This window comes from Heloderma suspectum, chromosome 2 (genome assembly GCF_057233095.1).
Source record: "Heloderma suspectum isolate Gila_16-S chromosome 2, 16-S_ref, whole genome shotgun sequence".
In the NCBI taxonomy this organism is placed as follows: Eukaryota; Metazoa; Chordata; class Lepidosauria; order Squamata; family Helodermatidae; genus Heloderma; species Heloderma suspectum.
In genome coordinates, this window is record NC_139459.1 from 349,373,121 (window position 1) to 349,445,209 (window position 72,089).

Genomic DNA, 72,089 nt, shown 5'->3' on the forward strand with positions numbered 1-72,089 from the left:
CAGCAACTAAATAAGGAACACGAATGGCGGCTCCCTATGGGGGCCGCCATTATCCGTACACACTTTTTTTTTTTTAAAGTCACCCGTGATAGGCTACGTGACGATTCACGTAGCCTATCACGGCTGACTTTCCAGATCTAGCCGTGATAGGCTACGTGAATCGTCACGTAGCCTATCAGGGGACTTTTTTTTTTTTTTTTTACTTTCGTGTTCGCGGCCGGGCGAGGCGGGAAGCCTCCTCCCCGGCCTGAATTTCGGCCGGGCGAGGCGGGAAGCCTCCCCCCCCGGCCTGAATTTCGGCCGGGCGAGGCGGGAAGCCTCCCCCCCCCGGCCTGAACTTCGCGGGGGGAGCAGCGAAGCGCTCCCCCCCACCGCGAAAAAGCTGCGAGAAAAGGTAAGTGACTTTCGTTCACCCCTAGTTTTTACTGACTGTATAGAGCTTCTCCATCTTTGGCTGCAAAGGACATAATCAATCTGATTTCGATATTGACCATCTGGTGATGTCCATGTGTAGAGTTGCCTCTTGTGCTGTTGGAAAAGAGTGTTTTCTATGATCAGCGTGTTCTCTTGGCAAAACTCTATTAGCTTTTGTCCTGCTTCATTTTGTACACCAAGGCCATGCCTGCCTGTTATCCCGGTGATTTCTTGACTTCCTACTTTAGCATTCCAATCCCCTATGATGAAGAGGACATCTTTTTTTGGTGTTAGTTCTAGAAGGTGTTGTAGGTCTTCATAGAACCGATCAACCTCAGCTTCTTCGGCCTCAGTGGTTGGGGCATAGACTTAAATTACTGTGATGTTGAATGGTTTGCCTTGGATTCATACTGAGATCATTCTATCATTTTTGAGATTGTACCCCAGTACTGCTTTTCCCACCCTTTTGTTGACTATGAGTGTTACTCCATTTCTTCTAAGGGATTCTTGCCCACAGTAGTATATGATGGTCACCTGAATTAAATTCGCCCATGCCTGTCCATTTGAGTTTGCTGATTCCCAAGATGTCAATGTTCAGTCTTGCCATCTCATGTTTGACCACCTCCAGCTTACCTTGATTCATTGATCTGACATTCCAGGTTCCTAAACCATATTGTTCTTTACAGCATCGGATTTTCTTTTCACCACCAGACACATCCACAGCTGAGTGTCCTTTCGGCTTTGGCCCAGCCGCTTCACTCTTTCTGGTGCTACTTGGAAATACCATCTGCTCTTCCCCAGTAGTATATTGGACACCTTCCGACCTGAGGGGCTCATCTTCAGGCATCATATCTTTTATCCTTGTGATAAGTTCCATGGGGTGTTCTTGGCAAGAATACTGGAGTGGGTTGCCATTTCCTTCTCCAGTGGACCACATTTTGTTAGAACTCTCTGCCATGACCTGTCCGTGTTGGGTGGCCCTGCACGGCGTAGCTTATGGCTTCACTGAGTTACGCAGGCCCCTTTGCCACAACAAGGCAATGATCCATGAAGGGGCAGTGATCCATGAAGGGGTGAATTCCTATAGACCACAGCAACTCCCCTCCCCGACCAACAAGTCAGTGTTGGTGCTGCACTGAGTACCCAGGAGGGCACATCTGGGAGAGAGTGACCCCTCTAAGTTCCCCGACCCAGGTCTCAGGAAGACATACCAGGTCAATCCCCTCATCCACAATCAAATCATGGAGGAGGAAGATTTTATTTGGGGCCGACCTGGCATTCAGCAGCAGCACCACCAGACCCGAGGGCAGACTGGTAAGGCCGCCAGGAACCATCAGGTTGGGGGAAGAACCAGAAGAGGGGATAGCCATAAGGTGTCTAGCCCCTCTTCTCCTCAGCTGGCCTGTTAAAAGGGATGTACGAAACCCCACTTACCTTGCTCCGCTGGGGTCCATGGGGGGGGAGGCGATCTGGTCCTCCCCCTCCAGAATCCTCCCCAGTCTGCTCTGCTCCGCGGCGTGTCCGCGGAGCTGCCGGCTGGGCTGCTCCGCAGCCGGGCTGCTGTGGATGCAAATGGAGTCCTGCGCAGGGGATGCCATTTGCATCACCGCTTTAGCCATGATAGGCTACGTAAATATTTACGTAGCCTATCACGGCTAAAGTGTTGACACAAATGGCGTCCCCTATGCAGGATGCCATTCACAGCCACACACTGGAGCAGCGGCCAGCAGCGGCTGGATCTGGACCGCCGGAGGCATGTAGGATCCAGTCTGCAGGGACTTCGCCGGGTGGTGGTGGGGATTGCTCCAGTCTGCCACGGGCTCTGGGGGGGAGGCGGATTCTAAAGAATCCAGCTTCACTGCAGTCCGTGGCAGAATTCTCTACCATCCCTACCTGTTAATCCTCCCCCTACCTGTGACCACAGTTATGGTGGCGCCTCCCTGACACCTTCAGTTGCTCAATCGACTTCTCAGGCACATGTTAAAATGCTAAGATGTAAAATATAGAACAGTATAAACAAATATAAAGGAGAGCAGCAGCTAAGAAGGAGCAGATAAGATCTGTGTTTGCCCCTTTCTTCCTGATCTTTAAAGCTGCTGCCCTCTGCTGCTGCCATGTGCTGCTAGGATCTCTGGTTGCTGGTATCTCTGGAGAGGTGGTGGGTGGGTCTTCATATGCTCCTCCATGCATCTCCAAGTTCCTCTTGTGGGGAAGAGGACCAGCTGTACCAGGTGGACCCTGAGCCTGTTTCTGCCCCTGCCAAACAGGTACTTAAGGTGGGGCTGCCTTTTTTTGGTGGGGGGTGGAGTCCAGAATTTCAGGAATGTAGAGGGGATCCTAAAGCATGGAGCAGTGGTGGTGGAAGGGGAGAAGAGAAATGTTAGCTGAGTCTCACAAAGCTGAAGGAAGACACCAGGCCATCAAAAGTCTGGGGCCCCATAAGACCCTGGTCTTGGCAATGCCCGCCCCCCTATATTTTTTATTTCTGTGTCAGCATTCAAGGCAGCCCAAAATAGCATTTGCCTTTTTTGTAGCCACATCACATTGTTGGCTCAGATTCAGCTTGTGATCTACAACATTTTCAAGATCCTTCTCACTTGTGGTATTGTTGAGCCAAGTATTGCCCATCTTGTAACTGTGCATTTGGTTTCTTTTTCCTAGGTGCAGAACTTGGCATGTATCCCTGTTAAATGTCCTTCTGTTGTTTTCTGCCCAGCACTCCAGCCTATCAACTTCCCTTTGAATTTTGTTTCTGTCTTCCAGGGTATGTGTATTCCACGTTCAGCCAAAGAGAGCTTGAGGTCATCCACTTTGAAGCTGAATGGGAAAGGGGCAAGGGGTGATTTTGCACTTCAAAGAAACCTACAGCAGAGCTTAGGGATAGTGACCTCCCCTGCTTCAACACCTAACTTCTCTGATGATTATCCCTTCTGAGTTTGGTTTGAGTTTCTGAAAACAGCACATTGTATATGTGCGTAACACAAAAACGACTGGGCCAAACTGTCTGAACTTTGGCAGGTGGGATCCCCTCAATTTAGACTGACAGTTTTTGATATTTCATGCACCTCTGTACAACAAGTGAAAAGTTAGAGCTCTTTGCTTTGAGTGGTTTTGATGAAAAATAAATTTGACCTGTGCCTAGCAACAAAATCTAATGGGGAAAATGGCTGAAATTTGACCAATGGAATCACCTCCATGCGGGCTGAGAGGTCCCCAAATGTCATGAACATTTTTAGAGACAGTGAAAAGTCATTGCTCTTTGCTTTTTTGAAGACAGGGGCAAAATTACAGGAACTTCAACTTCCCTGGCAGGAGAGCGTGGACAGGGGTGGGGAATAAGGTTTTCTCATTCGTGGAGCAGAAGCTAGATGTTGATGATGTTCAGATCTACAGGCTGGACTCAGACAACCCAACCCTGAAGTAAGGCAGTTTCAAGTGTGTGACACATGAAACTGGGTCTTAAGGCAGTGGATACTCCACTTTTCTTGCTTTGTGTGGCCCTGAGCAACCAAAAGTCATTTCATGAAAATCCGGATATAACATGGAAGCACTTCTCATTTCATATAGATTGGCCCCTGGATTTACAAACTCTTCCTTAATGCTGAAGGTGATGTGGGCCACGTCCTCTAACACACACACACACACACACACACACTCTACATTGGCCTTCCCCATCCTGGCACCCCACAGATGTGCTGGACAACTTTCAGCATCACCCAGCTAGCTATTTGCCAAAACAAATAGTGTCTTCTTGCAATGCATTTGGAAAGAAGAGGGATTTATCAAAAGAGCATACAAATGACATTCACTCTTAAAGTAGGTACATGGTTTTTTATTACCACCATGCTGTACAATATACGTGGACATGCATCATATGCAGTCTTTTGGTTTCATCATTAGATGCTCCCTTTTATTCAGATCTGGCCTCAGTACAATAATATAGCATTTGGGGATGAAGATGCAACCCAGTAACCCCAAACTGGAGGCCAAGATGGAGAAGACCTGCACAGCCACCATGTATTTCCCTTTGGTGCTCAAATAGGTAGGCACAAAGGACACCCAAACACTGCAAAACACCAACATGCTGAAGGTGATCAACTTGGCTTCGTTGAATGCCTCAGGCAGCTTCCTGGCTAGGAAAGCCACCGTGAAACAAATGGCAGCCAGGAAGCCCATGTAGCCAAGTGTGATATAAAATATGAAGACAGACCCTTCATTGCATTGCAGGATGATCTGCCCAGCTTGCGAATGTTTGTCAGAGTCCAGAAATGGAGGTGAGATTCCCAGCCAGATAATGCAGATGACAACTTGAATACTAGAGGAAGAAATTACAACGGAGTTTGCCAAACGGTTCACCAGCCATTTCCTCATCCTGCTTCCTGGCTTTGTGGCTAGAAACGCTGCCACCACCATGATAGTTTTTGCCAACAAACAAGAGATGGCAACTGAGAAGATGATGCTAAAGGCAGTTTGTCTGAGAAGGCAAGTCATCTTCTCAGGGCGACCAATGAATAGGAAGGAGGACAAGAAGGAAAGCAGGAGGGAGGTGAGGAGCATGTAGGTGAGGTTGCGGTTGTTGGCTTTGACCACTGGAGTTTCTCGATATTTAATGAAGATTCCTAACAGAAGACCAGTGGTGAGGGATAAGAAAAGGGAAAAGAAGGCGAGGATAATCCCCAATGTTCCTTTGTAGGAGAGGAAGTTGATCAGTTTAGGAATACAGTGATCTCGGTCCCTGTTTGGATGTTGATCATCTGGACACTTGTTGCAATGGACTGCATCTGGGGAAAAATAGACCAGCTGCAGCATCAGGATAATCCAGCCTTATCCAAATGGTTGTCTGTCCTGAAAATGTTTTGGACCAGTTCCCAGCATTGCTGGCCACTGGCATCATGCCTCAGGCTGATGGCATTTGACCTCCAGGACCTCTGAGGGGAACCAGGTTGTGGAAAGCGGCTACAACCAATTTCCATCACTCTTAGTCAGTGGTTAATTACATCCTCCAAAAGAGGGGTAGACAGAAAGTAGATTTCTTGATGTTTTGGAATTCAAATCCCTGCTTTTTCTGCATTGTCTATACTAGCAGGAGCTTCTGGAAGTTGAAGTCCTGAAGATTTTGAGATCTACCTTCTGCCCAGCCATGCTCTAAAGAAATGTTAGGGGCTAAAAACATAGATCCCCCTAGAGGAAGAGGAAGCAAGGACAGGAGAGATGATGCTAACAACAGGAGAGGGCTGTTGTCTTTATGTCCTGCTTATGGGCTTCTCAGAGGCACCTGGCTGGATACTTTGGGGACAGGATGCTGGACTAGATGTTCCATTGATGTGAACCAAAACAAAACCCAAGAATGCTAAACAGCACACCACTGGAACACACAAATATAAATTATATAGTTTCATAATATAAGGGGACAAAATTGTATACAAAAAGGAACACAAAAATAATAGCACGCTACAACGAACAGAATTACAGGATGTAGCTGAACCTGGCTAAATGCTACAAGGATGAACAGTAATTATTTGCAGCTGGTAGAACTATGCCATGGAAGTTGTGGCTTTGAACTTTTACAGGAATCTGAATATACTCCTGTTTCGCAAAAGGCTTCCTCAGAAGTGAAAATCACACCAACTCAAAATGAAAACATGATATATTCATATCAGAATATGAATCCAGAAAGGAACTCATGCCTAAAACAAGCTTTGCCAGAACAGAGTATGTGTGTGTGCCGTGTTCTGAAAGAGCAGCTCTTGGATCTAGAATCACCCACCTTCCTGAGTGGAGATTGTTCCTTCTGAACATGGGACACAAGCATAGCAACAGATGGGCTCTCCTTCCTTAATCAGCTTGGCATATCCAGGCCGACAACTTTCCGTACATCGAGAAAAAGGGATGGTCTATCCATGAAGCGAAGGAGAATAGAGGAAAATATCTTAGTCTGACAGTTTTGTTTATAGGTAGAAATTAGTTCTATATATTTGTATAACAGGGAACTTTTAGTTAGTGACCGTTGGCTTTTTTTTAATGGCTGTTCTTTTGTTGAAGGAACAAAGGGAGAGGTTGTCTGCAATCTTGTGCTTGAAAGGAACAATTCAGGGTACAATCCTATATGTTAAGAAGTCCTTCAACTCTCAGCATCCCACAGCCAACATGGTTGGCCAAAGCATCCTGGGACTTGTAGGACCTTCTTTTCGGTTTAAACCTGCATAGGATTGTGCCCTTAAAGCATCCCTAATCCACCCCTTTGCATGTTGCAACAAAAATAAAAATAATTCTGAAAATATTACTTTGGTTGGGGCCCAGATTCTCATGTACAAACAGCAACTGTCATTGCACAGTAATCAAGTGATTTCAAGATCATGAGTGTAGAACAGTGGGGGCCAGCCACAGAAGATGATGGATGATGTTATACTGAGAGCAACACAGAGCCAGCAACAAATTGTGAGAGTGTCTGAATTTCACCTTTTTTAATCACCTCAAAGTTTCATCTGCCATGTTCAAGATGAACAAATTCACTTTGGCCTAAGTTTTGTAGGCACTGTTCACTTCATCGGATGCAGATGGACCCCTATTCACACCTATTAATAAGTAACACTGAGAAGCTGCACAGCACAAAAATCCATTTTATAGTTGTCTACACACAAGAGAGCTTCAGCTATTGGGTGGTATAGAAATAAATAAATAAATAAATAAGGAGGACTGGTTTACTTAGGACTAAGTATGGGAAAGCATACCTGCAAAGCTGTGCATGTGGGGTTATGGGGTTGTATAATAATAAAGGATTTGGTGGTATATTAAATGAAATTGTAAAAGACACTAAATAAAGGGTTAAAAAAAGAAAAGGAAAAAAGATCCAACATGGACTGTACAAAGACATTTTAACACATTTTTATCAATATCTACAGAAATCTCTCTCCCTCTCTTTCCACACACTCATACAAGAACACAGCCACCCCTTTCGCACAGCACAACCATGCCTCAAAGCAAATTCGGGGCCGGCAAATGCGCAGGTGAGCCAGACATAGCTATACAATGGCACACATTGGGAGGCAGGGGGATCTTTCCCTACATTGCCCTGCTTCCCTGCCAGCTCTGCTGCCTTCTGTGAAAAGGGTAATTTATAATGGCCATGTCCACCAGAACAACCATTACATGAATGGGCACACCCTCTCATGGAAGCCATTTTGTAACAGCCCCCACAAGAATTTGCAACATTTCAAATATGCCTTGTAAACAAGACATGGGAACACTGGGTTAGCAAACTTCACAGCAGTCCTCCAAGGGATCCTTAAAATGTTGCTAAACCTTTTCTACTCATACTCACTATGTTATTTTCATATAAATTAATGGATTGAGAATGATATTCCTAACGTGTTCTGTAAAATAGCTTACAAATTGTTAGACATTAAGGTTGCAATCCTACTCCGATGGACCTGGGAATAAGCCCAAATGAATTTAATGGGCCAGCCTTATTGAACTCAATGGGATATATTTTGCATTAGAAATATATAGGATTGCCTGAGAACTTATAGAAATGCAATAAATAAATAAATGGCATCTAGTGAAAAGAGTTGTTTCTCCTACCTGGTTAAAACTCTTGGGCCACACAATGGCATTCTGATCAATGGTGAACTTGATCTCCAAGGAGGCCTGTCTCTCTATACTCCCAACTTCCACTCTAGCAGTGGACATGTTGGGAAAAACCACCCAGTTCACAATATAAAAGTCAGAGGCCAGTTCCCCATCCTCATCCATATAAGCTCCATCCATGGAAGCATTGTAAAGATGGAATTTTCTCAGCAAAGGGTGTAGCTAGAATGACAGAAAAAAACGCACATTTAGGAATTTCTGGAAAGTCTGTGGTACATCTTGGGTCAGCCCATTCAGAACTCTACTCTACACTGATTCTTCCAGGCCACAGAGCCCTGTTCTGGTATTATGGCAGGAATATGGTATCTTAGCCTGTATGCAGAATTCCCAGTAGCTAGGAGAGTTCTATTCACAGTCAAGCAAATGTGGGTAGATCTTTCCTTGTGGCTATGTGACTCAAGGTCAAGTGGGGCAGTTCTTGCAAGTTCTGAAATCCATCCAGGTAGTGATCTCTCCTTGACAACTAGACAGTGTTCTTACCCAGATCAACGGAGTGATATAATCTGATACAGCCATGAAGACCTAAGAAATTCCCAACAGGGCAAGCTCTGCAGGAGACCCCAACATCACAAACTGAGACCACCCTGCTACCTCTGGGTGGCAGATTATTGAGCAGCTGGGTAGGTGATAAACCCACAGAATCCTCCTTTGGTTCTAGACAAAAGAACCTTTTCAAAAGAAGAAACACTCAAAACATGAAGGAATTCTGACTGGGGCATCTGATTGACCACCGTAATTCTGCTACTACCTCCCTGCCCTCATGTGGTTTCAAATCCCCAAAGTACAAGGTTGCTTTGGCCAGCTACCAACTCTCAGCTTCCCCTAACTTAACAGGACTTTTCAGAGAACAAAAATGGGGAAGGGAATATATGTGCCACCTTGAGCTCCTTGGAGGAAACTTGGGGTATAAATGTAATGAATACGTGAAATGAGTGAAGGAGAAGGAGGAATACCTGCCATGACTGTGCCCTTTGAAGTCGCTGGTTCTCTCCACCCACCATCCTCACTCCATTCAATCTGGATGAGTATGCCGCATGTAAGGTCCATGCCACAGCCTGGATGGAACTGTAAATACTGTAGGTGTCTTGAGACAGGATTCTTTCAGTCACCCCCTCAGACAGGTTCTCCCAGTTCTCTTTTTCTCTGCATCTTTCCCAAACTTTCATAGACAGCACATGACTGGGATATAAACAATGAAATGCTGTCCTCCCAAAATGCCCAAAAGCAATGGCAAATGATTCAAAATTGCCATATTGTGTCCTTCTGCCTTTCTTGATTAAGAAGGACAAAGAAACATGGGATTGTGGGAGATCAACCATTTTGTACATCAAGTTGACGGTGAGTTCTTGCAGAGCTGTTGCAATCCAAACTTTCCCCGCAGTCGATTTTTTGGTCTTCTCAACTTCCTGCATTATTGATACTACAGCATATATGATTAGAGAGTCCACTGGACAAACAATTACATTGACCTGAGTTTTTATAAGACATGAAATTATGTCGAAAAGCCTTCTCCGATTCAGCTCTTGAATGCTTTCTGAGAAGGCAACACAAATTCCATTCGTGATGACCACAGGTGTGAAGCTGCCCATGAACTTTTCTCCGTTGTCATTGCCCGGAGCCAGCAGACCAATCCAAGTCCATCTGAAATGCAGGAGCAGTTTGACAATCCCCAGGTATGGAGGTTCTGGTTTGGGGATCATCCGGTACAAAAAAGGGAACTTGTGTCTGTCCTTGGGAACTTGACTGACAAAACCATAACTGACCTAGTAAAGAGGGGAAGAGATTGGGGGTCTTCAAACATCACTTGCTCTTTCACACTTCAGTCAAAGGGGGGAAAGTCCAAACTTTGAAAATATGCATAGAAATACATATTTCTATGCAATAGTTTGCACTCTCCCCATTGGAATGACCTGAAAAACAGGTTAAAAGAAAACAAGCTTTGAAGTGGATTTGGGAGAATTTCAGCAAGTCTGAGAAGTGCTGGTTCTGCCATCCTTTCCCATTTCACACATGGTAAACTGATCTGGTTCAGAGAGAACTAACTTGGCCATGAAATGTAAAAGGCACACATGAACTTTGAGCCCACATCACATAAAGTGAGCAAATAGAAGTGGTGATGCTTCGAGAAACACACACATGGCTGGAACACCACACACATAGGCTGCTAGAAGCTGAGCTAACACTAGTTGACAAAGAAAGAGACTGTGGGGTTGTGGTGAACAGCCCAATGAAAGTTTTTAAGTTTCATGAAGTGCCCAGAAAGCATTGGTTGTGGGCAGTATAGAAATGTAATAAAGAAATAAATGTTGACCCAGTGTGCAGCTGCTGTGGGGTGCAGGGAGCTTTCTATGTTGGTTATAATTGGAGAAAAATAATCGAAAATAAAATGGCAAATATCAGATTGAGTTTCTTCAAATCTATGTGTTATGATGCCTACAAATATCATCCATGATAACCAATCTGAGCATGAAACCTCAGACTTCCAAACCTTGACTTGTGTTTGGTGGTGACTCAAAGCAAACGGGCTCTAAATCAATCCAAGCAGAAATGGCGAGTTTCCAAAGTGCTGAATCAGGGTCAGGGCACAGAGAAAGCTTGGGGCCGGTGAATAAGAAGAGAAGCAGAGCCCTGCTGGATCAGACCAAAACCCATCTAATCCAGTATTCTGTTCACACAGTGGCCAAGCAGCTGTCGACCAGGAACGCACAAGCAGGACACGAGTGCAACAGCACCCTCCTGCCCATTTTCCCCAGCAACTGGTGTACATAGGTTCACTGCCTCTGGTGCTAGAAGTATCACATAGCCATCAGGACTAGTAGCCATTGATAGCCTTCTCCTCCAGGAATTTGTCTCACCCCTTTTAAGCCATCCAAACTGGTGGCCATCACTACTTCCAGTGGGAGCGAATTCCATGGTTTACGTATGCGCTGCTCAAAACTCTACTGTGCCATGTTTAGGGATGGCGGAGAATTTCTCCCCGAAACTTCGGGGGGCCGAGTGCCAACGTGTTCGGCCCCCCGAACAAGTTTCGGGGAGAAATTCTCCACCCCCCCCCCCCAGGATGGGACTTACCTTTGCCGAATGTCCCTCCCAGCGGCGGGTCCGGCCGGCGGTTCGGCGGGTGTTCGTCCGGGGCGGGAGCAGCAGCCGGTCTTTCAACTGGCTGCCGCCGCTGCCATTCCAATAAAAGAACCCCCCCCCCCCGTGATAGGCTACGTGATGATTAACGTAGCCTATCACGGCTAGATCTGCAAAGTCAGGTAAATCGTCACGTAGTAACAAAGTAAATCGTCACGTAGCCTCTCACGGGTGACTTAAAAAAAAAAAAAAGCGCATACAGATAATGGCGGCCCCCATAGGGAGCCGCCATTCCCGTTCCTTATTTGGTCGCTGTAGTCTACGTAAATCTTTACGTAGACTACGGCGAAAATAAGGGCAACGCTATAAAAAGATTTACGTAGACTACAGCGATCAAATAAGGAACGCGAATGGCGGCTCCCTATGGGGGCCGCCATTTGCGTACGCGCTTTTTTTTTTTAAAGTTAACTTCGGCGAATGTCCCTGGCAGCGGCAGCTCCCGGCGGCATTTTGGTGGCGTTTCGGCGGTGGCAGCCGGTCTTCCGACCGGCTGCCACTGCTGCCGCCGCCATTTCCAAGTGAAACAAGCAAACAAACAAACAACAAATGTGATAGGCTACGTAAAGATTTACGTAGCCTATCACAGCTAGTTTTTCAAAAAACACCATGATAGGTTACGTAAAAGTTTACGTAGCCTATCACGGCTGACTTTGAAAAAAAAAAAAGCATGTATGCAAATGGCAGCGCCCGTGGGCCAACGCATTCAGCCCCCCAAAATTGGTGGAGAAACGATCTACCCCCCTTGCCCCCCCGGGATGGGACTTACCTTCGGCGAATGTCCCTGGAAGCGGCAGCTCCTGGCGGCATTTTGGTGGCATTTCAGTGGCAGCGGCCGGTCTTCCGACTGGCTGCTGCCGCCGCCGCCATTTCCAAGTGAAACAAACAAACAAACAACAAATGTGATAGGCTACGTAAAGATTTACGTAGCCTATCACGGCTAGATTTTCAAAAAACACCGTGATAGGTTATGTAAAAGTTTACGTAGCCTATGACGGCTGACTTTGAAAAAAAAAAAGCATGTATGCAAATGGCGGTGCCCGTGGGCGCCGCCATTTGCGTTCCTTATTTTGGCACGGGTAGTCTACGTAAAAAAAAAAAGCGCGTACGCAAATGGCGGCACCCATGGGCGCCGCCATTTGCGTATGCACTTTTTTCCCCCCCAAAGTCAGGCGTGATAGGCTACGTAAACATTTACGTAGCCTATCATGGCTGACTGAAGGCCAGGGATGCAAACGGTGGCGGCTACGGCCACCACCATTTGCATCCTGGCAGGAGAAGGGGTTTCACAGCCGGGGAGACGGGGCGCTCCTCCCCGGCCTGAATTTCGGTGGGGAGGGATGGGGCGCCTACCCCCGGCCAGAATTTCGGCGTGGAGGGACAGGGCACCTCCCCCCCAGCCAGAATTTTGGGGGGAGGGACGGAGCGCCTCCTCCCCACCGCGAAGCAAGCTTTGGGATCAGGTAAGTGACTTTCGTCCATCCCTACCTCAGCCTGCCCTTTCAATGTGGAGGAGGTCTATGTTTTCCTCAGCTAATGGGAAATGCTCCAAAGTGCCCAGGTCAGGGAGGCCATATTCCATCTTGTCTAACCACCAAGACAAATGTTTCTACTGTCTTCTGGAAAGGAGAAGTTGAAAGCAGCCGAGCGCTGCACCTTTGGGTTGTGGCTGGGCTTAGAGGTAGACCTGCACTGAGCCACCACTGGGACATAAAAACAATCAAATATACAGGGGTTTCTCTATTAGGTGGGATAAAAACATAATGCATTAATCTATAAAATATATGCGGGAAGTTGTACATCTGTGGCAACATACATCTCCCTCATATATTTCTACCAGCATGCCCCAGTGACTGCTCAGTGCAGGTACTGGAGAGTTTGGGCAATGCAGAGGTTTGAGCAATGCAGACTTTGGGCAATGCAGTTTGTCTGCATCCCTTTAAGAGGGATGCAGACAAACTGGAGAGGGTTCATTGGAGGGCAACAAAGATGATCAGGGGACTGGAAATAAAGCCCTATGAGGATAGACTGAAAGAACTAGGTATGTTTAGCCTTGAGAAGAGAAGACTGAGGGGAGATATGATAGCGCTCTTCAAGTACTTGAAAGGTTGTCACAGAGAGGAAGGCCAGGATTTATTTATTTATTTATTAAATTTATTAATCGCCCATCTGGCTGGTCACCCAGCCACTCTGGGTGATGTACAGAATATACAGAATATCTGTTCTCGATCATCCCAGAATGCAGGACATGGAATAATGGGCACAAGTTACAGGAAGCCAGATTCTGGCTGAACTTCAGGAGAAACTTCCTGACTGTTAGAGGAATACGACAATGGAACCAATTACCTAGAGAGGTGGTGGGCTCTCCCACACTGGAGGCCTTCAAGACGAGGCTGGACAGACACCTGTCAGGGATGCTCTGACTTGGATTCCTGCATTGAGCAGGGGGTGGGACTCAATGGCCTTGTAGGCCCCTTCCAACCCTACCATTCTATGATTCTATGATTCTTCTTCTTCTTCTTCTTCTTCTTCTTCTTCTTCTTCTTCTTCTTCTTCTTCTTCTTCTTCTTCTTCCTTCTCTTCCCCCTCTCCTCCCCCTCCCCTCCCCCTCTTCTTCTATCCTAAGCATACCCATATCATAAGTTTATAACTTTTATAAAGAAACAAGTGTTTCCTGCAGGACATTTTTATCAGTTTGATTCTAACCAAAAGTTTTGTTCTGACCTGTTTCATTGAACTTTTCACTGACCTTTTGAGTCAGTTATGGGAAAAACAAAGTGTTCCCAGCTGAACTCAGGAGAGGCCAGCAGGTGCTTCAGGTAAGAAAGTTGGGGGGAAAGATAACTGCTTACTTTACAATTGTTACCATGCTCAGCTTATGAAACAAATATTTTTCGTGAAGTATTTTGAGAAGTACATCGAGCTCAAAAGACAGCTCAGGGTGAAATTAGTCCACTACAATAGAGGTAAACAGAATAAGCAGGTGGCATGCTGTTTTCCCCCTTCATGGATCACTGCCTTGTTGTGGCGAAGAGGCTTGCATAACTCAGTGAAGGCATAAGCTATGCCGTGCAGGGCCACTCAAGACGGACAGATCATGGTGGAGAGTTCTGACAAAATGTAGTCCACTGGAGAAGGAAATGGCAACCCACTCCTGTATTCTTGCCAAGAAAACCCCATGGAATGTATCACAAGGCTAAAAGATATGACACCAGAAGATGAGCCCTTCAGGTCGGAAGGTGTCCAATATACTACTGGGGAAGAGCAGAGGGAATTTCCAAGTAGCACCAGAAAGAGTGAAGCGGCTGGGCCAAAGCCGAAAGGACGCTCAGCTGTGGATGTGTCTGGTGGTGAAAAGAAAGTCCGATGCTGTAAAGAACAATATTGTTTAGGAACCTGGAATGTTAGATCAATGAATCAAGGTAAGCTGGAGGTGGTCAAACATGGCTATGGCAAACCTAGACAGCATAGTAAGAAGCAGAGACATCACCTTGCTGACAAAGATTTGTATAATCAAAGCTATGGTTTTCCCAGTAGCAACATATGGCTGTGAGAGCTGGACCGTAAGGAAGGCTGAGCACCGAAGAAGGTGCCCCGCCTCACCTGGCCGAAATTCAGGCTGGGGGGGAAGGCGTCCCACCTCGCCCGGCCGAAATTCAGGCCGGGGAGAAGCGCCCCGTTTTCCCAGCCGTGAAATAAAAAAGTGGAAAAAAAAACAAAACACCCGTGAGAGGCTACGTAACGATTTATGTGGCCTATCATGGCTAGATTTCCAAAGTCAGCCGTGATAGGCTATGTACATCATTATGTAGCCTATCATGGGTGACTTTGGAAAAAAAAAAAGCACGTACGCAAATGGCGGCGCCCATGGGTGCCGCCATTTGCGTTCCTAATTTGGTCCCGGTAGTCTACGTAAAGATTTACGTAGACTACGGCGACTATGATTTACGTAGACTACGCTATTTGTGTTGCCCTTATTTTCGCTGTAGTCTATGTAATTCTTTACGTAAACTACCAGGACCAAATAAGGAACGCAAATAGTGGTGCCCATGGGTGCTGCCATTTGCGTATGCGCTTTTTTTTTTTCAAAGTCACCCGTGATAGGCTACGTAACGATTTACTTTGGAGTTATAACATTTGGAGTTATACCGATTTACTTTGGAAATCTAGCCGTGATAGGCTACGTAAATCGTTACGTAGCCTATCATGGTTTTTTTTTTTTTTTTACTTTATTTTGTAATGGCAGTGGCGTCAGCCGGTCGGAAGACCGGCCGCTGCCCCCGCCCCCGACAAACCGCCGCCAAACTCCCACTGGGACCCGCTGCCAAGAGGGACATTAGAGGGAGGTAAGTCCCATCCCGGGGGGGTGGCGGAGAATTTCACCAACAATTTCGGGGGGCCGAATGCCCCCAAGATTGCCCCCAAGAATGCCCCAACTCCCGAAGATTCGTGGAGAAATTCTCCGCCATCCCTAAATTCTATTGACTTGCTTTGTGGGAACAAATATATGATTTGAGGCTCAGACGTCACCTGTTCCTTTTATCTTTCTTGGCCAAGTTAGTTTTCTCTGAGCTGGATTAGTTTACTGTCTGTGAAATGGGGAGGGATGGCAGAACCAGCCCTTTTCAAACTTGCCAAAATTCTCCACAATCCACTTCAAAGCTTGTTTTGTTCTTGACCTGCTTTTGAGCCAATTCAAATGGGAAAAGTGTGTATTTCTATGTATATTTTTCAAGGTGTGCACTTTCCCCCCATTGGCTGAAGAATGAAAAAGTGAGTAATTGTTGAAGACCCCCAATCTCTTTCCCTCTGTACTAGGTCAGTTATGGTTTCTTCAGTCCCAAGACACAAGATCCCCTTTTTGTACCAGATGGTCCCCAAGCCAGAACCTCATTAGCAGTGGGGGGGAGGTGCTCCATCCCTCCCCCCGAAATTCTCTCCGGCTGGCTCCACTCCACAGCGACCCTGCGGAGCCACCGGCCGAGGCTGCCTGCACCTGGACATCCGGCTGCTGGGCAGCCTGCACAGGGACGCAAATGGCGGCCGCTGTAGCTGCCGCCATTTGCGTTCCCTTTTTCTTGCCGCGATAGGCTACGTAAATACTTACGTAGCCTATTATGGCAAAAGACAGGGGTGCAAATGGTGTAGTGGCTGCCATTTGTGCCCCTGTCTTTTGCCATAATAGGCTACGTAAATACTTACGTAGAACAGAGCCCCTACCTGCTACAATCCGCGCTGACTTGCAAATTGCAGCCGCATCTGCGTATTATTTACGTAGCCTATCACGGCAAAAAAAAAGGGAACGCAAATGATGGCCGCTGTAGCCACCGCCATTTGCGTTCGCTGTTTTTTTTTTCGTGTTAGGCTACGTAAATAATACGCAGATGCGGCTGCAATTTGCAAGTCAGCGCGGATTGCAGCAGGTAGGGGCTCTGTTCTGGGCCCATTTCGTGGGGTGGGGGGCTTTGTTCCGCCATGGATTTCGGGGGACCGAATGCACTGACATTTGGCATCACTGAGATCCGTGGTGGAATTCTCTGACATCCGTATAGAATAGTAGGGTTGGAAGGGGCCTACAAGACCATTGAGTCCAACCACCTGCTCAATGCGGGGTCCTCCAATCCTATCTATATAAGGAGGCAGGCTTGTGAGGGGGACAGCTGTCTGAGTTTGAGGAGTCCAGTGACAAAGTATTTCAGCCCTAGTGACAAAGGGTCAGCAAATAAGCATGTTAAGCAACTGTGGAGGCTTAGCAACATTGTGAGGAAGCCAGGCAGTTGACTGTTCCCTCTCTACTCACAGTAAGTAACTGTAAATAAATAACTATAAATACTATAAATAAATAATCTACCTCCTCCTAGTAACAACTACGTTTTCCAGGTAAAACACACCCCAATCAAGAAGCCAGCAGGAGTGTGGGGGGTATCCAGTGTATTGCGCTGAGAACCACCTGTACAACTATCTGCCTGCTGGACAGAAGTGATGGGTGTGTGCTTTTTAGGGATGGACAAAAGTCCCTTACCTCGTCCCGCAGCTTTTTTTGGGGTGGGGGGGAGGTGCTTCGGTTCTCCCCCCGAAAATTCTTGGCGGGTGGGGAGGCTCCCTGCCCCTCCCAGCCAAAATTCAGGCTGGGGGGGAGGCGCCCCATCCCTCGCCGCCGAAATTCTGGCCAGGGAGGAGCTCCCCGTCTCCCTGGCCACGAAAGAAAAAAGTTATGGGGGGGGAAAAAAAAGAAACACGTGATAGGCTACGTAACGATTTATGTAGCCTATCACAGCTAGATTTTCAAAGTCAGCCATGATAGGCTACGTAAATCGTTACGTAGCCTATCACGGGTGACTTTGAAAAAAAAAAGCACGTATGCAAATGGCGGCGCCCATGGGTGCCGCCATTTGCGTTCCTTATTAGGGCACGGGTAGTCTACATAAAAATTTACATAGACTATGGCGAAAATAAGGCGTTGCCCTTATTTTCACTGTAGTCTACGTAAATCTTTACATAGACTACCCCTGTCTAAATAAGGAACGCAAATGGCGGCGCCCATGGGCGCCGCCATTTGCGTATGTGCTTTTTTTTTTCAAAGTCACCCGTGAGAGGCTTACGTAACGACTTACGTAGCCTGTCACGGGTGACTTTGAAAATCTAGCTGTGATAGGCTACGTAAATTGTTACGTAGCCTATCATGTGTCTTTTTTTATATATACTTTATGGGGAAATGGCGACTGCGGCTGCTGGTCAGAAGACCGGCCGCTGCTGCCGCCGCAACACCCGCTGCAATGCCGCTGGGACCTGACGCCAAGAGGGACATTCGACAGAGGTAAGTCCCATCCGGGGGGGGGAGGGCAGAGAATTTCACCACCAATTTCGGGGGGCCGAATGCGTTGGCGATCGGCCTCCCGGAGATTCGTGGAGAAATTCTCCGCCATCCTTAGTGCTTTTTGTAATCAGCACCTGGCTCTCAGGGAACCAATTCCTTCCCTTGAGGCCAAAGTTGCTGACCTGGAGAAGCTTTGAGAGGCAGAGGGGTGGTGTGGATGAGACCTTCAGAGACCTACTAGCAGTGTCCCACTCCCAGGTTGACAGCTCTTCTGTTGTCATGGAGAATGTGGGTCTCGGGGAAGTAGGGTTTCATTCTGAGGAAGAGGGAAATGATCCCTCAGGAGGGACACATTCCTCAGAAGATGAAGAAATATCTTTATGTGCTGAGGATGTGCCTCCGGGGGGATGGGGCTTGACATAGTGGGATATTTGATGATTAGACACATAGAGAAGTGGGTTTGTGATGGGCTTGTAGACTGCATGGTGAATTGCCTACCAGGTGTGATGGTTGTGCATATCACACATGGTCTAGATAGCCTAGTACATAATGCTCCAGTGGATTCAGTGGTCTCTGCTTGGGAAACTGGCACACTGACATGGGATGGATAGGCACCCCTCATTCAGGTTTTCCTGGCCTGCCAAGCTCCTGCCCTGCTCACACGCCCCCAAGCCCATGGTCCATTTATGCCTGTAAACTTATGTATATCTGCCATTCATGGCACCATTTTGCATAAGGTCAAAAGTGCACATTTCCGTGATTGCTATTCCCCCCTGCAAAATGATGATCACAGAGTTCTCTTGATGGGCCTGGGTGAGTGCAGGCAGATCAGCAAGTGGCCGGGGGTATGTGTGTGCTCAAGCAGGGCAAGGAGCTCAGCAGGTGCAGCTCAGGGCAGCAGGTGATGGGGAGCCCACTGGACTCGGGGACCCGATTGGGCCCCCGCGCCATCCCTAACACAGACTGACCTGTGCTCAGAAGGGTTGTTTTAGGCATGGGTTCCTTTCTGGCTGTTTGTATAGTTAGTTATTAATATATTCACAAACTAATTTCACAATGGGCATGAAAAGAAATAGGGCTGTGCACTGCTTTGGTCCGAATCCTGTATTCCAAAGCAGATTGGGGTGATTCAGACTGCTTTGGTTTGATTCCAAAGCAGGTCCGAAGTGGTCCGAAGCAGGTCAGAGCAATCCAAAATGGTTCGGATCAGTTCAGATGATTCTGAAGCCAGACAGCCTGCCTGAGCAATTGTAAGCACTTGCTAGAGAAGGGAGGGGGAGAGGAGGAGTTGCAGGGGGCAGGGGGGGCAGGGAAGACGACTGAGCCTTGGAAAGTGACATCTCTAGGTGCTAATAGGGATGAACTTTTAACCTGGCAGTTTGTTTCCTTGCTTCCTACTGCTTGTTCTTTGGCTCCCCCACTTCTCAATTACTATTCCTTCCCCTTCCATTTTTCAACTTTCAGTATTCTTATAAAGAGCCAAGAAATACCAAAACAACTCCTCTACAAAAGCCTTCAGTGTTTGGGCTATTTAATTTAGAAGAAAAGCAAATGGGGGGGGGGGGAGGAGGAGGTTATAAAACTATATGGAGTAGAGAAAGTGCAGCAGTGCAATTAATAAATAAACCCCACTGTGTTCAGTCAGTGTGGCTTTTCCAGATAATGTGTATTGCAATTTGCAGCCCAAGAGATGTTTAGCTTTTCTTTCTTCCCTTAATGAGAACCTCGGATGAGTGGAAGATTCAGGAGAGAAAAAAGGAAAGTACTTTTCACTTCAAAAAACCCCTGCACCAGGGATTAGTGTTAGTGACTTCCTGATTGTCACCTTGAACATCTTCTGATTGGGGTCTCTAATCACCTGGGTGGCTGACAGTTATTTTACCCTTGCTGTAATTTCTGAGAACAGCACATTTTACCTGTGCCTAACACAAAAACTCTGGGCCACAATGTCTGAAGTTTGGCAGGTTCAGTTACCTCCACTGGGGCTGCCAGGTCTCCAAATGTCATGTATTTATCATCAAAAATTTTTTAAAAATGTTATGGCCATTTCTGTTTTCCAGTACAAGAAAATGGGAAAATGTAACATCTGAATAATTCGGATATCATAGAATAGTAGGGTTGGAAGGGGCCTATAAGACCATCTGGTCCAACCCCCTGTTCAATGCAGGAATCCAAGTCAAAGCATTGGTTCCATTGTTGTCTTGCTCTTCCAGTCAGGAGGTTTTTCCTGATGTTCAGCCGGAATCTGGCTTCCTGTAACTGGAGCCCATTATTCTGTGTCCTTGATTTTGGGATGCTCGAGAAGAGATGCTGGCCTTCCTCTCTGTGACAACCTTTCCCATACTTGAACAACACTATCCTATCTCCCCTCAGTCTTCTCTTCTCAAGGCTAAACATGCCCAGTTCTTTCAGTCTCTCCTCACAGAGCTTTGTTTCCAGTCCCCTGATCATCTTTGTTGCCCTCCTCTGAACCCTCTCCAGTTGGTCTGCATCCTTCTTCAAGTGTGGTGCCCAGAACTGGACACAGTACTCCAGATGATGCCTAACCAGTGCTGGGTAGAGAGTACTTGACGTGATTTGGAAGCTATACCTCGATTAATGCAGCCAAAAATAGCATTAGTCTTTTTCAGCCACATCACATTGTTGGCTTATATTCAGCTTGTGCCCACATGGACTTATATACATGTATTTATCATCAAAATAAATAAAAAAAATGTTATGGCCATTTCTGTTTTCCAGTGCAAGTCAACAGGAAAATGTAATATCTGAATAATTCAGATATCATAGAATCATAGAATAGTAGGGTTCGAAGGGGTCTATAAGACCATCAACTCCAATCCCCTGCTCAGTGCAGGAATCCAAGTCAGAGCATCCCTGACAGATGGCTGTCCAGCCTCATCTGGAATGCCTCCAGTGTGGGAGAGCCCACCACCTCCCTAGGTCATTGGTTCCATTGACACAGTACTCCAGATGTGGCCTAACCAGTGCTGAGAAGAGGGGAACTAGTACTTCCGGGATTCTATGCCTCTATTACTGCAGCCCAAAATAACATCTGCCTTTTTTGCAGCCACATGGCATTGTTGGCTCAGATTCAGCTTGTGATCTACCACAACTCCAAGATCTTTCTGGCTTGTAGCATTGTTGAGCCAAGTATTGCCCATCTTATAACTGTGCATTTGGTTTCTTTTTCTTAGGTACAGAACTTGGCATTTATCCCTATTAAATGTCATTCTGTTCTTTTCTGCCCAGTGCTCCAGTCTATCAAGATCACTTTGAATTTTGTTTCTGTCTTTGAAGGTATTCCCATCCTGCCCAATTTTGTGTAGGGATGTACGAAAGTCACTTACCTTTTCACGAAATGTGATTCGAGGTGTGGGGGAGGTGTTCCGTCCCTCCCCCCAAAATTATGGCTGGGGGGGAGGTGCTCCATCCCTCCTCCCCAAAATTCTGGCTGGGGGGGAGGTGCTCACCCCTCACCCTTGAATCCTGGCCGGCCGGGACTGCAAATGGCGGCGGCCGTAGCCGCTGCCATTTGCGTCCCTGCAGTCAGCCATGATAGGCTACGTAAATGTTTACGTAGCCTATCACGGCTGAGTAAGCCCCCCCAAAAAACGCGCGTATGCAAATGGCGGTGCCCATGGGCGCCACCATTTGCATTTCTTATTTTGGCACGTCTAGTCTACGTAAACATTTACGTAGACTATGGCGAAAATAAGGGGAACGCAAATAGCGTAGACGCTACGCTATTTGCATTCCCCTTATTTTTGCCGTAGTCTACGTAAATGTTTATGTAGACTAGACGTGCCAAAATAAGAAATGCAAATGGTGGCGCCCATGGGCGCCGCCATTTGCGTATGCGCGTTTTTTTTTTACTCAGCCGTGATAGGCTACGTAAACATTTACGTAGCCTATCATGGTATTTTTTTTAAAATCTAGCCATGATAGGCTACGTAAATCTTTACGTAGCCTATCACATTTTTTTTTTCCTGGAAATGGCGGCAGTGGCAGCCAGTCAGAAGACCGGCTGCTGCCGCCGCCAAACTGCCGCCGGAGCCGCCGCCGCCAGGAAGATTCGCCCAAGGTAAGTCCCGTCCTGGTGGGAGGGCGGGGGGGTGGCAGACTGTCTCGCCACTGTTTTCGGGGGGCCAAATGCGCTGGCATTCAGCCTTCCCGAGATTCGTGGCAAAATTCTCTGACATCCCTAATTTTGTGTCATCTGCAAAAGTGATCAGCACTCCATGCACTTCCTTCTCAGAGTCATTAGTTAAATTGTTGAAGAGCACTGGGCCCAGGACTGAGTCCTATGGTACCCCGTTTGTTACCTCTCCCCAGTTGGAGAAGATCCCATTGATAAGCACTCTTAGAGTCCAATTCTGTAGCTGACTGTGGATCCACCTGATTGTTGTTCCATCTAGTACACTTTGAGCTAGTTTGCTCTTCAGGATATCATGGGGCACTTTGTCGAAAGCTTTGCTGAAGCCGAGATATATTATGTCCACAGCATTCCCTCAGTCCACAAGGGAGGTTACCTGATCAAAACATGGGAGCAGATTAGTTTGGAAGGATTAGTCTGACAAATCCATGTTGGCTTTGAGTAATCACTGCTTTGTTTTCAAGGTGCTTGCAGATGGATTGCTTTATAATCTGCTTCAGAATATTCCCAGGGACTGACGTTAAACCAACTGTTCTGTAGTTCCCAGGTTCCTCCTTTTTACACTTTTTGAAAGGAGAGACAAGATTAGCCCTCCTCCAGTCATCTGGCACTACACCCGTCCTCCATGCTTTCTCAAAGAGAATAGACAGTGGTTCTGAGAGTTCTTCTGCCAGTTTCTTTATTACTCCTGGATGCAGTTCATCTGGCCCTGGAAATCTGAACTCATTCAAAGTAATTAGGTATTCCTTGACCATATGCCTATTGATCTCAAGCTGCAATCCTGCCCCTTCAGCCTGTTCTTCGCCTTTGCCAGGGGAGTCATAGATCCGCTTTTGGGAGAAGACTGAGCTGAATTAGGAATTGAACACTTCTGCCTTTTCTTTGTCATCTGTTATCATTTTGCCATCCTTATTTAAAATTGAACCACCATTTCTTTCCCCTGTCTTTTCCTATGCACGTAGCTGAAGAAAGCCTTTTTGTTGCTTTTAGCATCCCTCATTAACCTCGGATTGTTTTCAGCTTTAGCTAGGAATGTCAGCCCCTTCATGGATAACTGCCTTGTTGTGGTGAAGGGGCTTGCATAACTCAGTGAAGCCATAAGCTATGCTGTGCAGGGCCACCCAAGACGGACAGGTCATGGTGGAGAGTACTGACAAAATGTGGTCCACTGGAGAAGGAAATGGCAACCCACTCCAGTATTCTTGCCAAGAAAACCCCATGGAACGTAGCACAAGGCTAAAAGATATGACGCGGGATAATGAGCCCATCAGGTCGGAAGGTGCAAGATTGAACGTCGACATCTTGGGAATCAGCGAAATAAAATGGACAGGCATGGGCGAATTTAATTCAGGTGACCATCATATCTACTATTGTGGGCAAGAATCCCTTAGAAGAAATGGAGTAGCACTCATAGTCAACAAAAGGGTGGGAAAAGCAGTACTGGGGTACAATCTCAAAAACGACAGAATGATCTCAGTACAAATCCACGGCAAACCATTCAACATCAGAGTAATTCAAGTCTATGCCTCAACCACTGATGACGAAGAAGCTGAGGTTGATTGGTTCTATGAAGACCTACAACACCTTTTAGAACTAACACCAAAAAAAGATGTCCTCTTCATCATAGGGGACTGGAATGCTAAAGTAGGAAGTCAAGAAATCCCCGGGATAACAGGCAAGCATGGCCCTGGTGTACAAAATGAAGCAGGACAAAGGCTAATAGAGTTTTGCCAAGAGAACACGCTGATCTTAGCAAACACTCTTTTCCAACAGCACAAGAGGCGACTCTACACATGGACATCACCAGATGGTCAATATCGAAATCAGATTGATTATGTCCTTTGCAGCCAAAGATGGAGAAGCTCTATATAGTCAGTCAAAACAAGACCTGGAGCTGACTGTGGCTCAGATCATGAGCTTCTTGTTGCAAAATTTGGGCTTAAATTGAAGAATGTAGGGAAAACCACTAAACCATTCAGGTATGACCTAAATCATATCCCTTATGAATATACAGTGGAGGTGACGAATAGATTTAAGGGATTAGACATGATAGACAGAGGGCCTGAGGAACTATGGACGGAGGTCCGTAACATTGTTCAGGAGGCAGCAACTACATCCATCCCAAAGAAAAAGAAATGCAAGAAAGCAAAATGGCTGTCTGATGAGGCTTTACAAGTAGCTGAGGAAAGAAGGGAAGCGAAAAGCAAGGGAGAAAGGGGAAGATATATCCAACTGAAAGCAGAGTTCCAGAGAATAGCAAGGAGAGACAAGAAGGCCTTCTTAAATGAACAATGCAAAGAAAACGAGGAAAACAATAGAATGGGAAAGACTAGAGATCTCTTCAAGAAAATCGGAGATCTCAAGGGAACGTTTTGTGCAAAGACGAGCATGATAAAGGACAAAGAAGGCAGGGACCTAAGAGAAGCAGATGAGATGAAGAAGAGGTGGCAAGAATACACAGAAGAACCCTGGGCTACAGCATCTTTGAGAACTAGTAAAATGCAAGAATGACTTACGAGGCCATGGTGGACCTGATCTCTTTGGGGCAGCAGAAGATGCCAAACTACAGCTGTGGAAGACAGAGTAACTTGTTAACAATCCTTGAAGGGGCCGACTCTGAAATCTCCCAGAAGATTTCAAGCATGCTGGGCACCTACAAACTCCTACAGGCATGCGAATGGGGGTGAGGGATGTAGGCTGGATCCACTTCCATTTTGCCACCTCTCCAGAGAAGATCAGGAAGCAGCACTGGGCTGGGCATCACTATGAAAGGCTTGAGATGGACAATATTTATCAAAATAATTGAATACAGCGTGAGAGAGGTTCTACCATCCTTAGAATAAACCCTCATCCATTCCCTCCCCCCCCCCATTTCTGCACAGGGGAGTTTGAAACAGTACGAATGGGGCAGTGAGTTTTCCGTTTTTGATATTGGGTTGAATCCAAACTAAGGGTGCTTCCAGATGGAGGCCTCCTAGCAGTAACACTCCAAAGGCATTCAGCAGCTATTCAGACTGATTTTTCCTTAGCATCTATTTTTCTAGTAACAAAAAACCCCAGAAGAAGAGGTTGGGATGCAAGGGAGTGGTTACAAAGTGAAGACCATATTATCTGGACCTCCCATAAAAATCCCCATGAGGAAGCAATATAAGTCGATCTCATGTAATTCCACTGTAATCAATGGTACTTAAATGACAGCTAGCTTGTTACACTGATTTCAGTGGGATCTTAAGTAGACTAGTTAGTGGATCCAACTTCGTATTTTTAGGATTACTAGAAACCATCCAGGAGGTTTTAATACTGAAGTGTGCAGTGTAAATCTTTCAATTATGTAAGGAAAACGTACAGAGAATTAGTGCAAACTCTCTGACTATACGAAGCCCCTATGAACTTCCATCCAACAGTGTCTCCATAATATATATAAAAACTATTTCATAATTAAATGTCCTTTCAGGGACTTCCTTTTTGTAATAAGGACAAAACATTTTTTGGCATCCAAAAAAACCCACAGATTTTTTTAGGGTATATGCTTTTGTGGACAGGAGTCTACTTTTTTTGGAATGTATTTTTCTTTAGTGAATACACCCAATGTCAAATCCCCCCCATCCCTTCCTAGAACAAGGAATTACTGGTAACCACTGATGGGGAAACATGAGGAACCAATGCAGAGCAGAGGTGTGCACTGACCACCAGCTTTGACCATCGGCTGACCCCAATTCAGCACATATGAACTGGCCCCATTCTCCTTGGACTGATTTGGAGACAAGCTGCTTTGAGTCGTTACCAAACCCGAGTTGAGGTATGGAAATCTGAGGCTTTGTGCTCCCAATAACTATCATGAATGACATCTTTAGGCATAATAGCCCCTTAGTAGGAGTATATACCTGCCAATTTTTTTTAAAAAATGGATTCTTTTGTACTTGAACTGCTGCACAGTACAACTTTGCACCAGCCACCATTTTGACTGTCATTGTTGTTCAGTCGTTAAGTCATGTCCGACTCTTCGTGACCCCATGGGCCATAGCACGCCAGGCCTTCCTGTCCTCCGCTCTCTCCCGGAGTGCACCACTTTGGAAAGTAAGCTATTCATTTATATTGAAATAAAATAGTGACTATGAGTAGAATAGAGTAGCCATGATTTTCTGGAACCCCTGGAAGACTGCTGTGAAGTTTGCTAGGCCAGTGTTCCCCTATCTTGTTTAAAAGGTATATTTGGAATGTTGCAAACTTTTGGGGGCCATCCCAAAATGGCTTCCATGAGGGGGTGTGCCCATTCCCAAATTGGCTGTTCTGGTGGGCATGGCAATAATAAATTATCCATTTCACAGAAGGCAGCAGAGGGTTCAGGGAAGCCCGACAGTGTGGGGGAAAGATCCCCCTGTCTCCCATCATGTGTACCATTGTGTGGCAATGTTTGGGCCACCTGTGAAGGTGCTGGTCCCAAATTTGCTTTAAGGCATGGATGTTCTGTGTGAATGGCGTCTCTCTCTCTCTCTCTCTCTCTCTCTCTCTGTGTGTGTGTGTGTATGAGAGAGTTATATTTATGTATACATTAATTTGAAGGTGTTAAAATGTCTTTGTACACTCTTATTTGGATCTTTAAAAAAAACCGTCTCTAGGGTCTGTTGCAATTTTATTTGTTTCATCCACCTGCAATTCCTTTATCATTATACCACCCCGTCACCCCACACACTCAGCTTTGCAGGTATGCTTTCTCATACTTAATCCTGAGTAAACCATTCCTCCTTATTTTTTAGTAAACAATCATAAGCAGGATTTTTGTACTGTGCAGCTTAATACTGTTACTTCTGAATAAGTATGAACAGGGGTACATCTGCATCTGGTGAAGTGAACAGTGCCTACACAACTTGGCCAGAGTGAATGTGTTAGTCTTGAATGGGCCAGATGTATCTTTGTGGTCATTAAAAGAGGTGAAATTTGGACACTTACATAATCTCAAAGACTGCTTTCCTGCTTTTCTTGTGTTGCTGCCTCCACTGTTCTGCACTCATGATCTTGGAGTCATTTGTTTCTCTGTGCAATGGGAGTTGCTCTTGGAACAAAAGAATCTGTGCCCCAACCAAAGTAATGTTTTTGGAGGATTGTTTTTAATTTTGTTACAACATGCAAATGGGTAGATTAGGGATGCTTTAAGGACACAATCCTATGTATTCTTAGACAGAAAGAGATCCTACAACTCCCAGGATGGCTCGGCCAGCCATGTTGGCTGCAGGATGCTGGGAGTTTAGAAAAAAAAAAAAAAAAACAGAGAGGAAAAAGTCTGAGTCCTTGCTAGCCAAATCCTTCCCAAACCACATACCCTTTGTATTCTGTCCCTGCAATGACCACTGAATAGAGAATCTCCCTTAATATGTCTCCCATTCATTATTCTTAATAATTCTCCTTCCTAAATAGGAATCAACATTCCCTAGAGGCCAAGTGACCTGAAGTCCCATCCACTGGAAGCTAGTGCTGATCAGGAGTTCACACACTTTTCAAATGAGGTTCTCTAATCAGATTGGCTGCAGCAGCAGTTGGGACAATCTGTATAAGGAGGCAGGCTTGTGAGGGAGCCAGCTGTCTGAGCGTGACGAGTCCAGTGACAAAGCATTTCAAGCCCAGTGACAAAGGATCAGAAAAGAAGCGAGTTAAGCAACTGTGGAGGTTTATCAACATGGTAAGGAAACCAGGGAGTTGACTTTACCCTCCCTACTCACAGTAAGTAACAGTGAAAAAATAAATCTAAGGTGCCCAACTTCTCCTAGTAACAACTCTGTTTTCCAGATAAAACACACCGAAATAAAGAAGCAGTTACGAAGGTTGGAAGCCAGCAGGAGTGTGTGGGCTATGCATAGGGATGGGCGGATTACTTACCCCGTTCCGAGGGGGGGGGATCTGCTTGGGGGGAGGTGATACGTCCCTCCCCCTGGAATTCTCTTTGGCCGGCTCCGCTCCGCGGCAAGTCCACAGAGCTGCCAACCGTGCCCGTCCACTGCCAGACTTCCGTCCGCTGCCGGGCTGCGGCTGCAAATGGCATCCGGCATAGTGACCACCATTTGTGTCACTGCGTTAGCCATGATAGGATATGTAAGTATTTACATAGCCTATCACAGCAAAGAGCAGGGATGCAAATGGTGGCTGCTACGCCATTTGCGTCCCTGCTCTTTTCGTGATAGGCTACGTAAATATATACGTAGCCTATCACGGCTAGGGATGGACGAAAGTCCCTTACCTGATCCCGCAGCTTGCTTCGCGGTGGGGGAGAGGTGCTACATCCCTCCCCCCAAAATTCTGGGCGGGGGGAGGCGCCCCATCCCTCCCCGCCAAAATTCTGGCCTGGGGGGAGGTGCCCCGTCCCTCCGGCCGAAATTCTGGCCGGGGGGGAGGTGTCCCATCCCTCCAGCCACGAATCCTCCTGTCCGGCCAGGACGCAAATGGCGGCGGCTGTAGCCGCCGCCGTTTGCGTCCCTGCAGTCAGCCATGATAGGCTACATAAATCCTTATGTAGCCTACCACGGCTGACTTTTTTGGGAAAAAAAAAGCACGTACGCAAATGGTGACGCCCATAGGCGCCGCCATTTGCGTTCCTTATTTGGGCACGTGTAGTCTATGTAAACATTTACGTAGACTACGGCAAAAATAAGTGCAACGCTATTTGCATACATGCTTTTTTTTTCCTCCCCAAAGTCAGCCGTGATAGGCTACGTAAGGATTTACGTAGCCTATCACGGTGTTTTTTGAAAATCTAGCCGTGATAGGCTACGTAAATCTTTACGCAGCCTATCACGTTTGTTTGTTTGTTTGTTTTTTTACTGGGAAATGGCAGCGGCAGCAGCCGGTTGGAAGACCTGCCGCCGCCGCCGCCCCGCCGCCGCCCCACCGCCGGGAGCCGCCAGCACCAGGGACATTCGGCAAAGGTAAGTCCCATTCTGGGAGGGTGGCGGGGGGTGGCGGACCGTTTCTCCACTAATTTTGGGGGGCCAAATGCCAATGCATTCTCCCGGAGATTCGTGGAGAAATTCTCCGACATCCCTAAACGGCTGACGTGGGGACGCAATGGCATAGCAGCCGCCATTTGTGTCCCTGCGTTTGCCATGATAGGCTACGTATATATTTACGTAGCCTATCACGGCAAAAGGCAGGGACACAAATGGCGTAGCAGACATTATTTGTGTCCCTGCTTTTTGCTGTGATAGGCTACGTAAATACTTACGTAGCCTATTATGGCTAAAGTAGGGAGGCAAATGGCGGCCGCAGACTGGGGCAGCCATTCGCGGCCGCAGATTAGGGCAGTGGATGGACTGGACCACCCAACGCCAGGTAGGGTCTATCATGGGAAAATTTCATGGGGTGGAGGGGGGGAGTGCTCCGTTCTGCCACAGACTCCAGGGAGTCTGTGGCAGATTTTTCTGCCATCCCTTGCTATGCAGTGTATTGCACTGAGTGCCACATGTACGACTATCTGCCTGCTGGACAGAAGTCATGGCTGTGTGCTTGTTTTAACCAGTGCCTGGCTCTCAGGGAACAAATTCGTTCCCTTGAGGCCAAAGTTGCTGACCTGGAGAAGCTAAGAGAGGCAGAGAGGGTGGTGGATGAGACCTTCAAGGACCTATTAGTGGAGTCCCACTCCCAGGTTGACTGCTCTTCTGCTGTCATGGAGAATGTGGGTCTTGGGGAAGGAAGGCGTCATTCGAGGATGAGGGAAATGATCCCTTAGAAGGGACCCATTCCTCAGAAGATGAACAAATATCTTTATGTGCTGAGGATATGTCTCCAGGGTGAGGGTCTTGTGACAGTGGGAGAATTGATTATTAGACACATAGCCAGCAGGGTTTGTGTTGGGCTTGTAGACTGCATGGAGAATTGCCTGCCTAGTGTGAAGGTTGTGGATATCACATGCCGTCTATATAGCCTAGTACATAGTGCTCAGGTGGAGTCAGTGGTCGTGGTCTATTTCGGTACCAACTATGTGGGGAAATGTAGTTCTGAGGTCCTGGAAGTCAAAGTTAGGTTGTTCGGCAGGAGGTTGAAATCCAGGACCACCAAGGTGGCTTTCTTGGAAATGCTACCTGTTCCACTCACAGGGCCAGCTAGACAGGCGAAGCTGAGGAGTCTCAAAGTGTGGATGAGATGGTGGTGCAGGGAGGAGGGGTTCAGATTTGTTAGGCACTGGGAACATTTGCAACAGGCAAGGCCTGTACAAGAGGGATGGGCTCCACTTGAACCAAAATGGAACAATACTCCTGGCACTAAACATAAACATTGTGGCAGAGCAGCTTTTAAATGACCCCTGAGGGAAAGCTGGGAAACATGCAGTTTGGGTTAAATCATCCCAAGGGGATGAAGATGAAAGTGTTTTTGATTGCCCAAATGTGGAAGAAGGTGGGGAATAGGCCATGAATATATGGTAGGACATGATAGCCACTCAAAGAGGCCTAAGCGCTGCGCCATAGGAAAAGATGCACATGCCAGAGGCATCTGGGAAGGGATGCCATGTATAGGTGTTTCTATGCAAATGCTAGAAGACTCCAAGCCAAAATGGGAGAGTTGGAGCACTTGGTTTTAAAGGAGAACCTGCATATAGTGGGCACTACAGAAACCAGGTGGAATGGAGAGAACCATTGAGAAATGGTCATCTATGGATATAAACTCTACAAGAAGGACAGGGAATACTGGGGCAGGTCTTGCCCTGTATGTGTAGTGGACTAGAGCACCTAAAAGGGGTAGGCTCTTGCACAGAAGATCTGTGGGTGACAATACCAGGCTCAAAACTAATTGAGTGTGTTGTAGAAAGTTAATCCACACACCTCTGTTTCATAGAACAATCTTTTCAGAGACTTTATTTGGCCAAAATACATTACAACTCCACAGGTGTTGGGGAGGAAACCATGGCAACCACAACAGTCTAGCAACAGTATGAAGCTCCTTCCCTTTCATTCTCAAGCAACAGATTATATAGTATTGCAAACAAGATAGGAATCATAGCCCCCTCTGACTTATTGAGCAACTGATTAACTGATTCATAAACAAGTGATCCTGAGGAGTCAGCAGCTACAGAAGGGTCAAGCAAGAATGATGGAAAACTGCAAATCAGCACAAGTGCCCTCCTGTCTGATACACACTTCCACACTGCTAACCACAATTTGTACGTCCTAGTTCTTAAAAAATTATTAATCTTGAGTATTTCTCAGCCATAAGCATTTCTCATCCCTCGCTATTTTACTTTGCAAGCGTGATGATTTCAATGATGCGGGTTAGCAAAGCCAGAATCAAAAGTGTTAAGCCTGAACCCACATTTTTCTTCTTCCAGTGCTAGGAATATGCTGTTGTCCCCCAGACCAGAATGCCCAGGGTGACCTTGAGATGGAAAACAAAATCAGGGAGGCCTCCAAACCAGGATGTTTTATAATATTAATGGGTGACTTCAATTACCCCCATGTTGACTGGAGAAATGCATGTTGCAGTCATGACAGAGAGGCTAAATTTCTCAGTCCCCTAAAGGTTATGCCCTAAGAACAGTTGGTCATGGAACTGACCTGAGGGGAGGAGGCTCTGGATTTAATTCTAAATGGTGTCACCCAGGACTTACTTAGTACAAGATGTAAACATTGTTGAACCAATTGCAAACAGTCACCTCAGTGCTATGAGATTGTATACATATTTAACCAGAAAATTGCCCAGGACATCCAGCACAGTCACATTTCACTTCGAAAGAGGAAACTTCTCTAAAATGAGGGAACTGGTGAAAAGGGAGTTGAAAGGGAGAATGACGAGGATTTACTCCCTTCAAAATGCTTGGAGGTTACTCAAAAGCACCGTAATAGAAGCTCAGTTAAATATCTACCACAGGTTAGAAAAGGTAGTAGCACCAGGTCCAGGAGGTCACCGGCATGGTTACCGAGCAGTGCCAAGGAAGCTATTAGAGAAAAGAAAATGGAAGACTTGCCTATGTGAGGAAAACAAAAGGGAACACAAGCTTGCACAAAGCCAATGCAAGCGGACAGTAAGAGATGCCAAGAAGCACTTTGAAGTGCCTTTTGAAGAGCGTATCACTAATAATATCAAGGCCAAGAATAAAGGGTTCTTGAAATAGGAGCAGAAGACCAGCTAGGTAGGCAATTGGACCACTGGATGACAATGGAGCTGAAGGAGTACTGAAGGAGAACAAGGAGATTGCAGAGAAGCTGAATGAATTGTTTTAATTGATCTTCACTGCAGAAAATATGGGATGGATCCCTGTGCCTGAACTGGTTTTTTAAAGGAAGGGATTCTGAGGAACTGAGGCAAATATGGAATGAAGTTCTCAGCCTTATTGATTGATAGAAAGCAAATAAATCACCGAGCCTAGATGGTGTCCATCCTAGAGTTCTCAAAGAGCTCAAATATGAAATTGCTGATCTTCTAACCAAAATATGCAATGTGTCCCTAAAAACAACCTCTATCCCAGAGGACTGGAAGATGGCCAATGTTACACCATTTTTTTTAAAGGGGTCTGGGGGATCCAGGAAATTACAAACAAGTTAGTTTATCATCTGTTCTGGGTAAGTTGGTTGAAAGGATCATGAAAGATAAAATTAATAGGCATATAGAAGGACAAGCCCTGCTGAAAAAGAATCCACACAGCTGCTGCAAAGGCAAGTCCTGTCTCACTAACCTTTCAGAGTTCTTTGAGAGTGTCAATAAACATGTAGATGGGCTGATCCAATTGATGTTGTTGACTTGGACCTCCAAAAGGCATGTGATAAAGTCCATCACCAAAGACTCCTGAGCAAACGTAGCAGTCATGGAATAAGAGGACAGGTCCTCTTCTGGATCAGTAACTGGTTAAAGAACAGAAAGCAGAGAGTAGGACTAAATGGTAAATTCTCCCAATGAAGGGAAGTAAACAGTGGGGTCCCACAGGGATCTGTATTGGGACCAATGTTTTTCAACTTGTTCATCAACAATCTGGAATTAGAAGTTATTAGTGACGTTGGCTCCAAAAGGATCTCTCCAAACTGGGAGAATGGGCATCCAAATGGCAAATGTCATTCAGTGCAAGCAAGCGAAAAGTGATGCACATTGGGGCAAAAAATTGGAACTTCAAGTATAACCTGACGGGATCTGACCTAGTTTTGATGGACCAAGAAAGAGATCATGGTTGTGGTGGACATCTCGATGAAAATGACAACCCAGTGTAAGGCCGCTGTAAAAAAAGCAAACTCCATGTTAGCCATAATTAGGAAAGGAATTGATAACAAAACTACCAATATCAGAATTGGAATACTGTGGAATATCAGAATTGGAATACTTAGAATACTGTTTACAGCTCTGGTCACCTCACTTTAAGAAAGGTATTCTAGAGATGGGAAAAGTGCAGAAAAGATCCACTAAAATGATCAAGGGGCTGGATAGGGACGTCAGAGAATTTCGCCACGAATCTTGGGGAGGCCGAATGCCAGCGCATTCGGCCCCCTGAAATTGGTGGCAAAACGGTCTGCCCCCCCCCCCCGGGATGGGACTTACCTTGGGCGACTCCTCCTGGCGGCAGCGGCTCCGGCAGCGGTTCAGCGGCAGCTCGGCGGTGGCGGCGGCTGTGGCAGCCAGTCTTCCGACCGGCTGCCGCCGCTGCCATTTCCAGTAAAACAACAACAACAACAACAACAAAATGTGATAGGCTACGTAAAGATTTACATAGCCTATCATGGCTAGATTTTTAAAAAATACTGTGATAGGCTACATAAATGTTTACGTAGCCTATCACGGCTGAGTAAAAAAACACAAAAAAAACCCATGCGTATGCAAATGGCGGTGCCCATGGGCACCGCCATTTGTGTACGTGCAGTTTTTTTGTTTTTTGTTTTACTCAGCCATGATAGGCTACGTAAACATTTACGTAGCCTATCACGGCTGACTGCAGGGACACAAACGGCGGCGGCTACAGCCGCCGCCATTTGCGGCCCGGCTGGCCAGGATTCAGGGGTGGAGGAACGGAGCGCCTCCCCCCCCCAGCCAGAATTTCGGGGGGGAGGGATGGAGTGCCTCCCCCCCGCCAGAATTTTGGGGGGAGGGACGGAGCACCTCCTCCCCACCGTGAATCAAATTTCGTTCAAGGTAAGTGACTTTTGTACATCCCTAGCTGGAGCATCTCCCCTCTGATGGAAGGTTAGAACGGCTGGGATTCCTTAGCATGGAAAAAAGGTGGGTAAGGTGAGACATGATAGAGGTGCACAAAATTATGCATTGTGTAGAATGTGGATAAGGAGACATTTTTCTTCCTCTCTCAGAATACTAAAACCCGGGGTCATCTGAGGAAGCTGATTGGTGGGAGATTCAGGACAGATAAAAGGAAGGACTTCTCACAGTATGTAGTTAACCTATGGAATTTCCTATCTCATGATGTAGCGAATGCCGCCAATTTCAATGCCTTGAAAAGGGGATTAGAGGACTTCCTATCAGAGCCATGTTGTCTTGGCAGTGACCTGTGGAGGCTTTGCAGGTTGCTTATCTCAAACACCTGTGAAAAGGTTGAGAAACCTTTATAACTTCCCCTGGATTTAAAAGGGGAAGCTCACAGTACCATCCAGATAAAATCTTGGAAGAGCAGCCCCTTTTGCAGAGCAGCAGAAGGGCTGGAATCTAAGGTTATTTTTCCGGAGTATCATCTACTGAAAGCTGCTTTGAAACTCCTAAGTAATTAGGAGATTACAGGACTGACGAGCTCCAATTAGTTAGTATCTGTTAGTATAAAATACCAGCAATATCTGAAGACTTGCAATTAAATCTTACTTCCTGTGCTTGTGGAAGCGGAGGATGGCAGTATCAAAGTGAAGAAAGAAAGGTACAGGAACGCCACCTACCACCAATCCCTCCCTCAGCAAAGGTTTCTAGAAATGCCGGAGATGTAGAGGAGTTGCTGCCTATGATAAAAACTTTGACTTCTCAACTATGAGAACAGGCAAAGAGGCTGGAAACAATTCAGGATTCTATTATTGCCCTTCAACGGGCTGTGGACTTAATTAATATCTCTCTGCAAAAGACAGAATCGAGGATTAATGATCTTCAAGATCAGGTGACTGCTCAAGAACCTGCTATGGAAGCTTCTCATAATATTTTGTCTGCTAGAATTTCTCAACTGGAGGCATTTACCCACAGAGTGAATCTTTGTTTTGCTGATGTTGTTGTTGTTCAGTCGTTCAGTCGTGTCCGACTCTTCGTGACCCCATGGACCATAGCACGCCAGGCCTTCCTGTCCTGCGCTCTCTCCCGGAGCATGCTCAAGTCCATATTCATTGTATCGGTGATGCTGTTTAGCCATCTCATCCTCTGCCATCCCCTTCTCCTTTTGCCTTCAGGAGAAGGGGATGGCAGAGGATGAGATGGCTAGATAGCATCACCGATGCAATGAATATGAACTTGAGCACGCTCCGGGAGAGAGCGCAGGACAGGAAGGCCTGGTGTGCTATGGTCCATGGGGTCACGAAGAGTCGGACACGACTGAACGACTGAACAACAACAACATCAGCAAAACAAAGATTCACTCTGTGGGTAAATGCCTCCAGTTGAGAAATTCTAGCAACTGGAGGCATTTACCCACAGAGTGAATCTTTGTTTTGCTGATAGAAGAAGGCAATTTACGAAGGCGAGAATCCAGACAAAGCAAATGAATCTGTAATATCATATTAAATATCCTGCCACATTTTGCATTCTTTTTGTAGGCCAGATGAAAAAGTTTTTAAATCCCGAAAAGGCATTGTCATGGATTACAGGTATTAAAATCAAAACAAAGGAGTTTTCAGCTCCCTAAGATGGAATCCAGTCATTCTTATTGTTCTTCAGAAGGGTTGTTTGGGCTAGGAAGTCCGGGTAGGTTGCCACAGTATGCCAGAGTAAATGTTTGCATATTTCCGTGCCTAAAACGTGTGCCTAAAACAACCCTTGCCAGAAGAACATGTTAGTGTGTGTGTGTGCCCTATTCCTAAAGAGCAGCTCATAGCTGGAGAGACACCTACTTTCTTGAGCGGAGATTGTGTCTTCTGAACATGGGACACATGCACTGCAACAGAAGGGCTCTCCTTCCTTAATCAAATTGGCATATCCAGGCTGACAACTTTCAGTACATCTACAAAAGAGACAGTCTATCCATGAAAAGAAGGAGAATACAGGAAAATGTCTGAATCTGAAAGTTTTATTTATAGGTCAAAACTAGTTATATATATTTGTATAACAGGAAACTTTGTGTTAGTGACCCCTGGCTGTTTTTTTGATGGCTGTTCTTGTGTTGATGGAAGGAAGGGAGAGGCTGTTTGCAATCTGGTACTTGAATCATAGAATTATAGAATCATAGAATAGTAGGGTTGGAAGGGGCCTACAAGGCCATCGAGTCCAACCCCCTCCTCAATGCAGGAATCCAAGTTAGAGCATCCCTGACAGATGGCTGTCCAGCCTCGTCTTGAACGCCTCCAGTGTGGGAGAGCCCACTACTTCCCTAGGGAATTGGTTCCATTGTCATATTGCTCTAACAGTCAGGAGGTTTTTCCTGATGTTCAGCTGGAATCTGGCTTCCTGTAACTGGAGCCCATTATTCCATGTCCTGCACTCAGGGATGATCGAGAAGAGATCCTGACCTTCCTCTCTGTGACAACCTTTCAAGTACTTGAAGATAGCTAACCTATCTCCCCTCAGTCTTCTCTTCTCAAGGCTAAACATGCCCAGTTCTTTCAGTCTCTCTCATAGGGCTTTGTTTCCAGTCCCCTGATCATCTTTGTTGCCCTCCTCTGAACCCTCTCCAGTTTGTCTGCATCCTTCTTCAAGTGTGGTGCCCAGAACTGGACACAGTACTCCAGATGAGGTCTAACCAGTGCTGAGTAGAGGGGAACTAGTACTTCCTGGGATTTGGAAGCTATGCTTCTATTACTGCATCCCAAAATAACATTTGCCCTTTTTGCAGCCACATCACATTGTTGGCTCATATTCCGCTTGTGATCGACAACAATTCCAAGATCCTTCTCACTTGTCGTGTTGTTGAGCCACGTATCCCCCATCTTGCAACTGTGCATTTGGTTTCTTTTTCCTAGGTGCAGAACTTGGCATTTATCCCTTTTAAATGTCATTCTGTTGTTTTCTGCCCAGCACTCTAGTCTATCCAGATCACTTTGAATTTTGTTTCTGTCTTCCAAAGTATTCGCTATCCCGCCCAATTTTGTGTCATCTGCAAATATGATCAGCATTCCCTGCACCACCACAGAATGAATGATCAGCATTCCCTGCACCTCCACAGAATGAGTTCAGATCTCCAGGGCCAGATGAACTGCATCCAGGAGTAATAAAGGAACTCGCAGAAGAGCTCTCAGAACCACTGTCTATTCTCTTTGAGAAAACATGGAGGACGGGTGAACTGCCAAAAGACTGGAGGAGGGCTAATGTTGTCCCTATCTTCAAAAAGGGTAAAAAGGAGGAACCTGGGAACTACAGACCAGTCAGTCTGACATCAATCCCTGGGAACATTCTGGAGCAGATGATAAAGCAATCCATCTGCAAGCACCTTGAAAACAATGCAGTGATTACTCGAAGCCAACATGGATTTCTCAATAACAAATCTGGCCAGATGAATGTGATCTCATTTTTTGATCAGGTAACCTCCTTTGTGGACCGTGGAAATGCTGTGGACATAATATACCTCAGCTGCAGCAAGGCTTTCGACAACGTGCCCCATGATCTCCTGATGAGCAAACTAGCTCAAAGTGGGCTAGATGAAACAACGATCCGGTGGATCCACAGTTGGCTACAGAATCGGACTCAAAGAGTGCTTATCAATGGGATCTTCTCCAACTGGGGAGAGGTAACTAGTGGGGTACCGCATCCATGGTCAGTGAAATATTGTCACCACCTCTCATATCCTGGACACAGGGGAATCCTGACTTAAGGCTTGTATTTATGGAGAGGGATAGCGCCTCTTTCTCCTGATCCCCTTTAAACACCTTAAACACAAAGTAAGTACCTGCCAAATAGTCCAGGTGTCAGTCAGAATCATAGAATCATAGAATCATAGAATCATAGAATCATAGAATAGTAGGGTTGGAAGGGGCCTACAAAGCCATCGAGTTCAACCCCCTGCTCAATGCAGGAATCCAAGTCAGAGCATCCCTGACAGATGGCTGTCCAGCCTCGTCTTGAACACCTTCAGTGTTCAAGAACAATCTCAACATAGGCCAAAGAACTAAATCAAGTTCCGTATCCAGTTGAGTGTCTTTATTCATGGACCAAGCAGAGAGAAGATCAGAAATGTTTTGTTGCATTTAAGATAAAACAAAATATACAATTATGTGCCTAAGTTCATTCAAACTTGGTTGAACTGTCACTGACCCATGAAATAGAGCTTCACTGGTGAGTTATGGAAACATGTATTCTTCAGCTGAGCACCTCCACATGGAGCCACAAAGAGTCAACAAAGTCGCAGGAGTGATTCTTGCTGCCTCATAATTATAAAAATCATGGCTATTTATTCTAGTGCTCACCAAAGCTCAAGGGATTTTGATTTCCAAAGGCCACTTTTGAAAACAATGCAAGAATTCTCAAATCAAGGGCAACACTTGTCCTCCTCATATATGAAGGCTGAAAGACTTGTGCATAAATAGCTCCTGATCCTCTGAGAGCCTGGGGGGAGATATAGGGAAGGCAGGGACTGTGTCAGTGTGAGGTTTCATATCATCCCCTTCTTGGGTGGCCAAGTGCCTTCCATTACAGAGGACAATCCTCTATTATCGAGAGCTAGCAGAGGACAGCCCTGCATTTGAAGATGTTCTCTCTCAGATGAGCTGTCCAGTACATGTCTGGATTAAAAATAAAGAACCACAAGGAGAGGGAGGACACAGGGGCCTGGACGTGTTTAGCAATAGGCCCTGGACAGCAAACTGAGCAGGCACACAGGTCACCTAGTCACTCTCTCCACTATGGTCAGATGTTTTGTATTTCCATTTAAACCATAGTTATTCTTTCTGCTTTTGCACCTATACATAATAATGATGTCTTCAGAGCTGAGGCCATGCCAGACTGCACCTTTCTTATTTGTGCAGTTACTGCAGCTGTGAGAGGGCTTGGCTTCCAGTTAGTTGCTCCTGAGACCAGTCACCAGCGTGTACGTGCATGCCTGCACACACACGAGACACAGAAAGGGATTGTTGCTGACGTTTCTAGCATGCTGCTGCTGCTGCTTGTTCTGCTGCCCCACCTTCCCTGTGGGATGCTGAAGACAAAATGCCCTTTGAAACTGAGAAGTGATCGGAATGAATCATTTAATTATTACAGGCCACCAGGAGAGTACCTGATCAGTGGGATCACATCAACACTAAATACTGAATTTGAACCATTTGTTTTCTTCGAGCCTCCCTCCTCCCGATTTTCCTCGTAAGTGATATTATGCCTAGTTCTGAATTCATTCTTGCCAGATTTACATCTTTAGCAGTGGGGACAGTGAATCTCCACTGTGACTGGTCAACTGGATCCTGATTTTGTCCTTCTTTCCTTCAAGAGAAAAGATACAGATGCTCAGGCACCATCTAGTTAGTGCACAGCCTGCTGTTTCAAATATGGCATCATGGGAGGTTCTATTTGGACGCTTCAGTCAGGACCAGCATTGGTGCCTGAGACCCCTGAGCGCTTGCCAGCAATGGTGCAATTAGCTCAGGACCTCAGGGCAAGAGTCCAATGGCCTGCAGAATAGCCCCCTCCCCAAATGACTACCCAGAGATCAGCAGGTGATGGGAACAGCAGCACACAGGAATACTGGGGCTGCTTCTATTCACTGCAGCATATTTTATTAGAAACAAACATTTACGTAGATATAGATATATAGAGAGATATGGGTAGAGACTCTCATTTTATTATTTGTAACATATATTTATTATCCTTCCTTCCTTCCTTCCTTCCTTCCTTCCTTCCTTCCTTCCTTCCTTCCTCCCTTCCTTCCTTCCTTTTTACAACCATCTCTTGGAGATTCCCAAGTAAATGTGCTCAGCATCAGGGCAGATGAAGCAAAGTCTATTTTGTTCCAATAGTCGTGATGGTCTTGTGATTTCATCAAGTGAGCTCAACATGTGAAACTGCACATGCTCAGAGCATTTAATGATTTTTAATCAGGTTTGGCAAACAGAGTTTTTTTTTTTTGGGGGGGGTGTTCCAATATTTCTGGAATGTAGAAACGATCCTAAGCATGCAGCGGATGAGGAGAAATGTTAGTTGTGTGCTTCAAAACTGAAGGAAGAGACCAGGCCATCTTAAGACTGGGGGCCCGTAAGACCAGGAAGTCCAGGGTCTAAAACTGAGTATCTGCAACTCTGGCTGCTAGAGCTCCATGGCCTTGGAAGGGCTACTTGGCGGCCCCCCTGCCCCTTTTTTCTGTGTCAGCACTCATGGCAGGGCCACCATTTCATTTTCTCACAGTGCCTCTGAACTAATATCATTCTGCGGCATTGTGGGTCATTCCAAGGCCCAGCTGCCCAACCCAGATGGTGCTAAAATTATCTGAGTTGTAGCTAGTGTCAGCTCACCCAGTGCCTGCAGCCTCACCTGGCATGTGCATTGTGCTCTTTTGGGCACCAGGTGAAGACCTTTTTATTTCCCCAGGCATTTGAATTTTTCAGTTATGAATCACACACTCTCAAAGATCTTAAAATATCTGATGTGTAGCAAAGGAACTTCAAAGGGAGATATAAGAGCGACAGAGAGAGCGACAGAGAGCGCTGAATCAGAGTGCATCAACAGGCTGAATTCTATGATCACCCTGCAGGTTTTAACAGACTGACAAGTGCATGATGTTCATTATCAGCAACAGCTGCATTGTAAATGACCACTGTTAATAATGTGATGGTCTCTGTCAGTAATTCTGCATTGAATTTCCTTCTCACCTAATTGTTTACAACCCGCCCCCCATAACATTTGTAGTATATCAGAAAGTCAAATCTCCCAATATATTTACAGTGTACTGACTATGACGGAATGGACTATAGCTCACAAAGCTTGTGGCCCAATAAAGTTGCTAGTCTTTAAGGTGCCACAAGGCTCTCCTGTTACTTTTAGAATATGTCATCCCTTTCTGCAACAAAATGATGCTTATTCCCAAGTCAGTGTGGTTAGCTTTGGGGAATCAGAAGCAAACTCCCTTATATTTATTTAGCCATGATTGTGCTATGATTGAGTGAGTTTAAAATGTGAAATTCCACATTCTTGGAGTGTTTCTTTTTTCTTCTTTTAATCAGGGCTGGCAAACCAGGGTTTTAAAATGGGGTGCTTTTTGGCTCTAAAATATCAGGAATACAGACACAATCATATTTCAAGGAATGGTTGTTGTGCGGAGGTGGGAGAAGAGAGATATGAATTGTGTGCTTTACAGCTGAAGTAATACAACGGTCTAAAGGGGACTCCATAAAACCATTATGTACAGGGCCTAAACTTAGCTAGCTGCATCACTGGTTGTGATTCCAGTTGAAGAAAATGCATTCATCATGGCAGGACATGCCTTAGCATTTGAGGTATGGGACTTGCAGGAAGGAGCAGAGAAATAGAAGCTCCTGTACGGGAGAGAATTAGACCTAGAGTGATTTATGATTATGTCCCAGAGACAAGGAAGGAGTTTAATCTAATATTTTTATTTAAACCAAAGCATGTTAGTGGCTTCTCTCTCTCTCTCTCTCTCTCTCTCTCTTTCTCCCTATTAGGTGGGGGGGAGGGCAAAATCTGTCTATTTTTCAACCCCCCTTAAACTATTTTCACCATGTGCGGGAAATTGTCCTCTCACTGCCCCTCTTGAGTCTTGAGTTCCTCTCCTTTTGGGGATACTCTGTCAACATGTAAAGGGCGGGGTTTGGTTGTTTCTTGCTGCTCTTCTTCTTTGTTAGGAGCTGTGGCTCAGCCTCAGGTGGTGAGCAGTTGCTTTGCAGGTTCAGTCTCTGGCATCTCCAGGTAGGGCTGGAGAAACTCTTGCCTGAAAACCCGGAGAGCTGCTGTTTGTCACGGCTGACAACAATGGGCTAGATGGACCAGTGGGCTGACTCCGGATATGGCAGCTTCGGATGTTCTTATGATTGGTACATTGTGCTGTTTCTCTGAGTAGATGTGCAGAGGGATATGGGGGTCATGCTTTGTAATGGAAAATGCAAAGAGCTTGCTATGAAGGTCTATAGGCTGTTTTACTTTTCTGTGTGCTGCTGAGGATGTGATGACAATGATGATGATCATCCCTAATTATCCCCTGTATCAACAGGTTGTTGTTGCTGTTGTTAGTATCTGAATGGCTCTGTGGACCCCCACCCCACCCCACCCCACCCCACCCCATTTTGCACTCATGACCTTACAGTCATTTAACTCTCCTGGCAATGGGAGTTCTTGCTGGAACAGGATAATTTTCCAGCAATTTCCCAAAACAATAGCAATTTTTAAATGTCTTTAGCTGTGGCACTAATTGTCTGTGAGCTCGCTGGGGAATTAAGGGGTTTCTGGTTCAAGTACATCCTTGACTCTGCCAAACCTGTTTTTATCTCTCTTGACAGATTGGGTGTATTGTCAGAGTTCCAGTAGTTCAGTTATAATATTGGGACCGAGATCCACCAGGCCTGGGTAGAAATCTCCACTCAGCTGTGAATTTCACTGGGCGACCCTGGGCCAGTCACCTGCTCTCAGCTGAATCAACCTCACCTGGTTATGCAGATATAATGGGGGAGAGGGACCAGGTGCACCACCTTGAGCTCCCATGAAGTCATCAAATACATAAACGACAGAGTGCATAATCTGATTTAATTAATTAATTAATTAATTTATTTATTTAGTACTCCACCTTTCTACCAAGAAAATGGCACTCAGGTTTGCGTTCAATAATGGATAAATAAGAACTTCATTAAAGCAACAAAAAAAAACCCCAAATGCATTAATCAGACTTAAAAATCCAACCATGGTAGAACAAGAACAGCGCCTGACCCAGCAGAGCTGCTGACATGCCAAAGGCCTGCTTGCATGTCTGAGCCTACTGGAGGAAGAACAGCAGAGAGGGAGCCGACCCATCCTCACTTGGCAGGGAGCTCCAAAGCCTGCTTTAGGAGATAGCTTCCCAGTTTCACTGTGTCTTGGAAGGACATGGTTGCCCATGGGGAGAAATGAATTATCTGGCTGCTCTTCTTCTATGCATCCTCTGTAGTTTGGAAGCTGATGGCTCCCTTTCATGTGGGTTCCCACTTTTCCATAAACTGGATTTTTGCACTATGCAGCTTCTCACTGTTACTCCTGTATAGGTATGGAGAGGGGTCCATCTGCATCAGATGAAGTGGCCAGTGCCTCAAAACGTAGGCCAGAATGGATGTGTTAGTCTTGAGGCTCTGTGTGTTCTTCTCTCTTCTCATGAGTGTCAGGAAGAACTGTTTTCAAATGACATCTCAATGGTAGGTTAACACCCAGGATTATAAAAGTGTTCTCCTGTTCAAGGTGCCAGACAGCCATGCCCTTCTACAGGTTACTCCATTCCATTTCCCCCACCCTTTCCCCTGTTCCTTTTCAAACTGGCACTCAATATTCTGTGGGTACTGAACATGTTATAGTTCTCATTGGACTATTGGGGGTGGGGCTGCCCTCTTAGGTTATCTTTTTTTAAAAAAATGTTCTGCCTTTGTACACTGCTGCCCTCCTTCAAAAGCAAGTGTTGGCAGGCTGTTATGGATTAAAAGATAACAGCTAATAGAGGAGGCACAGAAGAAGCTTCAGTATTGTGGGGAAAGTGGGAATAGGGGAGGGTCTGTGCTCAGGCAATGATTCTTGTTCTGAGCATCATGGAAAAATATGTCTAGCATGTTTAGATGTGCTCTCCCACAAACTCTGTGGCCTTCCAGAAATAGGTGCATTTCATCTGAGATCACCTGACACTTGAATTGCACACAGGTGCACTCCATTCAACTAACTCTGTGACTTCTGAAGGCAGTTGGTTTCACCAGAGCTTATTTAGAGATGTCACAGCAAAGGGGGTGAATACTTGTGCAATGAAGACTTTTCAGTTCTTTCTTTGTAAATAATTTTGTAAAAGTGTAGATTCCCCCCCCCTCCCCGCCCTTCAACATTATGGACTGTTTTGTGTAGATCAGTGACAAGGAATCCTAATTAAATCCATTTGAATTCCAGGTTGTAACACAACAAAATGTTAAAAAGTCAAGCCACCATAACTTCAGAAAGATATTGGAATTACCGTCCCAATTGCAGTGTGTGTAGGGTAGGGATGTCAGAGAATTCTGCCATGGATCTCAGTGAGGCTGAATGCCAGTGCTTTCAGCCCCCTGAAATCCATGGTGGAACGAAGCCCCCCTGCCCCCAACCCTCGAAAGGTGTGTGAAACGGGACACCTACCTGCTGCCGTTCGCGCTGACTTGTGAATGGTGGCCGCGGCTGCGGCCGCCATTCGCTTCTTCACTGTAGCCGTGACAGGCTACGTAAATAGGCTACGCCATTTGCACCCCTGCAGAAGCCATGAAAGGCTGTGTAAGTATTTACGTAGCCTATCACGGCAGAAAAAAAAAGGAAATGCAAATGGCGGCGGCTACGGTGGCAGCAATTTGCTTTCCTTTTTGTTTTGGCCGTAATAGGCTACGTAAATGCTTACGTAAGCTATCATGGCAAAAAAAAAAAGGGAACGCAAATGGTGGCCGCTGTAGCCGCCGCCATTTGCATTCACTGTTCCCCCCCCCCCCCCCGCTGTGATAGGCTACATAAATACTTACATAGCCTATCACGGCAAAATACAGGGACGCAAATGGCGGCGGCTACGGCGGCTGCCATTTGCGTCCCTGCAGGCTGCCCAGCGGCCGGATGTCTGGCTGCGGGTGGCCCCCGCCAGCAGCTCTGCGGAATCTCCGTGAAGCGGAGCCGCCCGGAGAGAATTTTGGGGGGAGGGATGGAGCGCCTCCCCCCCACCGCGAATGTCACCCTTTGAAAAGGTAAGTGACTTCCGTACATCCCTAGTGTAGGGCGACCATAATTTGCCCAAGGAGATAAAAAAAAATCACCTGGCTACCTTTGTTTTATACTTCCGTTCTAGTTTGGAGGCTGACTGCTCCTCCTCTTATCTGCATTTCAGTGTTAACTGGCAAACATCCTAAAAAGTAGCCCTCACCCTATAGCACCACCCCACCATCTCGTGATATTCAAACTCTTCATGATACATTTTGATTGGATCTACAGAGGGAGGGGCCATAGCTCAGTCAGTAGAGCATGAGCATAGCATGCCAAGGGCCCCAGGTTTGATCCCCGGCATCTCCAGGTAGGGCTGGAAAAACCACTGCCTGAAACCCTGGAGAGCCACTGCCAGTTGGAGTTGACAATACTGGGTGAGATGCACCAAAGGTCTGACTCAGTAGAAGGCAGCTTCCTATGTTCGTATGTCCCTAGTTATGTTGTGCAGGCATGGTTATTCAGGGATTGATCTTGCTGTGCCAATGGGGCATATTGCGAGCAGAGACAGGGTAATGAAGAGACAGACAACAAAGGATTGTATTGAAAATGCTAGCTGGAACGTTTCATGGGCGAAAACACACCCAGCCTGAGGGGTGGCATGTCACCTTTGCCGCCCCTCCGGACTGCCCCTTATGGGGGAGGTAGACCTTCCTGTGTCACCCCTTCCTGGTGCTGCCCAAACACCTGGGTGAGTGAGGTGAGTCGGTCTCCAGGCAAACCTTATCCCCCCGCCAAGCCACAGAAACCGTTCGGGAGGCCTCAGGCGTCACCTGTCACCATAAGGTGCCTCTGCATGCACACCAATCCCTAATCTCGTTTTCCTTTGCCCGTCCTAGCCACCACCAGGAGTGACAAGTAGGGATGTACGAAAGGCACTTACCTTTTGCGGATTATGTTTATGGTTGGGGGGGAGGTGTTCTGTCCCTCCCCGCGGAATCCTCACCGGGGGGGAGGCACTCCGTTCCTCCCCCCCACTGGAATCCTGGCCGGCTGGCTGTGCTCCGCAGGGATTCTGCGGAGCCGCCGGACGGCTCCGCCAGCAGCCGGACATCCGGCCGCTGGCTAGCAGGGATGCAAATGCATCCCTGTTTGTGTCCCTGCAGTCAGCTGTGATAGGCTACGTAAATGTTTACATAGCCTATCACAGCTGACTTAAAAAAAAACAAAAAAAAAACACAATGCGCATATACACATCCGCTACACTATTTGCGTTCCCCTTATTTTCGCCATCTTAGTCTACGTAAATGTTTATGTAGACAAAGACGTGCCAAAATAAGGAACACAAATGGTGGCGGCTGTGGTTGCCGCCATTTGCGTACGCACATTGTTGTTGTTGTTGTTTTAAAAAGTCAGACATGATAGGCTATGTAAACATTTACGTAGCCTATCACTTTTTTTTTTAAACCTAGCCGTGATAGGGCTTTACATAGGCTTTACGTAGCCTATCACGTTTTTTTTTTTTTAAGTGGAAATGGTGGCGGCGGCAGCCAGTCGGAAGACTGGCCGCTGCCGCCGCCTCCAAACCGCTGGCGAAGCCGCCGGCGGAGCCACCGCAGCCAGGAAGATCCGCCCAAGGTAAGTCTCGTCCCGGGTGGGGGTGGTGGGGTGGCAGACCATTCCGTCACTGATTTCGGGGGGCCGAATTCAACCTGTCATTTATATGCCTCTTTAGACAGTAGTATTGCTTAGGAGGTGGTGCAAACTCAGTATTACCTGATAACGATCAGACTGGAGGAGGACTGTGCTTTAATGGCATGAATGGAGGCCTGCCCTTCACACACAATAAATTGAAGAATGGACATAAAGCCTTGAATCGGCCCGCCTACATGACGCCACATACTTAAGTTAGAAAAATGGGATCACGAAAAATCAGCTGATGGGTATGGCACTACACACCCAATTATCCTCTAAGTTGGTCCTAAAACCTCGGCCTGCTAGAGCATCATAGTACCTCTGCAGTTCACCTTGAAGATGAACTCGTGTTCCTGCAGGAAACACTGGAATCGCAAGGTTAAAAACTCCATCAGAATCTGCTGGATGGGGGGTAACTCAATGGTGAGGGAGGCTAACATTGGTGATACCACACCGCCTCTGCCAAAGGCTGGCGTAAGGCAGAAGCTATGGTGGTGAAATGAAGTGTGACATCACTAGATCCTCTGTATAGGTCAACTGGCATTGCCCCTCCCAGCATCCTGTGGGCGTTATAGAACTGAAAATGCTTACCGAATAAGAAAAAGTAGGCCACATGCTAGCTTAAAAAACCTGCCCACCATATTCTTAAATATAAGTGTAACCCAATATACGTGGTGTAGATAAATGTCTGATTCAGAAAAGTGGGCTGGGCACCCGGCACCAGCCCTGGAATGCAACCTAAACCTTTCTTAGATGCGGCTGACAAAGCACACTGTATCTGTTGGGTACGGAACCACAACAAAGACATGGGAGGTGCCCGGTCCCCAACTGGGGAGGGCCCATTTTGGATAGGGATACTGTATCCTGTCCGCTGTTCAGTCCCCATAACGACATAAGGCCATGTTACAGTACTTCCCTCTCGCCGGATGGGAGAGGAGAACATCTATCCACTCCACCTACCGAAACTTCATAGCTAACTGGCTGTAGGCAGTGTGGAATTCCATCTTTACAAACCATAACAAGCATGCCCTCCTTCCTGAAGGTTGAATGGGGTTATACAAGTGGGTGAGGACAGGTACTCTTCATCTAAACCCCAGCCCCCATGTAATGTGTGAGAGCAAGCACGGGTCGAGAAAGCACAAGACCCATCGCACCTACATCCAAATTTATGATGGTGAGGTATAAAGTAGCTCATGATGGTTTTGCCATTGCAGACACCAGGGGAAGGGAAGTGCTGGGGAGGGGTTTGATCTTGTAATGCTAACACTAAGGTTAAACCCAGCACTAGGTAGAATATATATATATATACACACACACACACACACACACATACACCAGAGTGCCCTGGGTTAGTAATTGGTATAGAGGGCTGTGGGTCCGGCTTGGATGTTTCTACCACACACTATACCAAAATGACACAGGATGTCTTGGTCCTGCGAGAGGTACAGATCTTGAACTCGGAATATGAGCTGAGGTGGAGGATGCTTGAAGACATCTGGACACGCGGATGACACCAGGTGACTTGATCCTTCCAGAGTCGCAAAAGAAACGGGCAGGTAGCCTATGGTGGGGCCGTGCTGGAGGAAGCTTTGATCGCGGCCAAGCTGGGGCAGCCAGGCCCAAGTACCCTGATACCATGGCGGATGATGTTCCTCGCGTCGCCACTGTCAGAGATGCTGCTGGAGGTTGCGCTGCCTCAAGCGGTAGGTTGGTGCCAGGGTGAGCCAGGGAGGCCGAGGTGGAAGCCTCGATGGTGTCCAAGCGTGCTGAAATGGAAAGCAACAGTGAATGCTGTGTGTGCTGTCATGTCCTTTTGGGCTGGAATGCCCTGGGATTGCGAGGCCCAATCGGGGCAGGAGGTGTGATCCCAGAGCTACATTCCAGGGCCTCCAGTCATGTGAGGATTGAAGCTAAGTCTGGGTCTGCATTAGCTTCAGACTTGGAATTGTGCATATCTTGGGCCCTCATGGTGGGGGGACGTGGGGTGTTACCCTCCCCTTTCTGCCCCCTTGTACCTTCTTTGGGGGCATGATGTCTGTGGGAGGGGGCGTGATCAGCTACTGGAATTACAGAGTGGCCACAGCTACACCTATTGGCCTGAAATCTGGAAATCTACCCAACCCAGCTCTGCCTGGCTTCAGAGAGGAAGTGTTTAATATACAATTGAAATCCTGACCAGAGCAGAATCTGCTTAGCTTCATGGATCAGGCAAGAGCAGGCACCTACAGCGGTTCGCTTGCCGGTGTTGTGTACAACGATTGGGGCTGCCTGATTCTTGGGCGAGCTCCCATACAAGTACTCACAGGGATGGCCTAGCTTATGCCCAAACCGCAAAGCAGGAGACCCACTGGGCAAGACAAAAACCACCCAGGCCAGGAACCAAGGGCTCGGAGGCTTAGAAGCCCCTAAAAGGGGCACCAGCTGGGAATTGCCCCTCCCACCTTCCTCCAAACCTTGGGCCAATGACCATGGAGACCCTGCCAGGAGGGAGAGAGAGATGCTGGCCCTCTTCCTGAGAGGGAGCCGCTGCCCCTCTGGTGCCAGCCTGAGAGGTCTGCCGCTGGGTGGAGGTGGTGTGGGCGGCACAAGCCTCACAGGGGCCAGCGAGTGCTCGCCGCCACTCCTGACCATCTCCGGCCAGAGGTGGTCACCGCGTCCGTAAAGCACTACCCGGGACTTGAACACCCAGCCTCACGACCTGTAAGCAGGCACCACTCCCACTGAGCTAAACCCGCAGCTGGGGGCTACCAGAAGGCACGCGCTGCCTCAAGCAAGCACCGCTGCCCTTGCAAGGACAAGACACTGTACATGAGCCTCTCTCCGTCTCACAGTGATGGAGTGCACGCCATTCGCTCCAGAGCCATGCGAGCGAGAGATTGCACTGGGAGGGGCACGGGGCTTAAAGAGGCTTCGCCGGCCCCTCCCCTTTCAAGTGGTGCCACGAGGGATGCCCAATGGCATTCCGAGACATCTTCTCACCCCCTCTCCTGCAACACCCCCCCACCCCACAGCAGGGCAGGCTGGATGCGGAGGTAGGGCACTTCCCTTCCAAGGATGTTTGGGATTTCAGCCCTGGTTCTCTGAAGATTATGCACTGCTGTCATCAGCACTGGACTGGGCATCTTCCCCTGCTTTATGGTTCAGGGCCTGCCAAGGGCTATGCACCACGACATTTGCAGAACTCCTAAGGCTAAGATAAACTATGTTGCATTGGCCTCAAAGTCTGTGATAGCCTGAGGGCCAAACCAAATGTGACAAGGTACCTTTTTTTTTTTTGGCATCTAACATCCACGTCTTAAAATGATGCAAATACATGCCAGAGAGGGTGGACAATTAGGCACCTGACTACAAAGGGTGTGGAAGGGGAGCGGAAGCTTTCCAAACTCTGTCATGGTCCCAACAAAAATAACTCCCTGATACTACTTGCATTGGGAAGAAAGTTCCCATTAGTGTCACTGAGAGTCTTGTTCTAAGAGTATCATTTTCTATTTCTGTTTCCTAGAAAGGCCATTTTAATAAATGACGCAAGAAATGTGATATCCTTCCATGGAATTTTGGGTGAAAATCTGATGATATCTATTTTTGTTGCAGTATAGGAGATATAAGGTATAGGTCCATCCTGCCCTTCTTGTTTGCCATTCATGAGATCAATGAGAATCCGAGGCTGTTGCCCAATATCACCCTGGGCTACAATGTCTATGAGAACTATTTCAACGCAAGAATGACTTATGAGGCCATGGTAGACCTGCTGTCTGTGGGGGAGCAAAGTGTTCCGAACTTCAGCTGTGGCAGACAGAATCACCTCTTGGCGGTCCTTGAAGGGACAGACTCTCAAATCTCCAACAAGATTTCAAGCATGTTGGACATCTACAAAGTCCCACAGGTACGAATGGTGGTGAAGGATGCAGGCTGAGTCTACTTCCGCTTTGCAGTCTCTCTAGGAAAGACCAGGAGGTGGCATTCAGCTGGGAATCACCATGTAAGGCTGGAGACAGGCAGCACTCACCAGAGGAGCTGAATATGGTATGAGAGAGGTTTTCCCTTCCTTAGAATACACTCTTACTTCTCCTGTCCACCTGTCACCTCCTCACAGGGGAGTGTGAAACAGTACAAAGGGTGCAGTGAGTTTTCAGGTTTTGATATTGGGTTGAATCCAGACTACAGATGCTTCCAGATGGAGGCCTCATGGCAGGAACACTCCAAAGGCATTCTGCAGCAATTCAGACTGATTTTTCCTTAATATTTGTTTATTTCTAGTAACAAAAAATCCCAGAAGTGGGGAAGCATGGGGGGGCTACAAAGTGAAGACATCATCTTCCAGACCTGCCATAAGAATCCCCCTGTGGAAGCAACATCAGTCAGTCACACGTAATCCCAGTGCTGTCAGTGGCACTTAAATCACAGCTAACTTGTCACATTGATTTCAATGGGACCTAAATTAGACTAATTTAGGCTGGATTGAATGTTGTATTTTAGAATTACTGAAGATCTCCCAGGAAGTGGTAATACTGAAGGGTAGGGTATAAATAATTTTAATTTTATAAGTAAAAACAAACCTGGAATTAGTGCACATGCCTTGACCAGAAGATCCCTCTATCAATGTCCATCCAACAGTCCTCCTGGTATATATATATATATATATATATATATATATATATATTTCACATAATTAAATTTCCTTTGGACAACTTCTATTTTGTAAGAAGGACAAAGAATCTTGTACATCTGAAAAAAAAGCATATTTATCATGGCAAATACTTTTGTTGATATGAGTCCACTTTTTGTAATGTAATTTTTGTCCAGTGAATACCCCCAACATAAAATTCCTCACCATCCCCTCCCATCATAAAAACACAAGAACATCAGAAGAGCCCTGCTGGATCAGACTGAGGTTCCATCTAGTCCAGCATTCTGTTCACAAAGCCACCAGCCAGTTCTCTACCAGGAAACCACAAGCAGGACATCAGTGCAGTAGCATCCTCCTTCCCATGTTCCCCAGCAACTGGTGTACATAGGTATAGTGGCGTCAGGTACTGGAACTTGAACAAGACATCGAACAAGGCATCACTGACAACATTTGCTGGGCAAAGTTGGGAAATGGCTGCAGAGTAGACGTGTGCACTGACCCCCAGTTTGACTGTGCAAATGACCTTGATTCAGCGCTTTGGAAACTGGCCCCATTCTGCTCTGACTGATTTGGAGTCGGTCTGCTTTGAGTCATCACCAACCCCAAGTCGAGGTTTGGAAATCTGAGGCTTCATGATCCCATTGACTCTCATAGACCATATCTGCTTGCTTTGTGGGAGCAAATATGAGATTGGGGGCTCAGATTTCACGTGTGCCTTTTACCTTCCTTTTCTAAGTTAGTGTTCTCTGAGGTTGAGCAGTTTGCCATCTGGGAATTAGGAAGGGAGGGGGGAGCCAGTGATTTGTGAACTTGCCGAAAATCTCTGAAATCCACCTCAAAACTTGTTTTCCTTTTGACCTGTTTTTGATCATTCAAATGGGGAAAGTGCACATTTCTATGTATGTTTTTTACAAGTGTGCACTTTAGCCCCATTGACTGAAACTGTGAAAATGCATATTATTTTTGACCCCCCCCCCAATCTCTTCCCCTCTTTACTAGGTCAGTTATGGGTTTGTCAGTCAAGGTCCCAAGGATACACCAAAGATCCCCTTTCGTTACCGGATGGTCCCCAAACCAGAACCTCCATACCTGGGGATTGTCAAACTGCTCCTGCATTTCAGATGGACTTGGATCAGTCTCCTGGCTCCAGACAATGACAATGGAGAACGGTTCATGAGCAGCTTCACACCTGTGGTGATCAGGAACGGAATTTGCATTGCCTTCTCGGAAAGCATTCCAGTGCAGAATTGGAGAAAGATGTTAAAAATAGTTTCATATTTTATAAAAACCCAGGTCAATGTAGTTGTTTGTCCAGTGGACACTCAGATCATAGTAACTCTAATATTCATAATGCATAGAGCTGAACAAGTGACAAAACAAACTGTGGGGAAAGTTTGGATTGCAACAGCTCTTCAGGACCTCAGCGTCAGCTTCATGTACAAAATAGTTGATTTCCAGCACAACCAAGTTTCTTTGTCTTTCTTAATCAAGAAAGACAAATGGACAGAACATGACAATTTTGAATCATTTGCCATGGCTATCAAGCATTTTGGGGAGACCGCATTTCACTGTTTAAATTCCAGTCATGTGCTGTCTGGGAAAGTCTGGGAAAGATGCAGAGAAAAAGACACCCAGGAGAACCTGCCCCAGGTTGTGATTGAAAGGATCCTGTCTCAAGACTCCTACAGTATTTACAGTTCCATCCAGGCTGTGGCATGGACCTTACATGCTGCATACTCATCCCGATCGAATGGGATGAGGATGGCAGGAGCAGAGAAGCAGCCACTTCAAAGGGTACAGCCATGGCAGGTATTCCTTCTCCTTCACACATTTCATTCATTGATCACACTTGTACCCCACCATACTTCCAAGGAGCTCAAGGTGGCACACATGTCATCCTCCCCATTTTTGTCTTCACAACAGCCCTGTGAATTAGGTTAAGCTGAGTGCTGGTGACTGGCCAAGGCCATCTAGTGAACTTCAGAGTTAAGCCATAGTGGGGTTTTGAACCCACATGGGGGCAGGGATGTAGTGGTAGAGTTTCTGTGCTCTATCAGGTGCCCCCATCAGAAATCCTCCCATTGTTGAGTCAATATTCTTTTGAAAATCTGCGCACAACCAAAAGGGGATTCCATGAGTGTACCTACTATCAGCTAGTTAACAATGTCCCAACCTGAGCTAGCCAGGATGGTGTAAGTTGGTAATGCTGGGGTCTCCTAGATAAGATTGTTGAGTCACATCAACATTTATGCAGAGGCAACCCTGTTGGGAGTCTCTTAGGTCTTCATGGCTATATCAGATGTTATCACTTTGGTGGTCTGAGTATAGAGGTAAAGAATGTTGTCTATTTGTCATGTTGAGATCACTACCTGGATGAACCATAGAATCATAGAATAGTAGGGTTGGAAGGGGCCTAGAAGACCATTGAGTCCCACCCCCTGCTCAATGCAGGAATCCAAGTCAGAGCATCCCTGACAGATGGCTGTCCAGCCTCATCTTGAATGCCTCCAGTGTGGGAGAGCCCACTACCTCCCTAGGGAATTGGTTCCATTGTTGTATTGCAAGGACTGCCCACTTTGTCTTGAGTCACATAGCCTCAAGGAAAGATCTACCCACATTTGCTTGACTGTGAATAGAACTCTCCTAGCAACTGGGAATTCTGCATACAGGCTGAGATACCGTATTTCTGCCATAAAATCAAACAGGGCTCAGTGGCCTGGAAGGAGCAGTGTAGAGTACAGCACAGAATGGGCAGACCCAAGATGTACAACAGACTTTCCAGAAATTCTTAAGTGTTTTCTTTTTCTATGTCATTCTAGTTAAACCCTTTCCTGAGAGAATACCATCTTTACAATACTTCCATGGATGGAGCTTATATGGATGAGCATGGGGAACTGGTATCTGACTTTTATATTGTGAACTGGGTGGTTTTTCCCAATATGTCCACTGTTAGAGTGGAGGTTGGGAGTATAGAGAGACTGGCCTCCTCCGACATCAAGTTCACCATTGATCAGAAGGCCATTGTGTTGCCAAAGAGCTTTAACAAGGTTGGAGAAATGACTTGTTTCATTTGATGCCATTTATTTATTTATTTATTTATTACATTTCTATTCCTGCCAAGGCAATCCGATATGTATCAACTGCAAAATTTGTCCCACTGAGTTCAATAAGTCTTGCCCATTAAATTCAGTTGGGCTTTGTCTCAGGTAAGCGGGCATAGGATTGCAGTCTTAAGGTCTATCAGTTTGTTAGCTATTGTACATAACACTTTAGGAATGTGCTTCCCAAACCATTGATTTATACAAAGATAACATAATGAGTATAAATAGAAAAGGTTTACCATCATTTTAAGGAACTCTTGGAGGCCTGCTGTGAAGTTTGCTAGGCCAGTGTTCCCCTTCCTTGGTTTCAAGGCATATTTGAAATGTTGCAAACTCTGCATTCATTCATTAATTCATTAATTCATTCATTGCATTTATACCCCACCATTTTTCCTCTTGCAAGGAACCCAACATGGCTTCTGTGCCAGGGCTTGCCCATTCACATGATGTCTGCTCTGGTGGGCATGGCCATCATCAATTATCCATTTCACAGAGGGCAGCAGAGGGGACAGGAAAGCAGGGCAGTGAAGGGAAAGACATCCCCTGCATCCCATCATGTGTGCCATTGTGTGGCAATGTCTGGGTCACCTGTGCAGGATTTGGCCCCAAATTTACTTTAACTCATTGGTGTTCTGTGTGAAATTTTGACACACAAAAAATTTTGAAATTTTGAAATTTTGACACACAAAAAAACATCTGTTTGTTTATGTGTGTCAGTGAATGAGAGTGAGAGAGATTTCTGTATACATTAATTTGAAAGTGTTACAATGTCTTTGTTCATTGCATTTTGGATATTTTTTTAAAAAACACTGTTTTTAATGTCCTTGCAATTTTATTTATTAAATATCCACTGAAATCCTCTATTATTATACCACCCCAGCACCCCACACACAGAGCTTTGCAGGTATGCTTTCCCATACTATGTCCTGAGTAATCCAGTCCTCCTTAATAAAGAGCAGAAATTTATAAGTGGATTTTTGTGCTGTGCACATTCTCACTGTTACTTCTGAATAGGCATGAAAGGGGGTCCATCTGGATCTGATGAACAGTGCCTACAAAACTTAGTCCAAAGTGACTTTGTTAGTCTTTAATATGGCAGGTGATTCTTTGAGGTCATTAAAAGAGGTGGAATTCAGACAATCTCACCATCTGTAGCTGGGTTCCAAAGACTCTGTGTGGCTCTGAGCAGATCATCACCACCATCATCTTGTGTGGCTGCCCCCCACCATTCTGTACTCATGATTTTAAAGTTATTTGATTACCTGTGGAATGGGAGTTGCTGTTGTTACAGGAGAATCTGAGCCCAAACCAAGGTCATATTTTTCTCAGATTATTTTTATTTTTGTTACAATGTGCATGGGGTGGATTAGGGATGCTTTAAGGGCAGAATCCCATGCAAGTTCAGATAGAAAAGAGTGGTGCAACTCCCAGGATGCTTCAGACAGCCATGTTAGAATCATAGAATAGTAGGGTCGGAAGGGGCCTACAAGGCCATCGAGTCCAACCCCCTGCTCAATGCAGGAATCCAAGTCAGAGCATCCCTGACAGATGGCTGTCTAGCTTCGTCTTGAATACCAGTGTGGGAGAGCCCACCACCTCCCTAGGCCATTGGTTCCATTGTCATATTGCTGTAACAGTCAGGAGGTTTTTCCTGATGTTCAGCCGGAATCTGGCTTCCTGTAATTTGAGCCCATTATTCCATGTCCTACACTCTGGGATGATCGAGAAGAGATCCTGGCCTTCCTGTCTGTGACAACCTTTTAAGTATTTGAAGAGAGCTATCATATCTCCCCTCAGTCTTCTCAAGGCTAAACATGCCCAGTTCTTTCAGTCTCTCCTCATAGGGCTTTGTTTCCAGTCCCCTGATCATGTTGGCTGTGGATAGGGATGGGCAGATTCCCTACCTGCTGGTCCGGGTGAGAATCTGCCCTTAGGGGGAGGCAATCCATCCCTCCCCCAGGAATCTGTCCTGGCCAGCTCCGCTCTGTGGTGATCCTGCCATTTACGACTGCATTTAGGTTAATCTAGCTGCTTTACAGATGCAATTGGCATCCACTACGCCATTTCCATCCTTAGCCCAGCGATACGGCATTGCAATGGCAGCCGGCTGTGTTGCCCATGATGCGGAGCCAGTGGTCGGGTCGGGAGGATCACTGCACGGAGGAGCTGGCTCAGACAGATTCCGGATGGAGGTGGAGATGAGTGCCCCATTCTGCCACTGACTCTGGAGTGGCCCCATTAGGGTCTGTGACAGAATTCTCTGCCATCCCAAGCTGTGGGATACTGAGAGTTGAAAGACTTCTTCCTAGGGATGTCAGAGAATTCCGCCACGGATCTCGGTGAGGCTGAATGCCAGTGCATTTGGTCCCCCGAAGTCCGTGGCAAAACGGCCTGCCCCCCCGCCCTCCCGCGGATGCCCACCGGATGAGACTTACCTGGGGCAGATCTTCCAGGTGGTGGCGGCTCCAGTGGTGGCTTCGCCACCGGCGGCTGCGGTGGCTGGCCTTCCGACTGGCTGCCACCACCGCCATTTGCAGTCTTGTAAAAAAAAAAAATCACAATGTGATAGGCTACGCAAAGATTTACGTAGCCTATCATGGCTGGGTTTAAAAAAAAAAAAAAGACGTGATAGGCTACGTAAAGATTTACGTAGCCTATTATGGCTGGGTTTAAAAAAAACAACAACAACCGCGTACGCAAATGGCGGCGGCTACGGCCGCCGCCATTTGCATTCCTTATTTTTGGCTGTCTTAATCTACCTAAATATTTACGTAGACTATGACGGTGAAAATCAAGGGGAATGCAAATAGTGTAGTGGGCGTTATTTGCGTCCCTTTTTGATTCGCCGTTTTAGCCTACCTAAATATTTATGTTGTCTAAAACTGTGAATAAAAAGGGACGCAAATAGTGCCTGCTACGCTATTTGTGTTCCCCTTTATTTTCGCCATCATAGTCTACGTAAATATTTACGTAGCTTAAGATGGCCAAAAATAAGGAATGCAAATGGCGGTGGCCATAGCCGCCGCCATTTGCGTATGCGGTTTTGTTTTGTTTTTTCCCCAGAGCCCTCTGTGGCCGGAAATCCGGGTGCGGACGGCTCTGGCCTGGCTGGGGCTGGCTGGCTGCTCCGTGGAGCTCCCGTGGAGCACAGCCGGCCATGGAGGATTCCGAGGGGGAGGAACGGATCGCCTCCCCCCCCGTCGAGGATTCCGGCGGGAGGGACAGAACGCCTCCCCCCCACCATCAACATAATCCTCGAAAGGTAAGTGACTTTCATACATCCCTACTTCTTCCTGTCTTAACATAAATAGGATTTGGCCTTCAGTTGTTCTTTTCAAGCACCAGATTGCCGACTTCCTCTATGTTTGTTCCACCAACACAAGAACAGCCACCAAACAAATGCCAGGGGTCACTAACTAAAAGTTCCCTATTAAAGAAATGTATTACTAGTTTCTACCGATATAAATAAAACTTTCAGACTAAGAAATTTTCCTGTATTAACCTTCTCTTCATGGATAGACCATCCCTTTTTCTCGATGTACGGAAAGTTGTCAGCCTGGATATGCCAAGTTGATTAAGGAAGGAGAGCCCATCTGTTGCTTTGCTTGTGTCCCATGTTCAGAAGGAACAATCTCCACTCAGGAAGGTGGGTGATTCTAGAGCCAAGAGCTGCTCTTTAGGAACAGGACCCACATGTATTGACATGTTCTGGGAAGGGTTGTTTTAGGCACGGGTTCCTTTCTGGATTTTTTTCTAATTAATTATTAATATAGTATTAACTCATTTCACCAAAGGTGTCAAAAGGAAAAATCCTGAAGTAATGGAGCACCGAGGGGAAAGCAACCAGTCAGTGGAGTCTTCGCCATGACTGTTCATTCCCCTTCACTGGAGCAAACAGTGAAGTGTGCAGTTTGCCCCAGTAGTATCGCCTGATGAGTGCAGCATCTGAGCAGGCTGGTAGGGGTTCAGCTGATCTCTTAAGAATCCTGGTTTTGAGTTGTTGAACGCTTTGTAAAAGAGTCCAAATACTTTCCACCGAGCCCTGCAGCATACAGGGAGCCAGTGCAGTTCCCTCAGCATAGGTGTAATATGCTGGGGATAAGTTGCTCTCATTACCAACAAGTAGGGATGGACGAAAGGGACTTACCTGGTCCCGCAGCTTGCTTTACAGTGGGGGGGAGGCGCTTCGGTTCTCCCCCCGAAGTTCAGGCGAGGGGGGGAGGCGCCCCGCCTCGCCCGGCCGAAATTCAGGCTGGGGGGGAGGCGCCCCATCTCTTGCCGCCGAAATTCAGGCCGGGGAGGAGCGCCCCGTCTACCCGGCCGCGAAAAAAAAAGTAAAGTAAAAAAAAAAACCACACACCCATGATAGGCTACGTAACGATTTACGTAGCCTATCACGGCTAGATTTCCAAAGTCAGCCGTGATAGGCTATGTAAATCATCACGTAGCCTATCACGGGTGACTTTGAAAAAAAAAAGCGCGTACGCAAATGACGGCCCCCATAGGCCGCCATTTGCATTCCTTAGTTTGGCATGTCTAGTCTATGTAAAGATTTATGTAGACTACGGCGAAAATAAGGAATGCTATCTTTACGTAGACTAGACGTGCCAAATCTTTATCTACGTAAATAAATCTTTACGTAGACTAGACGTGCCAAACTAAGGAATGCAAATGGCGGCACCCCATGGGTGCCACCATTTGCATATGCACTTTTTTTTTCAAAGTCACCCGTAATAGGTTATCTGACGATTACACAGCGTATCACAGCTAGATTTCCAAGGTCAGCCGTGATAGGCTGCGTAAATCGTTACATAGCCTATCACGGGTGTGTGTGTGTGTGTGTGTTTTTACTTTCCTTTTTTATTTTGCAATGGCGGTGGCAGGAGCCGGTCAGAAGACTGGCCGCTGCCCCCGCCGAACCACCGCCGAACCGTCGCTGGGACCCGCCCCCGAGAGGGACATTCGCACGAGGTAAGTCCCATCCTGGGGGGGGGGCGGGGGGCCGGCGGAGAATTTCACCACCAGTTTCAACGCATTCGGCCTCCCGGAGATTTGTGGAGAAATTCTCCGCCATCCCTACCAACAAACTGGTTGTTCATCCCCCAATGGTATTTCCACTAGGGTTGTGCACCGACTGCCCAACTTCACTTTGGATGCCGCTTTGCACATTTGGAATGATTCAGAACCCATTCGCTTCACTTCAGATTTGGATCAGAAGCGAGATTCGGATATCCAAACCATTCAGGGTGTCAAAAGAAACATCCTGAAGTAATTTTATTTATTCATTTTATTTCTATACCGCCCAATAGCCAAAGTAATGGAGTACAGAGAAGGAAGCAACCATTCGGTGGAGTCTTCAACACGATTCACCAGCGTTCTCCTTGGGCGCTTCATGACACTTTCAGTCTCCGCTGTACTGCGAGCTTCACACATCAATGGAGAAACCTGTATTTAAAGACAGTGTTGTGTGCAGTTTGCCCCAATAGTACCTCCTGATGAGTGCAGTGATCTGAGTAGTCTGGTAGGGTTTCAGCTGATCTATGAAGAATCCTGGTCCTGAGTTGTTTAATGGTTTGTAAAAGAGTACAGATACTTTCCACCCAGACCTGCAGCATACAGGGAGCCAGTGCAGTTCCCTCAGCATAGGTGTAATGTGTGCTGGGGATAAGCTGCTGTTATTAGCAACCAAGCTGGTTGTTCATCCCCCAATGGTGGTTCCACTAGGGCTGTGCACCGACCACCCAAATTCGCTTTGGTTGCCGCTTTGGACCTTCCAAAGCAGCCTTGCTTAATTTCTGAGTGATTTGGAACCCATTTGTTTTGCTTCGGATTTGGATCCGAAGCGAGCTTCGGATATCCAAACCATTCAGGTTTGACATTTCCCTGTTGTCTTCAATTTGAAAACAGAAATGGCCATACCTTTTTTAGGGATGTAGGAAAGTCACTTACCTTTAACAAAATTTGATTCGTGGTGGGGGGGAGGCGCTCCGTCCCTCCCCCCTGAAATTCTGGCTGGGGGGGGAGGCGCTCCATCCCTCCACCCGCGAATCCTGGCCAGCCGGGCAGTAAATGGCGGCGGCTGTAGCCGCCGCCATTTGCATCCCTGCAGTCAGCAGTGATAGGCTACTACGTAAATGTTTACGTAGCCTATCACGGCTGAGTAAAAAAAAAGAAAAGCACGTACACAATCCTTATTCCTTATTTTGGCCTAAAAGATGATGCTGTTAAAGTGCTGCACTCAATATGCCAACAAATTTGGAACACTCAACAGTGGCCACAAGACTGGAAAAGGTCAGTTTACATTCCAATTCCAAAGAAGGGCAACACCAAAGAGTGTTCAAACTACCGCACAATTGCACTCATTTCACATGCCAGCAAGGTGATGCTCAAAATCCTACAAGCTAGGCTTCAGCAGTATGCGAACCGAGAACTACCGGAAGTACAAGCTGGGTTTCGAAGAGGCAGAGGAACTAACGGCCCAAACTAAGGAACGCAAATGGCAGCGGCCGTAGCCGCCGCCATTTGCGTACGTGTTCCCCCCCCCCCAGAGCCCTCCGTGGCCAGAAATCCGCACAGCCGGCCGTGGAGGATTCCGGGGGGGAGGGACAGAATGCCTCCCCCCCACCATCAACAGAATCCGCTAAAGGTAAGTGACTTTCATACATCCCTAATCTGGGCCAGATGAAGTTGGCATCCATGCTTGGACTTCCAATTTGCCATCTTGGACTAAGAGATGATTGATTCATGCCGCTGCCCTGTGATAAAAAAAATTGCTGGATCTCTAAATTCTGGTCAGGTTATTGTGCTTAGCTCCATCTTTTTTAAATCCATATGACTTCCTTCTCACTTTCTCTCAAGTATTCTGTAGTTCTCCCCTCCCCTGTACTCTGTGAATGTTGGGGGAAGGGGAACCAAAGGGCAAGGAAAGGAAACTAACACTCCTTCTTAAATTTTTCTTGTTTCAAGAAAGAACGAACGAATGAACGAACTAATAAGAATGGTTGAATAATTCTGAAGGGGTGGTGGTGGTGGTGAAGCCAAAGAACAAGGCAAGGAAAGGGGGAAAGTAATGTTTCTGTTTTTTTTAAATAAATTATCTAGAAAAGAAAGGGAATAGTTGCACTGAAAAGGGCTTGGTGGGAAAGAACAAGAACAAAGCTTTGGTACAACACACACACACACACACACACACACACAAACCACAGATCTACCCAACTAACCAACACAGCTCTCTCTAACTGTAAGCACCAGCTCTCTCTCCCACAACGAAACAAATGCAGGCTGATCTCCAATATATCCAGTATCCCCCCACCCTCCTCCACCACTATAACTGGTTGGAAACTGCTGGGTGACGTTCAGCCCTAATTTGGCAACAAGGTTGCCATTTGGCAAAGCTCACTCCCTCCTCCTCCTCTCCCGCTCCCTGGTCTTTCTCAAGTTGATACCTTGTGAAGACAGGCTGTCTGGGCTTCAGAAGGCATCAGAATAGCTCCGAATCTCCAAGGTGGATGGAGGCACTGCATCGGGGACCTGTTTTGCTTTGGAGCACCTCAGTGCTTGTATGATTTGCTTCAACTCACACAGAGGTACTGCTGAAGTGTCCCAATTGGCTTTGGGATTCGGATTAGCACTGAAGCAATGCACAACCCTAGTTTCCACAGCTACCTGAAGGCAGGCCCACATAAAATGCATCACAGAATTCCAGTCTTGAGACTACACTCCTGCTCCTTCAGAGAAGAGTAACCCCATCCAGAGCAGGCAACTACCATGTTGCTGGACAATGAAGCCACTCACCCATGGAGTGATTTTGACTAGTAGACAATCTAGAATCTCAGGCAAAACCTCAGGAAAGGGGATTCCTGGACCTTCTTCCTTGGATCCTTTTGGGTTGGTGATGCAGAGGACTGAACCTGCAACCTTCTCCATGCAAAACATGTCCCCTGCCACTGAATGCAAGCAGAGCTCTAGCGAACCATCTAGTCCAGCAGGCTGTTCCCAAAGCATCCGGCCAGGTGCCTCCGAGAAGCACGTAAGCAGGAAATGAAGGCAATAGCCCTCTCCTGTTGTTACTATCATCAACTGGTATGCAGAAACAGACTGTAGGATGTGTATATATATATATATATATATATATATATATATATATAAATTATTTGTTTATTCAAATTATTTTCATCCTGCCCATCAGCAAAAAAAAGTCTCCCAGAGTGGCCTACAATTGATCAGACAGTCCCTGCTGACTGGCTTACTCTATAAAAAGACTTGGCACATGAGGAAAAGGATGGGGAGGCCACCATATAGGCACCATGATTACAAGGTATTGATAGACCTCCATGTATGTACCTTATCTTTGTTTAATGCTACAGGCCACCACCAGATACTGTGGCATGGCATTCTGAAATCTGGCCCAGTTTCAACTCTAATTCATTTTGTTAGTTTTTGCTCTCTCCCACATTGTTGTTTCACCTTCCTCTCATGGCATCTGTGCTTCCACCCTTAACATATCTTGTAAGACAGGGGTGGGCAGAAAGTAGATCTCCAAATGTTGGGAATTCAACTACCAGAAGCTCCTGCTAACATGGCCAATGGAGAGAAAGCTGGGATTTGAATTCCAAAACATCTATTTTCTGTCCACCCCTGTTTTAGAGAATGTAATAGACTACTGACTAAGAGTGATGTAAAATCGAGTGTAGCAGCTTTCCCCAACCTGATTCCCAGCAGATGTTCTGGAATTCAACTGCCATCAGCTCAAATCATGATGTCCAATGGTCAGCAATGCTGGGAAGTATAGTCCAAAACATTTTCAGGGCATCACTGCTTTGAGAAGGCTGGATTATAATAATGCTGCATCTGGTCTTTCTTCTTCTTCTTCTTCTTCTTCTTCTTCTTCTTCTTCTTCTTCTTCTTCTTCTTCTTCTTCAGATGCAGGCCATTGCAACAAGTGTTCAGATGATCAACATCCAAACAAGGACCGAGATCAATGTGTTCCGAAGCTGATCAACTTTCTCTCCTACAAAGGAATGTTGGGGATCATCCTTGCCTTCTTTTCCCTTTTCTTGTCCCTAACCACTGGCCTTCTTTTAGTTATCTTCATTAAATATCGAGAAACTCCAGTAGTCAAAGCCAACAACCGCAACCTCACCTACATGCTCCTCATCTCCCTGCTGCTTTCCTTCTTGTCTGCCTTCCTATTTATTGGTCGGCCACACAAGGTGACCTGCCTTCTCCGACAAACTGCCTTCAGCATCATCTTCTCGGTTGCCGTCTCTTGTTTGTTGGCCAAAACGATCATGGTGGTGGTGGCATTTCTAGCCACAAAGCCTGGAAACAGGATGAGGAAATGGCTGGGGAACAGTTTGGCAAACTCTATTGTAATGTCTTCCTCTAGTGTTCAAGTTGGCACCTGCATTGTCTGGCTTGGAATCTCTCCTCCATTTCCAGACTCTAACATGCTTTCCCAACCTGGGCAGATCATCCTGCAGTGCAATGAAGGGTCTGTCATCATGTTTTATATCACACTTGGCTACATGGGCTTTCTAGCTGCCATCTGTTTGATGGTGGCTTTCGTAGCCAGGAAGCTGCCTGGGGCATTCAATGAAGCCAAGCTGATCACCTTCAGCATGTTGGTGTTTTGCAGTGTTTGGGTGTCCTTTGTGCCGACCTACCTGAGCACCAAAGGCAAATACATGGTGGCTGTGCAAGTCTTCTCCATCTTGGCCTCCAGTTTGGGATTACAGGGTTGCATCTTCATCCCCAAATGCTACATTATTGTACTGAGGCCAGATCTGAATAAAAAGGAGCATCTAATGATGAAACCAAAAGACTGCATATGATTGAAATACACTTATTTTGTACAGCATGGTGGTAATAAAAACTATTGTTCCTGCCTTGGGTGTGAACTTTATTTTGTAAGGTATATCTCTCTTCTTTCCAAATGCATTCCAAGATGAATGGATGAATTTTGACAAAAAGTTGGCTGGGTGGTGCTGAAAGGTGTCCAGCACATCTAGGGGTGCCACAATGGGAGGTTTGATTTAGTGTGTGTGTGTGTGTTAGAGTATGTGGCCCACATCATCTTCAGCAGTAAGGAAGAGTTTTAAAATCCAGGGGCCAATCTTCATGGAAATGGTATGAGAAGCACTTTCATGTATCTGGATTTTCATGAAATTGGTGGTCCACCAGTGGTGCATGAAGTAGGAAAAGCACAGTATATATTACTTAAAGACCCAGTATCACATGTCACACACGTGAAACTGCCATACCTAAGTTTTGGTATGCGTCTAGCCAGGGGAATGGAACATCATCAATGTGTAGGTGCTGCTCAGCCAATTAGAGCGGCTTGTTCCCCACCCCTGTCCACACCTTCTGCTCAGGGGAGTTTTAGTCCCTGTAGTTTGCCCCACACCTCTCCCCTCCCCCACTGGGATATTGTGAAAGATTCGAAGATACTTCACTATTATGAATGGAGAAAGAAGGCTTCGTATTGTGAATGGGTGAAGTGGCTACTGAGCAATTCTGAATATTTGAGATAGTGCTGAAGCTCTATGATTAATGGGAAAAACAGGCTGCATACTGTGAATGGGTAAAGTGGTTACTGGACTAGGCTTTATATTGTGAATGGGAAAACAGTACTATTGCAATATAGTGAAAAGATGAAACAGCGTGAAATGGTGCTAAGTGGGAAAGGAAGCCTGTGTCCAAAAGGGTCCATGTCATTGCAATGTCACAGAGGCATACCCAGGATTGAATGCTGGGGGATGGGGCACACTACAGCAGAACCACATGGGGGCCATGTTTAAGGTAAAAAGATGTCCTAAAACTGACTTTCCAAAAATGTGCCTTTTGTCAGAGGGAAGCTGTGGGTTGCTGGGTATTGGCAACAATGTCCTGTGTCACCAGCGACCATGATGTGCTCTGGATATGCACTAAATTATCCATGTAGATTGGCCCCAGGAGTTAGGGGTGGACAAAAGTCCCTTACCTGTCGTCGAAGGACGTTCGCGGTGGGGGGGAGGCGCTTCGCTGCTCCCCCCGCGAAGTTCAGGCCAGGGGGGGAGGCTTCCCACCTCGCCCTGGCCGAAATTCAGGCCAGGGGGGACGCTTCCCGCCTTGCCCCGGCCGAAATTCAGGCTGGGGAGGAGGCTTCCCGCCTCGCCCGGCCACGAACGCGAAAGTTAAAAAAAAAAACCAATGCCCCCTGATAGGCTACGTGATGATTAACGTAGCCTATCACGGCTAGATCTGCAAAGTCAGCCGTGATAGGCTACGTCAATCGTCACGTAGCCTATCACGGGTGACTTAAAAAAAAAAAAGCGCGTACGCTAATGGCGGCCCCCATAGGGAGCCGCCATTCGCGTTCCTTATTTGGTTGCTGTAGTCTACGTAAATCTTTACGTAGACTACAGCGACCAAATAAGGAATGGGAACAGCGGCTCCCTATAGGGGCTGCCATTATCCGTACGTGCTTTTTTTTTTTTTTTTTTAAAGTCACCCGTGATAGGCTACGTGACAATTGACGTAGCCTATCACGGCTGACTTTGCAAATCTAGCCGTGATAGGCTACGTTAATCGTCACGTAGCCTATCAGGGGGCGTTTTTTTTTTTCTTTGATTGCAATGGCGGCGGCAGCAGCTGGTCGAAAGACCGGCTGTCGCTCCCACCCCGCTCGAACACCCTCCGAACCGCCGGCCGGACCCGCCGCCAGGAGGGACATTCGGCGAAGGTAAGTCCCGTCCCGGGGGGGTTGCGGGGGCGGGGAGGGTTCGGAGGATTTCTCCCCGAAACTTGTTCGGGGGGCCGAACACGTTGGCGCTCGGCCCCCTGAAGTTTCGGGGAGAAATTCTCCGCCATCCCTACCAGGAGTGTTTAAGTCTGCTTGGTCCTTGGTTGGTCTTTGTGAGTGCCAGAAGTGGGATACAAGTGGTAATTGGATTACTTGCAGCTTCCTCTCCACCACAAAGCCTGATAAAGCAACAGAGATAGCAGAACAATGAGAACACAAATGCCCATTGCATGTGAAAGATGCAAAACAGGTATGCTGAGATCAGCAAAGGACAAGTGCTGTTCTGGTGAGAGTGGGAACTCCAGCTGGTGCTTGGAGAAGGGAAGCTTCCTTACAGAGCTGCTGAGCAGTGGAACAGGCTACTTTGGGAGGTGGTGGGATCTCCTTTCTTGGAGGTTTTTGAAAACAGGCTGGAGGTGTGTATAGCAGGGATGCTCTAGCTGTATCCTGCATTGGAGAGGCTAGATTGGGCAGGGGGTTTGACAAGATGATCTTCAAGCTCCCTTCCAACTTTGTCATTCTCGAATTATACAAAGGAGAGCCCTGGAAAAGTTATTCCCTGTTTGGAAGTGAGAGATGTTAGTCACAGAACAACACGTCCTCCTCTTCCTTGCGCCTGTCCTTACAAGGAGAGCTTGGAGAAATGCTACAATATCAAGGAGGTGAGGGGCAAGGAGCTTGGCCAGAGTCCATGAGGAAGGAGTGCCCAGAGTCTGCTGCACCTGTGAAGCCTGAGCGTGTGTTTGTCTCTGTCCCTGCCCACCAGGTATTTAAGGTGGGGCTGCCAGAGGCAGTGCCTCAGTGATGCACCAAGTGTGATGCTAAGTGCACTCTTAGCATTGCACTCGATGTCGCACTCGATGTTGCACATGAGGCTACCTACGTCAACAGGCTTCTCCAATACAAGCTGTTACATTGGGACATACTGTGGCATGACAACCGATGGTGAAATGTCTGGAGGACATTCTGTGGGACTTGGACACACCGATGTTCTGTTCTAGTAAATTTGATGTTAGGGTTACTCTGTGATACGTTATTGCGGACTGGTGGAGCCACTGTATGGACATTGCTACTTCAAACCGACTTTTATACATGTTTTTGACATATTTTGCTTTTTTTTGGTTTGAATTATATTTTTGTGTTTTTATTGTTTTAGAGCAGATAAGGCCCAAATATCCTTTTTTTAGTCATTCAATGCTCACAGAAACAATCTTAAAGCAGAAAGATGACTGACTTACCCTTTTAGTTTGCTTGGTTGTTTGTTTTAAAGGAATTTTATTATATTGTTGTTTTAATGTCATTGCTTTTTAAAAACTATTCTGTATGAATTTTAAGATATCTTAAAATCTTTCTTTTTTAAGGGCTGTATGCTGTTGTATGACATCTTTCCCTCTTTGTTCTGCTGAAGGTGTGGTCTAAATGGAGATTATGATGGACCAGAAGGGACCTAGCTCTTTTAGTGACTTCAGGGGTAGATAGTTCCTTGATTGGTGATAAACATTACAGGAACAGAAGGCGGTTTGACCATGACTGTATACTGCTTGAGAATCAGATTACTCAGGTTTACACTATATACCAGAATAAAGGAGCTAAATGTTTACCTGAAGAGTATGATAAATTGAAACAAGAATATCAAGCACTAATCAGTCAGAAGAAAAGAGCTAAAGAGAGAGAGAAATGGACCCTACTAATACGTGCTACACAAGAGAGAGACAGCAAATAATTTTGCCAACCTGTTACGGGGGCGCTGGTAGAACACCAAGAACATCCCGCCTGCTGTATTTCTAGTTATGAGTGGGAAAGACTTTTTTTGCAATTCTTCAGGATCCTGACAAGTTCTCTTTGTTTAGGGCTGTTCTACACCAGCCTAAAATCCTGCCTTTAAAACGGGGCTTTCTGCTTCTGTTTTAAATGCAGGATCACGACTGACTCCCTTTACACACGCTTCCTCCCGCTCTCACCTTCCCCCTCCTTCTCCTCGTATCTGAATCTTCCCTTCTCTTTCATTGATCTCACTCCACTTCTTGCTGTTTTAACTCTTTTCATGGAGGAAACTCAAGCGGAACACAATGGGTAGGGATGTCAGAGAATTCTGGCATGGATCTCGGGGAGGCCGAATGCCAGCGCATTCGGCCCCCCGAAATCGGTGGTGGAATGATCTGCCCCCCCGCCCTCCCCCGGGATGAGACTTACCTGGGGTGGATCTTCCTGGCGGCGGTGGCACTGGCGGCGGCTCCGGCGGTGGTTTGGCGGCGGTTTGGTGGCGGTTCGGCAGTGGTTTGGTGGTGGCGGCGGCAGCAGCTGGTCTTCTGACCGGCTGCCGCCACTGCCATTTCCAGTTAAAAAAAAAAAAAATGTGATAGGCTACGTAAAGATTTACATAGCCTATCATGGCTAAGTTAAAAAAAAAAAAGTGATAGGCTACATAAATCTTTACGTAGCCTATCACAGCTGACTTAAAACAACAACAACAACAACAACAACGCACGTACATAAATGGTGGCGGCCATGGCCGCCGCCATTTGCGTACGCGCATTGTTGTTGTTGTTGTTGTTGTTGTTTTAAGTCAGCCATGATAGGCTATGTAAACATTTACGTAGCCTATCACGGCTGACAGCAGGGATGCAAACGGCGGTGGCTATGGCCGCTGCCATTTGCATCCCTGCTAGCCAGCGGCTGGATGTCCGGCTGCTGGGGGAGCCGGCCAGTGGCTCCGCAGAATCGCTGCGAAGCACAGCCGGCCAGCCAGGATTCTGGGGGGAGGGACAGAATGCCTCCCCCCCACCATCAACATAATCCGTGAAAGGTAAGTGCCTTTTGTACATCCCTAACAATGGGGTAATTTGATAGCTCATTATCAGTGATCTATTTAAAAAATGGAATGTATGGCAGGATGATCACAGCGTCATGAGACTGCAAACTTCTGTGAAGGAGCCATCTCAATTGCAGGATAATATAAAAGATCTGTGTGATGAAGCCCATAGTTTCAAACTGTCCTCTCACACTCCAGAATGACAAACTGTTACTCCTAGTGAAATCCTTGATTTGATTGCTAAACTTTAATCTGGTAAAGCTCCTGAAACAGATTTTATCCCCCTCCCCAATCTTTTAAACTCCAACTCAGAATGGTGGGCTCCTTTACTTTCAGCTTTATTTACTTTCATTAATAACTCTGGAAAGATCCCCAATGTTTGGAATAAAGCGATGATTGTTCCTATTTTCAAGAGAGGTCACAGGACGAATACAGGTAACTACTGTCCCATTAGTCTCCCCTCAGTTATTGGTAAACTATATGTGAGATATCTAAAGCGTAAGCTATTAACTTTGATGGAGGATAATACTATAATAGGTGAGGAACAGACTGGGTGTTAAGCCAGCAGTTCAACTTTGGATCATTGTTCTGTGTTAGCTCATTTGGCAGAGAAATATACCTCAGTTCCTGGTGGGAAGCTTTTCACTGCTTTTATTGAACTTCAGTCTGCCTTTGATTTGGTCTCAAGGGAACTCTTATGGTTTAAATTACATAAAAGTTCTGTGGACAGGCGCCTACAGATTCTCATTAAATGTTTGTATAATCAGACTTCTCGTCAATATAGATGTGGGCAGCAGGGACACGTTTCTAATCCAATCTCTGCTACAAATAGGGATGGCGGAGAATTCCGCCACGGATTTCAGTGAGGCTGAATGCACTGGCATTCGGCCCCCCGAAACCCGTGGTGGAATGGCTTCCCACCCCCTGCCCCCCTGCGGAAACCCCCCAGGATGAAGCTTACCTGGGGTGGATGTTCCGGTGGCGGCAGTGGCTCTGGCGGCGGCAGCGGCAGCTGGTCTCTCGGCTGGCTGCTGTGGACTCAAATGGCAGCCACCACACCATTTGCGTAGCTGCCTTGCCGTGATAGGCTATGTAAATACTTACGTAGCCTATCATGGTAAGCAAAAAAACAAAAAACAAAAAAAATCATTCATTCATTCATTCATTCATTCATCCATCCAAACCAAATGCAGAAGCCTAATATGAATTGATTTTACTGGATTTCTGGTGTCACTGGACCTGTTTTGCATGCTCCAATATTAAAACTATGAATGTGAAATTGATGGATTTTTTAGCTCTCTTTCCACACATAATTGTGAAAGAAACCAATTTCAGAAATCTATACATCTGCACTCAGATCTTTTAGAAGTCCTTCTTTAATGGAACAGAAATGGGATTTGTCTCATCATAAGAATGCTAAAAAAATTTCTGAAAAGTCTCAGGACTATTTTCTTTTCATTATGAAAGGTGATTTCCCCTTTTGCTAATATTTCTCCTGTGTAACTTTAGGGCAGAGCCTTTTTTATCCCTTCTCTTTAAGATCATTTCTGTTTGCTACTGAATCTACATATCTTTGTGCCTATTTGCATGGCATTGTGGAATGTCTTATAGTTCCTTGAAAAATCTATACTAAGTAAACGTGTTAAATATACAGTATTAATCCTGACAGTATCCTTGCTCCTTCTCCTCCTCCTCCCCCTTATGGAGCACAAGCGCAGGACCAAGCAACAGAGTTGTCAAGAGCTAGTTAACGACTGTTCAGTTTTGTTGGCATGTTGCACCCTTATTACATCAAGAATTTGTTTCTTCTAAGGATGTCAGAGAATTCTGCCACGGATCTCGGTGAGGCCGAATGCCAGTGCATTCGGCCCCCCGAAGTCCATGGCAGAACGAAGCCCCCCCACCCCCCCACACTGCGAAATGGGCCCAAAATGGAGCCCCTACCTGCTGCTGTCCACGCTGACTTGTGAATGGCGGCCGCATCTGCGGCCGCCATTTGCTTCTTCCATATAGCTGTGATAGGCTACATAAATAATTACGTAGCCTATCACGGCTAACGCGGGGACACCATTTGCATCCCTGTGGAAGCCGTGATAGGCTATGTAAGTATTACGTAAGCATAGCCTATCACAGCTTAACTAAGGGAACGCAAATGGCGGCTATGGCGGCCACCATTTGCATTCCCTTTTTTTGCCGTTTTAGCCTACTTAAATATTTACATAGGCTATTATGAAAAAAAAAGGGAACGCAAATGGCGGCCACTACGCCATTTGCATTACCTTTTCCCCCCTGTAATAGCCTATGTAAATATTTAAGTAGGCTAAAACGGCAAAAAAGAAAGCAAACGCAAATGGCGGCTGCCATAGCCGCCGCCATTTGCGTTAGCTGTTTTGTTTTGTTTTTTGCTGTGATAGGCTACGTAAATATTTACATAGCCTATCATGGCAAAATACAGGGATGCAAATGGTGGTGGCTATGGCAGCCGCCATTTGCATCCCTGCAGGCTGCCCAGCGGCCGGATGTCTGGTTGCAGGTGGCCCCAGCCGGCAGCTCCGTGTAATCTCTGCGAAGTGGAGCCGGCCGGAGGGAATTTCAGGGGGAGGGATGGAGCGCCTCCCCCCCACCATGAATGTCACCCTTCAAAAAGGTAAGTGACTTTTGTACATCCCTAGTTTCTTCATTCATGGTCTGTTAGGGATGTACGAAAGTCACTTACCATTTCGTGGATCTGCTTCGCGGTGGGGGTGGGGGTGCTCCGTCCCTCCCCCCGGAATCCTCAATGGGGGGAGGTGCTCCATCCCTCCCTCCAGAGTCCTGCCCAGCCGGCTCCGCTCTGCGGGGATTCCGCAGAGCCACCGGCCAGCTCCGCCCACAGCCGGACATCCGGCCGCTGGGCAGCAGGGACGCAAATGGCAGTGGCCATAGCCGCCGCCATTTGTGTCTCTGTACTTAACTGTGATAGGCTATGTAAATATTTACATAGCCTATCACAGCAAAGTAAATATTT